The sequence below is a fragment of the Pleuronectes platessa genome, chromosome 6 (assembly GCF_947347685.1).
Source record: "Pleuronectes platessa chromosome 6, fPlePla1.1, whole genome shotgun sequence".
Lineage (NCBI taxonomy): Eukaryota > Metazoa > Chordata > Actinopteri > Pleuronectiformes > Pleuronectidae > Pleuronectes > Pleuronectes platessa.
Window position 1 is genome coordinate 23,202,000 of NC_070631.1, and position 72,089 is coordinate 23,274,088.

At 40.7% G+C, this 72,089-nt stretch overlaps 2 protein-coding genes across 7 annotated transcripts; one reads left to right on the forward strand and one right to left on the reverse strand.

The window, feature by feature from the left end:
- The first annotated feature begins 4,258 nt into the window (after positions 1 to 4,258).
- LOC128442278 (carbohydrate sulfotransferase 11) lies at positions 4,259 to 26,594 on the forward strand. 2 transcript variants are annotated; one of them, XM_053424674.1, is made up of 4 exons: positions 4,259 to 4,772; positions 19,880 to 19,956; positions 21,376 to 21,540; positions 22,586 to 26,594. In XM_053424674.1, exons 1-4 carry the CDS (start codon positions 4,679 to 4,681, stop codon positions 23,267 to 23,269), a joined length of 1,020 nt encoding a protein of 339 aa, XP_053280649.1. In that variant the 5' UTR covers positions 4,259 to 4,678; the 3' UTR covers positions 23,270 to 26,594. The 2 variants fall into 2 exon arrangements, with proteins under 2 accessions (XP_053280649.1, XP_053280650.1); XM_053424675.1 differs by having other exon boundaries at positions 21,379 to 21,540.
- Positions 26,595 to 30,455: 3,861 nt separating this feature from the next.
- On the reverse strand, positions 30,456 to 56,075 carry LOC128442835 (solute carrier family 41 member 3). 5 transcript variants are annotated; one of them, XM_053425429.1, is made up of 11 exons: positions 55,874 to 56,075; positions 52,910 to 53,265; positions 44,751 to 44,858; positions 43,552 to 43,623; positions 43,141 to 43,285; positions 41,268 to 41,414; positions 40,353 to 40,497; positions 39,531 to 39,610; positions 36,420 to 36,554; positions 35,389 to 35,537; positions 30,456 to 33,731 (listed from the first exon to the last, which is right to left on the reverse strand). In XM_053425429.1, the coding sequence occupies exons 2-11, from the start codon at positions 53,219 to 53,221 to the stop codon at positions 33,558 to 33,560; spliced, it is 1,467 nt and encodes a 488-aa protein (XP_053281404.1). In that variant the 5' UTR covers positions 53,222 to 53,265; positions 55,874 to 56,075; the 3' UTR covers positions 30,456 to 33,557. The 5 variants fall into 5 exon arrangements, with proteins under 5 accessions (XP_053281404.1, XP_053281402.1, XP_053281401.1 ...); XM_053425427.1 differs by lacking the exon at positions 55,874 to 56,075 and adding an exon at positions 55,249 to 55,311; XM_053425426.1 differs by lacking the exon at positions 55,874 to 56,075 and adding an exon at positions 55,170 to 55,311.
- Between the last annotated feature and the right edge of the window lie 16,014 nt (positions 56,076 to 72,089).

A 72,089-nucleotide genomic window follows, 5' to 3' on the forward strand; every position in this document is an offset into this window, starting at 1 on the left:
ACATTTTAATTGACAGTTGTTTCATTTAATTCATTTAATGATGTACACAACAGGCCTTTAAGTGCCACAGCAGGAAACAATATAACCTGTTTTGATGAACGATTGCATCATTCGATGTCTAATTGTTGACAAAGGTGTTTTTCTCGTGCAAAATCTGTGTAGTCACACACACACACACAGACACACACACACACACAACAAAACATGTTTAGTGTTTAATGTTAGCTGTTGTCACTGTGTCTGAAATATGCTTTATTCAGTTAATTAAACTGAAGGACATGTTATTGATTTATTTGGGGTCATTTTTCATGATCCTCCATTATTGATGGCTTACAGTTTGTCAAACACATTTCCCTCTAGTGATGATGGGGTTGTCAGTGTTTGCAGTGTGAATGCTGTATTAATGTTACTCAGACCTGTGTATTTGCCAATGTACCTTTTAGGACCAATATGCAGCATATTGGTCCTAAAAGGTTATATGATCATGTGCGAGTGCATTTGATGTAACAACATTGATATTGGACTGGAAAATTGTAGTTGGGTCACTGTGGTCATTTTTTTTTTAATTCTTCTCATTTTACTGCCACTGACTACTTATACTAATACTAATACCATAACTAGTACAGTAGTACAGAGTGCGTGAACCGTGATGATGCCTTCAGTTGCTCCTTGTAGTTTACTGTGCTCCCAGGGCTTATACTGAATTTTTAAAGGAATTCCCTGAGTTTTTATCAAACTTAGTCCTAAAGACCGATAAAATTATTATTGTTGGTGACTTTAATATTCGTGTTGATAATAATAAAGATTGCCTTAGCGTAGCATTTATTTCAATACTAGACTCTATTGGTTTCAGTCAGTGTGTGCACAAACCTACTCATTGTGGTAACCACACACTTGACCTTGTATTATCGTACGGTGTCGGAATTGAAAATTTAACAGTACTTCCACGCAATCCAGTTCTATCAGACCATAATTTAATAACCTTTGATTTTTCAATAACTGAATATATGCCACTAATAAAAAATTAATTTTCTAGATGTCTACCTGATAGTGCTGTAGCTAAATTTAAGGAAATAATCCCAATTACATTTAAACCCGTATTAGCAGTAGATATAAACAACAAATTCTTTAAAACCCTGAGCTCCATTGAGATCGACCACCTCGTCGATAGCTCTGCAGACTCATTACGATTAACATTAGACTCAATAGCGCCTCTAAAAAAGAAAAATGTCAAACATAGTAAATTAGCTCCGTGGTATAATTCCCAGACAAATGAGTTAAAACAATTATCAAGAAAACTAGAAAGGAAGTGGCGCTCCAGCAACCATGTTGAAAATCTAATAGACTGGAAGAATAGTGTTAAAGAATATAAAAAGGCTCTCCACAAAGCAAGAGCCGCCTACTATTCAAAACTAATAGAAGAGAATAAAAACAACCCCAGGTTTCTCTTCAGCACTGTAGCCAGGCTGACAGAGAGTCACACCTCCACCGAACCCAGTATTCCTCGATCCCTAATTAGCAATATCTTTATGACCTTTTTTAATGATAAAATTCAAACTATTAGAAATAAAATCAACCATCTCCTGCCCTCAATTGGCACTAATACCCTCCCAACAAAAGAGATCTCAGAAACGGCTGAGAATCCTGCCCATTACTTAGACAGCTTCTCTCTGATCACCCGTGATCAGTTTATCAAATTAATCTCAGGTTCTAAACCAACAACCTGTATCTTAGATCCCATTCCTACCAAATTACTTAAAGAAATTCTGCCCCTAATTGATAGTTCGTTACTTAACATTATCAATCTGTCATTATCATCAGGTTATGTACCACAGTCTTTTAAAATAGCTGTCATCAAACTCCTACTCAAAAAACCCACCCTAGACCCAGAGGTTTTAGCCAATTACAGACCAATATCTAATCTCCCCTTCATCTCTAAAATCTTAGAAAAAGTTGTTGCCAATCAGCTGTGTGAGTTTCTCCGGGAAAATAATATATATGAAGACTTTCAATCGGGGTTTAGAGCCAATCACAGTACAGAGACAGCCTTGGCAAAAGTCACTAATGACCTTTTAATAGCCTCAGATCAGGGACTTGTGTCTGTCATCGTTCTGTTAGATCTCAGTGCAGCATTCGACACAATTGACCATCAAATTTTATTACAAAGACTCAAACAGTTAATTAACATTAATGGAACCGCCCTTAACTGGTTTAAATCGTATTTTTCTGATCGCTCCCAATTTGTGCAAATTAATGATGAGTCATCTGTGCGCACCAAAGTCAACCATGGTGTTCCACAGGGCTCTGTGCTCGGCCCAATTTTATTCTCATTATATATGCTTCCACTAGGAAACATTATCAGGACACACTCGGTAAATTTCCACTGCTATGCGGATGACACCCAGTTATATTTGTCAATAAAACCTGAACAAAGTAATCAATTAACTAAACTTCGAACATGTCTCAAGGACATAAAAACCTGGATGACCCGCAATTTTCTCTTATTAAACTCAGACAAAACAGAGGTTATAATACTTGGCCCCAAACACCTTAGAGATGCATTATCTAATGATATAGCTGCGCTAGACGACATTGACCTTGCTTCCAATGAAACAGTCAGGAACTTGGGAGTGATCTTCGATCCTGATTTATCCTTTAATAGTCACTTAAAACAAATTTCTAGGACCGCTTTTTTCCACTTGCGTAATATTTCCAAAATCAGACATGTCCTTTCCCAAAAAGATGCAGAAAAACTAGTCCACGCCTTTGTTACATCGAGACTGGACTATTGTAATTCATTATTATCTGGCTCCAGCAGTAAGTCGTTAAAGACTCTACAGCTTGTCCAAAATGCCGCAGCACGTGTCCTGACGAGAACAAAGAGAAGAGAGCACATTTCTCCAGTATTAGTGTCGCTATACTGGCTTCCAGTTAAATCTAGAATAGAATTTAAAATTCTCCTCCTCACCTTCAAGGCCCTTAATAATATGGCGCCTTTTTACCTTAAAGAGCTGTTAGTACCTTATAAACCCGCTAGAGCACTCCGCTCCCAGAATTCAAGCCTACTTGTCGTCCCTAAATTCTCTAAAAGTAGAGTAGGAGCCAGAGCTTTTAGCCATCAAGCCCCTCGGCTGTGGAATAATCTACCACTTTCAGTTCGGGAGGTAGATACCATCTTTTCATTTAAGAGTATACTCAAAACCTTCCTTTTTGATAAAGCTTATAGTTAGAGCTAATTAGTGCGCCAGAACGTTACTTGTTCTATTTTATGACACATGACACACAGAGCTTCTCTTTCCAGCTCCTCCTTCCTCTTCTCCATCCCTATCCCCCTTCCCCGGAATCCCTTTGCTTTATCACCCGCAGATCCAGGGCCTCTGTGGCCGCACCATGGATTGCGGTTTGTTGATCGTGCACCGGGGGTCGCGGTGGTGGATCCATTGTGGCGGATTCTGAGTCATGTGGGCTGATCGTGGTGCTGGTGGCGGACCCTGTGTCGCGTTGGCATTGGGCACGGGCGGTGGACCAGGACCACGGTGGTGGCTTGTGATGGGTCCTGGTGGTCGGCGGTGGACGGTGACTGAGGACTGGAGTGGCGTCTGGTCTGGATGGTGGATCGTGGTCTAGATGGTTGCTGAGCATGGACTGTGCTTGCAGCGGGACTGCTTGGCATGTCATGTTGGGGTTGTCCTTCGGGATGTCTACCCTCATCAAATGCTGCTAGAGACTTTGATTATTGATGATGTTCTCCTGCACGTGGCATCTATTGCACTTCTGTCCGTCCTGGGAGAGGGATCCCTCACATGAGGCTCTCTCTGAGGTTTCTACATATTTTTACCCTGTTAAAGGGGTTTTTAGTAGTTTTTCCTTACTCTTGCTGAGGGTTAAGGACAGAGGATGCCACACCCTGTTAAAGCCCTATGAGATGAATTGTAATTTGTGAATATGGGCTATACAAATAAAATTTGATTGATTTGATTGATTGTAAACTTTTCACCTCAGTTTAGCTGCAGACTGTAATTTAACTAGCCGATATTGGGCAAACTGTAACTTCTGACCACTTGGCAGAAAAATATTTGACTGTTTTTACTATAAACAAAACACCAAAGAGCTCAGTTTAACATATTAACAATCATACTGTTTTACAGGAGCGTCAATTTGTCCGATAGTTCCTGAAGGCAGCACAGCGGCCAGTGAAACGGGCATAGGGCGCGAGAGAGAGAGAGAGAGAGAGAGAGAGAGAGGGGTGTGACGTCATGGCACGGTGCCCCCTCCATGTTTGAGAAGTTTGAGCCACTTCGACAAACAGAGACACTTCCACACACTGAACTTTGTGTCTCCTCGGGACCTGTCATGGCACCTCGGCGTTATTTCATGTTTCGTCTAAGGTGGCCTCGGTTCGTTTCTCATTATAACTGAGTTAACTCGGTCCTTTGAGCCCGGCAGAGAGCGCACCGGGTCCTGGACTCATGCCCCACACTCACGTTAGAATTAACGTGAAGTTGCCCGGTTCGACGTGACTCCTTGGCTATCGGTGCGTTCAACTTCCCCGCAGTCAACTATTGGGCTCCGTGGTTCCTCGGAGAATCCCCGCATCCCCGGCCGGCTCGTCCCGCATGAACCGTGTCGAAGCAGCGACGAGGGGTCGGGGGCTCCGCCAGCACAGCCCGGCTTCAGGATGATGATGCCCCGAGGAGGTCGCCTGTTCCTGGCGACGTGCCTCGGCTCGCTCCTGGTTCTCGTGCTTTACTTCCAGAGCATCACCCAGCCAGGTGAGACCTCACGTGCTATCTCTAACATATTAATACATTAATAACGTGATTTAAAGAGCACATCCTGGCGGCTTAAGTAGGCATGGGGAACAAAGAGGGTTGAACTATAGGGTCCACGCTCAGGTAGCCTACGTCTGCTTCAGGTTGTAACTTTAACTTCACCCCCCTGGGCACAGAATACTTTATTGTGTTGAGTGCTCACAGTCAAAGTACATTTATGAATATAACATTATGACTTGATATGATAATATTTCATTAAATTAGTGTTATACGGCTACTATACAATATACAAGTAATTACTACTTAATACTTTAGTGTAGTGGCCTTCCCTCCGCATTTAATGCAGCATTCAGGCTTTTTAATTCTTTCAAGGGTTGTGCATCTGTGGTAAAAGTTAATGTAGTGTGTGCGCGTGCATGTATGAAACCGAGGGCATGTGCACAGACATAATGAAACGTGAATGAAATAAAGTATGAATACGCTCACTGTGAACAGTGGAATGTTTTGAAACCCCCCTCCCCTAGACCTCCTGCATTCCTCTGCTGCAGCCCTCCTCTCTTCTCCTCTCCTCTCCTTACCTCTCCTTTGTCTCCCGGGCACGGCCCATTCTGGACAGTGACAGACAGATTGGCCCCCAGGGGAAAACTCAGTCAGAGAGAAGGACAGGAGCGGTGGAGGTGATGGAGTTGTGTTGACCGTACATGCCAAAGCAAAGTGGTACATGGATGAGTAGAAGAGAGGGAGGAAGAGGTGTTTGTAAAGAGTACAGAGGAAGAGGAGATGGTCCGGAGAGTCAGTCAGTATGGCTTTTTGCTGAGTTGGAAAAGTGTTCTGATGAAATCTGCACAGCGTGTTCAGGATGATGTTTCGCATAACGGTGAAACCAATGGGTAGACAGAATCAGATGTGTCAGGTATGACACATAATCATTAAGAATGTAAAAAGCATTACCCCCATAGTCTCTCTTGAATGGTTTCCAGCTGGAAAAGCACAAAACCACAGTAATAAATCACTGAGCATATGGAGAAACCTACGAGTAACACACTTAATCACTCCCATTGACACCCCCACCCCCCATCTAGGAGCATATATCCTTACTGTCTGACCTGTTTAGACTTGTTTGATTTTCAGTCCCACCAGTGGCCATGCAAGCCACATAAGAAAGGACTAGTTCAGAGGATAGCAACAAAGCACAAGGCTACCTAACTTTACCGTGTATCTAGTCAGACTGTCAAATGGGTTAGGGTTAGGGTTCAGTTCAAAGTTGATTGCCACATTTCTGGTTTACTTATGCTTTATCACTTTTTTTTTTATTCCTCTCAATTTCCCATTTCTGCTCTGTTCCAAGTCACTGTGACTGGAGTACAGTGTACTGAAACAAGAAAGAAGGAACCAGCAAGTAGTTTAATAATATACACTGTATCGTATGTTATATCCTAAAATGTACTCCTTACTAAAAAAAATGCATTTTATTCCTTGGATTTTAGATACATTTCAATAGATGTTTTTATAGTTATTCATGAGATATCACATTTGTCCTTATTTGAGATTCAGATCAGTTTCTGTCGAACCCTCCTATATAAGTGAGATCCAGTATAAGGATTGAATACATAAGTTAGAATCATAAAGGAAGCTTTTGACAGAGCCTTTTTTGAATTGGAGATATGACACCAACACCTGATACTTGCTTTCACTGTCACATGTTGGCCAATTATATCCTGACCTTGACATGGTGTCACGCCCCAAACTGGAAGATTAGTTCAACTGAGTAAGAGTCAAGAATATATTTCCTTTCGGTCTGGAAATGTATATTTTTAGTAGGGATGCACCGATATATCGGCCGAACATCGGTACAGGCCGATATTCGCCTCGTTTACTGATATCGGCTTATCGGTAATAAACTTGACTTTCACCGATATCATTGGCCGATGTTCATATTTGTGGTAAAACCGCTGGGCACGTGCCGCGGCTGGGGGAGCAGTCGCTCCGTCGCCCTCCTCTCCGCGCCGCCGGAGGCTCAGTGTGCGGCACCGGGAGGTCCTCATCCGGTGGCACCTCACGGCGCAGGCGCGGAAGGCGGGGAGGGGACTGGGTACGCGGTCAGCGTTGGCCACTCTGGACGCGTGTCGGGCCCTTCTCGCGGATCACCTCAGCTACGGCGACCGCTGGGGGAACCCTCCGGCTGGCGCCTAGCAGCTGACTGAGAACTGGTGCGGACCAGGGGAATCCGACTGTTTAATTAAAACAAGCATCGCGAAGGGCCACGGTGGGTGTTGACGCGATGTGATTTATGCCCGACACTAAAAACAGGTAAAACTGAGGAGGGCTTGTTAAGTTATCTTGACTCACGCAGTGTAACTTGGCGTAAAAAGTATGAGCGTAGCGTCTGTTTAAGTACTTTATTCTCATGTGCACCGGCTCTATTCATCCGTCTCATGCACAGGTAACGAGGGAACTGACAACATACGTCATACACACAGAAGCCGTAACACCTCTAATAAACGGGCAATACTGCTACCGTAAATCAATGAGAAGAGCGTTCTCTATAATGATACTTTAACAGGGCTGTTTTAGACAGGGTAAAAAGGTGCTGTTTTAAATTATCCTTGTGGTATTTTGACCAAAATATGTTACAGACATTTCATTAAGATCCCAAGGAACCATTTCAACTTGCGGTAAAATGGGCCTAATATGTCTCTGTTAAATAAAGTTTAGTTAAATCAGAGATTGTTTCATAAATCTGATTCAATTTTTGCTCATTAAAAGATAAGAGTGATGAATAGTGCTTTTTAAATAATGATTTAATTATTTTTCTGGCACAAAAGGGTGAATGAATAACAACAAAAAGAAAATAAACAAATATCGGTATCGGCTATCGGCCAGATTGTTATTTTAAATATCGGTATCGGTATCGGCCAAGAATTTCCATATCGGTGCATCCCTAATTTTTAGTGTTCATATGCCAGATTTTCATAAATCTTGAATAACCACACAGCTGTGATCAGCCTTAGTGCGCCACATAAGCTAAAGAAATGTGAGTGTCCCTTCTGTAATGTTCCCTAATGGAGTCTGTAACACATCAAGCCTCTCTAATTGTGTCTTTGAAGAGTTTACACATAGCGATTGGCAACTGCAGCTCAAGTGCATATCAGGGTCTTTTGTCTGTGAGTAGCAAAACTCGTGGGTGACTGGTAAATCGGGCTAAAATCGTGTAACTTGAACTAGGCTTTAGTTCAAGTGACACAATACTTAGCCCAATAGTTAGGGAAGCACAAGATAATTTAAGTCCTCAACCAGATAAACAGATCAGGTTCACCAGCTTCCTCTGCCTCCTCTCTTCAGGCTCATTTTTAGATTAATAGTCCGGCAGGACCTGTATTTACATGAACATGATTTGATTGGCCAGCGTCTGCAGTTGAATATTTATTTAATTGTGATTTGATTGACTTGTACTTGCACTGTTTGCAAAGTTTATTTTTTTCCTCAACTTCAATCTCATGAAGTGCAATTGTGCAGCTCGCCCATATTTTTTGATGTTTCCACCAGGTGAGAAGGACTATGTTTTAGAATGCCTGAAGGTAGTTGTTTTTCCTTTTTATTGTGTTTATTTGTGTCTAAACTGCTAATTCGTTTCCCAAACGTAACCTGTGAAGCCCAACAGTCACGCTGGGGATGAATGACAAAAGCTTTTCTTTGGACATCTCAACTATATGGCAGTACTACTTTCCATTGTTCCTGTGTTCCTCTTTTGTGATTTCATTGTCGTCATAACATTTCCCATGTAACGCTGGGCTAAAGCCTCCCTTCCCAAAATGAGAGTCAAACTTGCTATTGCTGCATATATACATACTACTGTTTTTACAAGTTGAGCACAGGGACATTGTAGAACTCATTTGAAAATTCCCTAATGTTCCCAAAGTACTTATCTGACAGAGCCACATCCCCCAATTAAACCCACTGATTAATACCGGACACACAGCAAAGTGCATATTATTTTGCTGCCATTGTCTGACTTCCTGGGTTCGGCACAGGAATGAAATGCAAGTAATGTCTGTTGTGCTGTTATAAACTAGTAAGTTAGAAGATTTATGTGAGTTCATTTTAAGTATCTACATTATTGAGATTCAGATGTTAGATTGTTATAAAGTTTTGTGGACATAAGATCAGTTATGTTCAAGGTACTCCTCAAATGGATGGCTAAATAAAAGAAGTAGCATGCTGCTTAAGCCTAAGTAAAAAACAACAACAACAACATTAAAGCACACTGAAGCTCAGTTACAGGTCAAAAGTGTTGGTAAACCACTTAAATATTGGTAAATACTGCTACAACCACACTGATTCGTTTTACTTTAAAACACATATTACGTGCTACATTTACCATTGTTGTCCACACTGCTCTGGAGTCATTGAGGTCATATAATGGAGGCTTTTGGAAATGTTTCTGTGCTAGTCCCATTTTAGCTTGAAAACCCTGGGGTTTGCATTCTAGAAAGATACTTTTGCAAATGTTGACACAGACACTCTCCTTTGCTTCCTGGTACTTATCAGTAATGACTAGGGTTGGGTACCAGAAGTTGAGGGAACGGTAATGGTGCGCGCTCTCTCTCTCTCGCTCTCTCTCGGACTCATTGATATGTTTGAAATAATGCCACAATATCAACACTTATCACCACATAATTATGTCAAATCTATCTCATAGCTGCGCATTCGTTCATAATTCAGCTCGTCACTCACGCTTTCACACACTCGCACACACACAGTGTGATCCGACCCATGTTTAAACTCAGACTTGGTAAAAGCAACAGACTTTGTAAACTTAGTCAATGTAGATGGCGGGGTGTGCTGGGTTTGGCTCGATGTGGTTGACTGAGCGAAGCACGAATGATAAAGACCCAGAGGGGAGCAGTAAATTACTGACAGGGCCGGTAAAAACTTCAAAAACAATCAATTTTATATCATCCAAACATGTATGAATAGACCCAAATTAAGACTGCAAGCTAACATAGTGGATCTGTGCATGGCTCCCTGGGTGTCTGCCTTGATGAAGCTGTGTCCGGGGTGTGTGCACTCTGACAGCCCCTGGGTCAATGCCCTGGCGCCGGTCATGCCTCCCTGGGTGTCTGTGCCATTGACTCATCATTGATCTGAACGCGTGCAACTGATCAGCTTGGCTTGATCACGTTCCAGGGTGATTCACATGGTCTTGCTCTCTCTCTCTTTATCTAACACAGAGTCTTTTCCTCGTGACTGGCACTCAGGTACTCACAGTGTCCAGAAATTTGGCACCGACTGATACAACATGCACCGGTACCCGATAGTATAGATGTAGTTCGGTCAGTGACCTTAAAGTACTGAGTTCAGCACCCAACCTTAGTAATGACTTGTTGATAATAAATTGCCAATCTTGGCACCTATTGGCATTCGTCCGACAATGAATTTGCCTCTGGGGCAATGGCGAATATTTTGGGGCCTCCGGTGTAGACCGCGGATATCCAGGCCAAGACTGCACATTGCCTCTCAAATTGTTTCTCCTCTCCTTCTTGTGTCACAATAACTTGTTCATGCTACAACATAGAAGGGTTTAGTTATCATAAGAGTAACTAATAGTTAATACAAAACATGTATACTATGTGCAATTATTATTTGTGCTGCATACTCAGTAAATCATGTCTCTTTCTCTACCTAGTATTTTCAGTGTAATTAATATGAAATAAGCTGTTTAGCAGGTATTAGTGGCCACCAGCGTATGTGAGGGAGATAACTTCAGTTGTGCACCTTAGCGTCATCAAGTAATTTGGCCTTGTAATCAATGATACAGGCCAGACTACAGGTACGCTGAGGCTAAAGGTAATCTGACTGGCTTCTGGCTTGCATGGCAGTTCAATGAAGGCCATGTCGCCCGCACAGTAGATCGTTACCTCTTTACCTCTATGCCTTATTAAACTAAAAGCTGAATATCCCCAGCATGTTCTACTAATTAATTCCTACCACCAGTTGATAATCGGATCGGTAATCGGATGTTAGTGAAATGTTTTCAGTTATGTACCTGAAAGGGTAGCGTATGGCAATAATAATAATGGTGTAGTGAAAACATAATTGTGTATCAGAACCACTGGACAACCAGTGCACCACGCATTATGTAATGTTAATCTTATGTAATTTATTTAATAACTTGTGCTATAATGAGGTCCACTCACAGCAAGTAATACTGTTGTTTTCTGGTATTGAACATGGTTTATCTAATTTTAACATGGTGATTATTTTCTAAGGTTACTGATACCTGTGAGGACAGGAGCCACATTGGCCTGAAGTGTAAATAGTTTTGTTTACAGGTTTACAGCTTTATAGGAAACCCTTTCTCTTGCCGGTTGCATCTCAGAAGGATACATTGATACAGAGCTTTAAAGTCCCAAGTGTAGTTGTTACTGATTGGTAAGATGATGTTAACCTTGTAATTACTGTCCCTCTGCTGGGTGCTCAAGACAAAATGTTCCATTATATCTGCTTGTACTGCCATGAAGGCAGTTCACTCAGACAACTCACGTTTAACATTTATTGCAGCATTACAACAGGTTTAGTGTTGGCGTCTAGACACCAACTTAATCACTCCCCCATATGATTACACAGGAATGATGGGAGTGATGAGCAAATACTTGTAACCCCCGTAGGAGCCTACAGGTGGATGCTGGGGTGGTGGAGGGGCTGATACTGGCCATACTGCAGCAGCAGTGCGAGCAAGAGGGGTTGATGGGAAATGTCTCTCTAGTTAAATAGACCACCTGATAAGGTGGGAGTGTAATATAAATGTTTGTGGAGAGTGAGGTATGTGAGATGATGTATGTCACATGATTGGCGCAGCGCAGTTCGAGTTGCCTGCCAGAACTAGCTCGCCGGCATCGCCAAATGTTACATAGGATATACTGTTGAATGGATACGTTTTATTTACCAAAGATAAAATGCAACAATTTGCCATAAATAACTCCATCCATAAGCAAAGAGGGAAAATGTTTTAGACATAGTGAAGAAATTTCTCGAACATGTGCCTTTTCCAGTCAGCCTCTCTTATTAGTAGATACATCATCATTTGAACAAAAATAGAGATGCACACCCACTCCCTTTGTCCTCTCACTCTTTTTTATATGGTTGTGTTGACCCAGCAGAGCTGTGGTGCTGTGTCGTTAGAGTTTACGTATGTGTTACTGTGCCAAGTAAGTTTGTGGAAGGGTGTGTGTACAGTATTAGTCAAAGACGGAGTAAAGTTGTCAGCATTTAAATCCAGACTTGCTGTTTGACACAGGAAACCATTTTCAATCGTCAGCCTTTAACACTAAAACCAAGAATTCAAACTTTTAAAGTTGTAGTGTGTAGAATTTAGTGACATAAAGTGGTGAAATTTCATGTTGCAGCTGAATACCCCTCAGCTCATCCTCCCCTTCCAAACATGAATGAGAACCTGGGGTAATCTTCAGTTTTTTCATAAAAACACAAAGGATGTTTAGTCTGTCCAGTCTGGGCTTCTACAAGAAACATGGCGGCCACCATAGAGAGGACCCCACCCCCCTGATGTTAAAAGTATTTATTGATATAAAGGGCCCATTCTAGGGTAAATAAAACTACAATTTGTATAATTTAAATGAAAGACACTCATGTAAACATCACTTGGACTAATTCATATAAAATATCTGCCAATAGATCTAATTCATCTAAATCTTACACTCTGGACCTTTAAATGTTGTCTTTCTATCAAATTTCTAATTTAGTTAAAAAAACTGGAGAGAGAGTAACTTTAGTTTAAGAGGAAATTCTTTTGTCTGAGTTAATCAACCGTGTAAGTATCATATTTGTAGATACAGTGTAGTTGCCATCATTAAAATAAGATTGTATGACATCCCATGGCTGTATAACGTTTCTCCATACTCAACTCTTGGAATGTTTTTCTCATGTGGCGAACCTGTTACTACACCTGCACCAAGCCATGTGTTGTAGTTATTGTTTACTCTGTCTCCCTTCCCCATTCTCCTTTCCTTTGTGTGTGACGTCAGACAGGAACTCTCGTAGGTTTCACATCTCCAGTACCAACCACATCTGTGGTACCCCCAGCTGCCACAATACCTTAGAAAAACAAGCACCATTATGCTTTCAGAATTTACATAACAGTTTTGCTTCACTAGTTTGTAATGGTTTGTTCGCATTATGGCATGAAATTCAAACTGACCTTAAAAATGTTGCTCTTGACCAGAGCTAGGGCTTGAATCCGACTGAGGGTTGTTTAATATCTTGTTGGGTTAATTTCTGAATCATGAGCATATTCTCTGGCGATGGTGCATTTTGTGCTGTATTCACCCTGTCCAGTTTTTCCACTTCATTTGTTAGGTAGCTGTACACGACTTCAGATACTAGAGGGTGGGAAAACTCTTCCCTCACTTTCCCAGCTATGGGAAACAACAGCGATTTGTCTGATCAACAAGCTAAACTGCCCGCGGGCACCTGAGTAACATATTTTGTGGCTGCTTTACACCATGCCAGTGTTGTAGGTCTCAACTGATCCGTCACAACTGTTGTCACATACGCTGATCAAATGTGGGATGAATTAAAAAATGAACTGCCACAAATAACTGTCATGTTTAGTGGGTGGTTTTGCCAGACGTCTTCAGTCTGCTGGTTCCTCAGACAGCGACGGAGTCCACCTCTCCACTCTTATCAGAGACAACATCAATGCCTGCTCTGATGTGTTTGCCCACACACAGTCTGTGCACGATTCACAGTGTAATTTTTTTTCGAAACCTTCCGAAGGCACATAAACACACTGTAATCTCTGTCACTGATCACATGCATTTACCCACAAATACTTTACTCACCCCCGTACATGTCTGCTCATACACTGACACGGTATCACCCTGTAATTGAACACATCAGTGCTACGTTATGGGCATGCATGCACATTGCCATTTGTGAAAGACAAAAAAGGTTGCGATGCCTTTAGGGTCTGTGCAATGCTGGCAGCTTTTTAGAGCATGCTGTACACCACATGCTAAACCTACTGGCTGTTTGTCCTGCGTCATGTTGTAGGATCTCTAAAGGTCTGTTTGTTTATATGTCAAACATGCTCTAGCTTGAAAATCACAGAACCTTCTGGCTTCACCGTTTTTATAACCGACAACACAGAGGGATTTGTAAAGAGGAACAACTAAAGCACTGATCCAAAGATACTGGAGGCTTGAGTTAGTGGTTGAAGATGATATTGTGGTTTCAGTGCTTAATGATTGGGTCAGATTCTGGCTCTGGTCTTACTTGTTCTTATCAACCAGTAGCACTGGTTGGGATTGTCAAAATTTATTTTGGACTGGAGCTGTTATCTCTTTGTGGCAACTTCTATACTTTGTAGCTTCTCTGTTATTTCGGGTATGAAGGAGTTTAGAAGGAGATTATCAGGGAGTGTTATGGTCACAGCAAATAATTGAACTCAACCTTGTGACATGCCATCTTCCCCTTATCTATACTGCTTATCCTCCTGAGGGTCGCAAGAGGATCTTGAGCCAATCCCAGCTGACATTGTGAGAGAGGCGGGGTACACCCTGGACAGGTCGGCAGCGTATAGCAGGGACACCATGTAGAGGCAAACAACCATTCACTCTCACATTAACACCACCACACAGTTTAGACTCTCGAGTCAACCTAACCGACTGTGGGAGGGAGCCAGAGTAGTCAGAGAAAACCCATGACACACAGGGTGAACATGCATTGAATCGTGGTTCGGCTTGAGGAACCTGGAACCTTCTTGAAGTGCTAACAGCTGCATCACTGTACCATCCAATGTTTCAAATTAAATGTTTGTTGATTTCTTTAATATCTTGAATATGACAACAAAGATAATAGCTCAACAGCATATTGACAAATAATGACATCAGAGAAAAAAAGTTATTTTCTCACCAGCCCACAGTCGTTAAGGAACTGACAGCATGCCTCTAAATATAGACAGAGCAGAGTTAACTGAGTAGGTCAACTCATGCGGTTTTTTTTTCATATCAATAGTCAGATAGTTAGATGGTATTGTGGTATCCAGACCTCGTGGCGTGGGGCTACTTTGGCGATTTCACATTTGGCCAAAAGGTTGATGCGGACAGCCCTGAGGCTGACACGGAACAGACTGGTGATTTACAATTCTGTATATTGTTATCACAGAGAACAAGCTTTTACTCTATCAGCAGCATCTGGACCATTCCCTTGGAAGCAATAAAACATTTAAGGTTCAACACTCCAGGAATAAACTGCAGCACAGCTATGGGTTTAAACATTATCACACATGCTGAGGTTTTTGTAGTTTTTTGAAAAAGACACGGTGCCAACATTAGGGATGGGTGTTCGATTAAATTGTCTTCGTCGATTATTAAAAAATTATTTCATTGACGAAATTCTTAATGATCAATTAATCGATCGTCGATTAATTATGCCCATCCCTACAACAGATACCTTCAAAAATGACTATTATGATGTGTAAACAATTTAGACCGTAGAATATTTAAAGACTTATGATTAGACTTGGATTATAAAATGTAATTTAATTTAATATACTTAATTTGTACTTTTTCTGTTTGTAACTCACACAATCCCAGGTTAGTGTTCCATGGCTGACAGTACTACTAGTTCATTTAGTGACACCTTTTAGCTGAAATAGTGACTTAATATTGTGAATACAGTATGTTTATTGATTAAAATGACACAAAATATATTCTAAGAAATGTTCCTGGGGTCTCCAAATCCCCTTTGTCTTCTTTCATCCTGGCCCTGAACTTTCAAACTTTATTTGCACAAATGTGAATAGTAACCTAAACTCTCGAGAGCCTCAACCACTGTGGGGGGCCTCTCTACTCTTATGTCTAACCTGAGTGAAGTCATAGTTTGTCTATGACTTCACCCCTTTAATGTTTTAGAATTGGAGGGTCAGCCTGAGTTCTACCATCATTATATCTTTCTGAAGTTGACATCATAATTACCTAAAAAATCTGTTACATGCATGTTTCTGTAGAATTTTTTCATAAATTTCAAAGAATTGTGGAAGTGAACATTAGAAGGTATGAAGGAGACTAAAAGTAGGTTTCTGTGCCATTAAAGTATATCCATGATTGTTAAGTCAGCTCATCTTGTTGCCCTAATTATCACCATCCGCAGCTCATATAGCCTTTGGATGATGTGACACTTTCAAATCAAGCTATGCCCAAAACAAACAGAACGTCTGCTGGCTTGAATCTCCTACTAATCCCTTTTTCTTTATTGCTTTCATTTGTGTCATCTTATGTTCTCTTTTAGTCACTTTCGGCTTTATCTGAAACTTTTGCATACCTCAGTCAAAGTAAACTCCATCGTGGTTTTGTTTTAGCTCATAGAAACTTCCATCACGTAGGCCTCATGAAAGATAGTTGTGCGGTTAAGTGCAGTTTTACTTTATTGATGTCACAGAATCCTCTGCTCCATTGTCACATAGGAGAAGACCAAAGCAAAAGAGATTATTATTATTTGCCAGCAGAGGTGAGCAGAGGTGGTCTTCAGCTCTGCATCAGCCTAAAAGTTTAAATGGAATGGACCCACACGATCAAAGTGTTTTAGTTAAGTTAAACAATGTCACTGCTGTCCTGTCAACTAATTAGTCATTAGATAGTGCTTTCTGTTTATATCAATTCAGACCAGTATACAGACTTAATGGAACCTTGTTTGTCCGAGAGTATAACAGCAGTGCAGCTTCACACGCCAGGCAGACCCAGGTTAAAAAGTTTGTCTCTGTGTAGTAAGACTGGGGCCTCTTGTGCTCTTCGTCAACTGCCAGTTGTTGTGTCACTTCCTGGAGTCTGAGAGGAAGTTGTGGTTTTCTGGCATGTGACAGAGCAGTTAACACAAAAAAATATGTGGTTTGTGATGAGCAGATTAACATAGAAGATGCTGACAATTTAAGTGCAGGTAAAAGCTTTGATGCAAATAAAGGATACGAAAAGTATTTCCTGAGTTAAACCTTTTATCCAACAAAAGATAGCATTACTAATGGAGGTAAAACTCTTGGCGGCCATATACCTTGTAGGGCCAGTAGCCAAAGAAACATTTATGTATCATACATTTCAAGAGAAAGGATCAGTGAAGCTGGATTTCATAGTAAACTCTGTAAAGTTATAGATGCACAAATCAAGCACAATGACAGAAAGAAAATCCCTCTTCCGAACCAATGAATGGCGGGGCTTACGGACACTCGGATGACACCACAGGAGCATTATGGAGGCATTTTATGTTTTTTTCTGTAGTTTATTACATTTGAAGAAGTGGTCGCCAGTAACTTCAATTGTATTGGATTTGGCTGTAACACTGTTTAACCCTGAAACTATAGTGTTTTGTGGACTAAATCACCTCACCCACCCTCCATCAGTGGTGGGTAGATAATGAGTGAATAGATTTTTTTTTGCTGAACTATCCCTTTAAGGTGGCTAAAATGTGTTAAATCGTTGGGTACTTTGGGAACTGTTTTTCCTTTTAGGATTCCCAAGAGATTAACACACTCAAGCATCCATGTTGTCGGTACCCAGTTTATGGTCACAGGGTGATAGGAATTCTCCAGATTCTGCTTCTGCATGGAAAGTACAAGCTACATGAGTTCCTCTTCTTTTGAAGAATATACAGATGGAGGACAGCGTGGTCGAGATCCAGACAGGATGTGAATTCAAATGTGATCCCCATTTGACACACTCGTGCTTATGTTGTATTTGGGTGAAGCCCCATTGGAATTTTTATTTTGTTATTTTTAAATGGATCATTTATATTTAGAAAATCACTACATGTTTGTACCTAATTCAGTCAGAACCAGGCAGACATACAAGATACATAAATAATGAATGACAGCATGAGACTTAGTGGTGGTGTCATGTAGTGATTTTGTCACAAAACCAGTGTTGTTTAAATTTGAACTATGTTACCTATACCTTAACTTTGAATTGCAGAATGTTTGACTTATTCAACAGATGGTGCATTTGTCTTAAACTACTCAATCTTGTCAATCTTTTAAAGAAAAGTGCTCCTCTGGTGACTTCAAGTGATATCAGCTCTGTATGTGAAATCTATTCTCCCCTGCCCCTGTCTTCCCCTCATGATATCAGTATGAATGATAAACGTTGATATTTCCTCTCCATCGTGTAGTGTTTATACTTGAAAACAGACAATAAACCTTTCATATGAGCAGAGCCTTTAAGTGTCTCTTGACCTACTTTTCCAACTTCCTGAGGAAGCGTCTTGAGTTTGCTGAAGGCTTTGCTGCTTCAGATGTGAACGGCTGTGCTGTTGACTGAGACCTTAGGAAGGTCTCTTTCTTTATAGTCTGTGCTACCTATGATTTTTCTGTCTGATAAGCCTCTGAGTTGTCCTTGCACTGTCACCTCTTTCCTTCACCATTTCGTCCTAATCATTGCTATGTTTCTCGGAGTGCTTATAAACATGCATGTGATTGTGCGTGTGTGCCCTGTTTAGCATATGATGTGAATTTTATAAGTATCAACTAAAGCCTTTCAGCGGGGCCCAGCACGACTTAGATGTCTATCTCTGTGTGTCCAGATGATGTGGCCCAGCTTTACCCGAAGGAAGCTGAGGATTTTGGGTGATTCATGTGTGCTCACGCAGAGGAAGGATGGTCAGAGGCAGTATCACGGCAGTCTCATGCTCACTGTCTGTCTCAGATCCTCTTTCATGACACGCTTGATGTATCTGCTGACTCACCAGCTATCTGATTGTTCTTCTTTTCATTTTGGTTTGTTCTCCTAAATGGCAGGAAGCTGTTGTGATTTAGAGCTTGTTGCCACAGTCCCAAAGCCAACACAGAGGGTTACTGTGATTCTGTGCCATATCAAAAAATTATTTGCTTGACGCCAGCTCAGCAGAGAAAAGAGACACTGAGGCAGACACACAGCCTTTGGCTACTTCTAGATTCCATTCCTCTATAGAATAACCCCTCACCTTACGTTTTAATGGAAGCTGATATGCTTTCCATATGAAGTACTTTCCATGTGAAGGGGTTTGCAAATATCTATATGACACACACTCCCCCCATCTCCCTGCTCCCCTTTCTCATTCCAGCTTTGTGTAAGATGTAAAGAAATCCACATGTGCAATACAAATCACTTTGTGCTCACCACCATGAGCTGCAGACACCAACACTGACTGCCATCAGGCCTGGAAAGAAGGGGGAAGGGATTTGGGTAGTGGGGGGGGAAGCGGCAGGAGAAAACAGATGTGTTTATAGAGACTGGAGGAGGGAGGGGTCATGATAACAAGGTCCCCATACGGATATTTTAACCTTTTCAAACCAGCAGAGCGTCTAGCAGGTACCAACATTACGCATGCTCAAACCCTCAGCTAATGAGCAATGCATATTTATTGTTGTCTGGTTGTGTAATGGTAGGAAATGGGTTGTGGGAGCGCTCCACATGTGCTTTGTTTTGTTTTGTCCTGCAGTTAATTTACTGTGGATAGTTAAAATAACCTTAAGTCAAATACAAAAAAAATTTGATTAAGACAAATAAGTTGCAGCAAGATCAGAAAGAGACTGAAAGGAGGAGGAGACGTGTAACTTATATAAGAGCTACAGAAAGAGTTTGGAAGGAACACACTGTTCCTATAATGGAACCTATAGATGAACAGAGGGAGGCTTTTTTTATACGAAGGATCGCGTCATGACAAAGGCAGAGCAGAGGGGTGGAAAGTTAACTCTGACAGACTCTCTGTTGAACTCCATCTTTACAGTGTAATTCAAACCTGCAAATGCATTAGACATTGTGTTTCTCATTTGTACATTACTTATGAGAATAGTGAAATAAATCTCAGTTCATTATTTAACTGTTGAATGCTGGGCTTGTGAAAAGCACCAGTCATGCAGTCCAACTTAAATCAGTCATGACAGCGCTCACGGTGAAAATCCACTAAACCGGTTCTCTTATTGACATAGAACCAACAACATGTAACACATTTACTGTGGTGTTACTATTTCAAATCAGTCGCATCGGAAGGCAAGAACTGAAGTGAAACCCTTTTAAACACATTGTGTAAGGTTGTTTGTCTGATCTTCCCCTGTTCAACTGTAGAACCTGGTGTGAAGACTGTCAGCGGACCAGGGAAAAGCAGGAGAGGTCCACTGCAGACCCTCTACAATGGGGAGCAGGTGAGAGCATAAACACACACACACACACACACACACACACACACACAAAAATACAACCTATATGTCTGTTTCTCCAGGCCACTTTATAAATTTGTGTTGAATCAAAGCTGTAGTCGGACATGTGCCTCTCTTGAAATGTAACAACACATCGTGGTGACAGACCAACAGAACTGTGATTGGTCTGCTTGGTTTTTAGTCTGCTTATGGAAAACTTTTGAAACCAGACCTTCTCATTTCAGTTTGGCCTTTGCAATACACGCACCCCTGAATTGGGACACAGATTCTGTGTTGATCCTATACAGAGAGGTAAATTGGCAGATCCTAGTAGCTTTGCAATGAGCGAATAATTACTGGTCACACCACAAATCCTTACAAAAAACCCTGAATAATAAATATCTATTTTCATTAAATGGGTCTGTTGTCTCCAGATCTTTATACGTCCTTCACTTGTGCTCGTAGCAGAATCATTTTCAGTTTTTGGCGGCAGATATCTGCTGTGTTGCCCGGGTTCATCCAATTAATTTATGGCAGTTTAGGCTCTTACCCAGAGTTTGATACCCTCTCACATCTATAGTTTCTTCATATCTTCACATCTGTGAAGCTACAGCTAATAGCTTAGCAGGCATACTGGAAACAGAGGCAAACAGCTATAGGCTGTCTAAGTTCAAAGGTACCTGCACCTGTAAATCTGATTAATTTACAAGACGTATCTTGTTTATCTTCTTTGCACACAAAACCAATGTGTAAAAGTTTCAGCCTGGAGCTCTTTGCAGATTATGAACCCAAATATTACATGTCCTGTGGAACAGATGTTGACATAGGAAGAGAAAAGGTTTTAGTACTTATCCTAGATTTATCTGAAACTATAATTTGATGAAAGATTTGGCATCTTAGTGAAGGTCTCAGCTGTTGGATATGAACATTGTGGATCACAGGAATTTGAACACTGGTTATCTAATGATGCTTATTGTCACGCAGTTGATGGCTGATTGGATATGATAGGTAGAACAGATTCAAGTCCATCACAGAGTTCACGCCGCAGCCTGCCAGGCTGGTTTAGCATGCAATACGATGGAGAATACATGTAGCCATCACATTAAAAAACACACAGTCACATGCTGTAAATGGATTCATTGGTATATTTTTCCAACTGTGTCAGCTTTTAATGACGTAAGGGCAGATTATGTGTGCTCCAGCAGTTTTCTGTTGTTTAATTTTTGTAATATTAACCTAAATTTGGAATATGCAATTTTTAAACATGATTTAAAATTATACGTAGATGAGCGATCTGTATAACAATTCTCCTCTGGACTGACATTTCTCACTGCAGCAATTTTTTAAAAGTTGTTTCTGTTTTTTTGCTTCTTCCTCCCTCTCTGGTCCCTCTTTTCCTGCGCACTACATTGTCCTCATCCCAAGCAGCTGGAGCTGTTGGCAGCTCAGAGGTCCCTGCAAGGCCGCAGGGAGCTGTTGGAGCAGGCGTGTCTGAGCAGCATGAGGAAACGGCGGGTACTCTCGCCTGAGGATCTCAAACACCTCATTGTGGATGATAAACACAGCCTTATTTACTGCTACGTCCCCAAGGTTGGTTAACATGAAGAAGTGCAGCCGGAATTTTAGACTGCAGGTTTTTTAGACCGTGTTAGATGGGGCTTGGGATGGGGAGGGAGGGGAGGAGGGTTACATGCTTGATATCTAATTACAAATGGATCACAATTATTGTGGTTTGGATGCATTTTGAGACTCTCCCTCTCAGAGCCAAGACTTAAATCTGAACACGATATATGCATATTGTTTGCTCATTTTGACTTGCACTTCACAAGGTTCATGAGCCTGTTTTGAAATGATAAAAAGCTGCTTCTTAAAAGATTGGAACTTGCTTGTGAATCAAAGTGAACATCCACACACACACTATACTGCAAACAGAAACTGCTAATACCAAAGCTGATCTGGCCATTTACAAAAAATGTGCACACAGAAAAATAAAGTAGCCAAGAGTGTTAGTGCGTTAGGACTAAATAACTTCACTGTCTAAAATAATTCACAATTAGAATATCACAGTATCAATTGAAAGTATTAATAAAAGAAAATTATGCTTTCTCTCAATTTAATCTTAACATAATTTTTTCCACCAGGAGGTTGTGTTTTCAGCCTTATTTGCTTGTTTGTTGATAAGATTACACAAAAAACTACTGGACTGATTACTTTGAAACTTGGTGGAAGATGTGGTTCAGGTAAGGGAAGAACATGTATGGGACTAATATCTATGTGAAATTTGGGGCAACTTAATAGAATGTAAGGGGACTGTTGGGCCTTAGTAGTGTTCAATTATAGTTTTGGTTAATTAATTAATTAATTATCTTCAATATACAATAAAATACAACAAAATACTCATACCTACTGGGGGTGTGCAGATAGATGATGCTCTCATTGATGGTAAGAGCAATTATTGTTCTTTTATTGATTTACATTAATCATTGTATTATCAACATTATTTAAATAATAAATCTATTAAATATAAAGATTTTTTGTAGATATTATGACATCTCAGTGTGGTGCAGTGAATGAAAACAGCAGCTTTGTGCCTTGATAGAGAAATGGAAATGTTCCTCGCTTTTGTGACTTCCAGGTAGCCTGCACAAATTGGAAGCGTGTCCTCATGGTCCTCACTAGTGACGGTCGCTACACTGACCCCCTCGCCATCCCTGCCAATGAGGCGCACGTAGCTGGTAACCTCCGCACGCTGTCTGAGTTCTCAGTCTCTGAGATCAACCAACGCCTTCGCAGCTACCTCAAGTTCATCTTCGTGCGAGAGCCCTTCGAGCGCTTGGTGTCCGCTTACCGGAACAAGTTCACACGTCGCTACAACACAGCTTTCCACAAGCGCTACGGAACCAAGATCATCCGCCGGCACCGGGCCAACCCAGAGGCAGAAGCACTGGAGAAAGGGAATAATGTGTCTTTCCACGAGTTTGTCCAGTATCTCGTGGACCCTCGAACCCAACGGGAGGAACCCTTGAACGAGCACTGGGAGCGGGTGCACTCGCTCTGCCACCCCTGTCTCATCCACTATGATGTGGTGGGGAAGTACGAGACCCTGGAGCCCGATGCTCAGGCTGTGCTCAGTTTGACTGGAGTGGAGGGAATGCTTCAATTTCCAACATCTGGTAAGAGCACCAGGACTGATGGCAACATGGCTGCAAGCTTCTTTAAGCAGATCAGTCCTTTCTACCAGAAGAAACTGTTCAACCTGTATCGCATGGACTTCCTGCTCTTCAACTACTCCACGCCAGAGTATCTCAGGACTCGGTGAGTGACAGAGAACAAGTGAAGGACGTCAGTGCTATTGATGGATCGGGCGTGATAGATTTCCTTTCACATCTCATTCATACTTTTTTACCTAAGATGATTTTTGCACTTTGCGGTCCATCACAGACACAGACTTGTCACTACTACTCTCCAAGAGAAAACTGGCTGGCTGTGGAGAACTTGATTTTTTAGTTTTCTATTTTCTGATTTCACTGAACTTTGTAAGTGGAACCAAATTTCTTCCTGGGAATGAAAAAGACAATTTGTGCTTTTATCTACCAAGAATATGTCTAATTTGCTGCCAAGGGTGTAAACTTTAATGTTTTCATTTTTAGCAGAGCAGCATTTGGACAGTGTTCCCAAAATGTGTATGAAACTGCAGGTGACACATTAACTTCCCAAGTCTTCACAATCAGGCCCTTCCTGTTAGGGCTATAGGTTCAGATAGAATCAGTATTTGTTTTTTTGCCATTTCTCGCCTAGAAGTAATCAAGCAAACCTTTCTCTGACTTTAATTTTTTAAATATCTGTTCCATGTGGTTGTGGAGTTGGTGTAATGTGCCCTTACCCTTGCAGCCGTGTCCGCTGCGTTAAAAATAAGTTTTCCCATGGCTTGGTTTTCTGAGCCATAAATTCAAGTCACACCTCAGAGGAGCAGGATCTCCTCTCACAGGGGTTTACAGGTGAATGTGCTGACACTGAACGCAGCAGATCAATTCAGAGCACCAAGCTTCAATAACTCTGGAAGGCGTTTATTTATGTATGTCAGAGCATGAAGTATTTATTGTGGGAACGTATGGATTTGGGCTCCTGATTTTTTGTGAAAATGAATTTATATGAAATGATGAGAATTTATTTTCCTTAAAGTAAATATTTGCTTACATGGAAAGCTACTTGCTGTCTTGGCTTTTGCACATAAATTGATGCCAAATAGAAATCTTTCAAGCAACTCTAAACGTATTACATGACAGTCTTATTTTTCTGATAACTACATCCAGAGCTTGTGTCTTGAGTTCGACAGCACTTATTGACACTATCTTTAAATTTCTATCTGTGAGTCATTTCCAGGGAAATGCAGCCCCCGTTGAGTTTCAGTAAAAACTTGCTGCCATCCTTCCTCTATCGCTGTCTGTATTTAGCTCTGGGCAGGTAGACTGAACAAACATCTGCATAGCTGTGGTCGGGGCCGGGTCCAGCCCAGCACAGCTCCTGCTCAGAGCTGCGCTTGTTAGGGTGAAGGCTCTGGCACATGACGGGTTAATCCACACACAGTCATGTCCACGGCTCTGAACAGCCCCGTTCAGCAACTGAACTGACTTTATGCTAATAGCTAATAGCTAAGAGGTGAATGGAGGAAGATGTATGTTAATGACCTGCACTGCAGGAATATCAGTCTGAACGAACAGCTGCATACAGTGTGAATGTTTAAAGGGAAACTTCAACAATTTTACACATCATGTGTGTTGATAGTGGTGTGATACCGGCTGTAAAGCCTATTGTCACTCAAGGCCACGTCAGCCAAAGGCAGCATAACGTTTCTGAATCTCTGATTAAACTGTCAATGGTTGAGATGCATCGTGAGTAATGCAGGTTTTTACAAGGAAGAAGAATGTATAGAATAAAAAAGATGATATCTCTTATTCTGCTGCATCGTGTTTCAGACTGTCCTTTTATACTGACATCATTATTTCATGAAAAATGCAACAGGTTTACGTAATTTCATTTGATGCAATCATATCTGCTTGTGCATGTGCAAACCAATATCATTTAGAAAACTAGTGCAGTTAGCTAAGCTACCTTGTTTTCTCTCGGTCATTTTACTGGAAAAAAAGACAATCAAAGAAAGTTGTTCACAGACTTAACGATGACGAAGGTAATGTTACAGTTACGTTAAGTGCCGTAAACTCCCCAAAAAGTGCCAAGTTTTTTTTTGTAATTTGCGACTTATTTTGAGCGAAACAAAAGGGAATTAAAATCAGATCAGTTGAAAATGCAGAAACTGGAGATTCAACCTAAAAAAAAGATTTCCAAACTTAAATGAGTGATGACTAAATATCAACTTGGGTTAAAAAGAACTCTCTTAACAAAGAGATTCTCCGGAAATGCTTTTGAACTAAATGAAAGCTTCAGTGTGTAAGATTTAGCTGAAAGGGATCTATTGGCAGAAATTGAAAATAAAATAATCCTAATGATGTTTTTACGAGTGCTTGATCATCTAAATTGTAAGAATTATTGTTTTCTTTACTCTAGAATGAGCCCTTTATATTAAAATACGTTATATTTACATTGGGAGCGGGTTCTCTCTATAGAGGCCGCCATGTTTGTTACAGTAGCCAAAACTGGACAAACTAAGCACCTTTTGAGGTTTTACTACAACTGAAGTTTTCCACAGGTCCTCTTTCATGTTTGGAAGGGGAGGGTGAGGGGTATTCAGCAGCAACATGCAACTTCACCACTAGATGTCTACGCATTGAGCCTTTAACTGAAGTTCAGGTAAAATGTAGTATGAAAGACTTGTCTCTTTTCCCCACAGTTACAACTATAGTGCACAGTTAATTCGATTTTTTTTGTGTGCAAATCATCAGGAACTAAGGGAAACGCAAGATACTGTTGCTAAAAGAAAAAATCATACATTTGCCGTATGATATTATCATCATGATATCAGTGTGAATAGTTGTGCTACTGCTTGTGAAGACAAGTCGGAGCAGGTTGGCACAGGTCAACTCTGTAAACGTTTGAGTTTTTGTATTTACGTATTTACCCCTTAAAGGTACAATATCTGAAGTCACTTTAAAAAGTGACTTCTTACATTTTGGCTTATGCCACATCATTTTATTATTATTCATTATTGCCATAGATCACAGGGTTTTTCATTTTTAATGCTCCTCTTTGTTGCAGCCTGTGATTTAAACATCATCTGCAGGAAGCTCCAATTTCCCAAAACCAAATCACACCCTTAATGTTTCTTCTTCTGACTATGATGACATGATGATATGATGCACAAAATATATGTTTTACCTTTTCATTTCCTTTTTCTTTCCTGTAAAATACAGAATACAAATAACAGGTCATTTTCTCTTTGATTACACATACTTCCATGTAATTTCCCAGACGCTGCTGTGCACAAGCACAGCTAAGGCCCATGTCTCCAGTCGTTTACTGTTGAACTGTCTCTTTAGTCAGACCAGTGACTCGGTGAGTCATTGTTTAACACACCCATTACTTGTGCCATGAAACTGTGAATGTGTTAACCGAAGTGCACTTGCTGATGTGGTGATTGACCGGCTGGTTAACTTTGAAGTCTCAACTAATACAATCTCTGAACAGCAGCACCCAGCGTCTGTCGTCTTTTATCGTTTCTCATTACAAACACAGTTATTCTCTGCTGAACAGTTTACTTCCTTTGCTAATGATGGAGGAAGCTTCTCATTGACTTATAAGGGACTAAGATAAACACCATACTTATGGCTGCAGCCTGCAGCATTGGACTAATGAAATGAATCATGATAAGAAAACCAAATCCATGCATTCCAAGAGCCATGTTGCATGAAATATTTTTTTCATACTTTTTCCTGTATAGTGTAACTTAGTTGTGATAAAATCACACGATTTAAGAGATCTGCAATTTATCATTATCATTCTTATTTTGAGGGTGAGTATGACAACTTATTATTTCGATGGTGTAGATGTTCATAAAATAAGGAATAATCCATAACAAAAAGTAATTGTGATCAATTGATGGATTTTGATTTTCACCCACATTTGGGCATAAAAATCTGGGAAAACACTAGAATATTGTACAAAATCACAGTAGTTGCAAAAAATTTGGCTGAGATGTAAGACTCGTGTATCAATCATTGATAAAGCAAATTCTTGTTCTTTAAGACTTACAATACACTGAAAATACATAAACAGCTGCAGATAAATGTTGAGCAATACTGAGAGTGTGGCCTTTCTGAAATGAAAAACAAAAAAATATGCTATCTATGTTTCCATCATATTTGACTCCATGGTGCACATTGAATTTCACTTATTGCTCCTGTTGCAGCTCTTTGTCTGCAGTGATTTAAACAAACGTGGCCTTGGAATTAGTGCCAACAAGCTTTTTTCTGGAAATGTGGAAAAAATTTCAGCTTAAGTTTGATGTAAAACTGTGAAAGTACGAAATTATAAACCATACACAGGCCAGTCGTGGCTTTAATGTCTGACTTGTGTTTTGGCTGATCCAAGTGATGTTGCCACAGGAAGACAGATTTCGTAACACTGTTGGTTTTTATTAAAATATAATTAATCGTAACCACAAAGTCACAGACACACTCACCAAACACCAACATGTTTTTGACTCCACTCCTGATCTTTACACAGACTCACATAAAGACAGTACAGCCGACTTTAGCTGTGGAAGCTCTGGTGACAGTGAACACAGCGATTTTAGAAAATAAGTACTTTTTAAACGCCCCTTCAGTTATCATGTGGCAGTGTCAACACTGAGGAATAGTACAAAGTTTTGCCTAAAGACAAAGGACTGAAGCTACTAAGTTTTAACATTGACACGGTTGTAGATGATGAGATTTCAGGTAAGACAGTTGACATAAATTTTGTTTTCAAGGCAACTATTACAACAAAAGTGCAAGGTAGCCATTAGCCATAACACTCTTAGATGTACTGACTGACAGGGCTGGATGATGAAACTCATATTTTAAAGGAACATTTTAGGATACGTAAAATGGGACATGCATGACCCATCAACAGTGACCAGAAAGAACTTGTATGTGTCTTCAGCCAGTGGGCTGTTGGTTTAGATAACTTGCCTTAGCTGACCACCAAACTGAAGGGGGAAACATTTCCAAAGTAAAAAAAACGTTTTACCAAAAAGTACTATTTATCTTTTCGGTTGAAATGTTATAGATTGTAGTTTTACACAAATTCCAAGCTGGAGCCTTTCTCCAGTGACTGTGTACTACTACAAAATAGTTAAAGCATGAAATGTGGAAAAAAACACGGCCTATGTCCTCTCTTTTTAAAATTTCAAATCTAGGCTTAGCTAAATTCCCCTTTGAAATCCAGTTAAACTCAGCTTTAGCTTCGACTGTTTCCAGTCTAGGCTTACGTACAGTGCATATAAAAAGTCTACACACCCCTGTTAAAATGCAAGGTTTTTGTGATGTAAACAAATGAGACAAAGATAAATCCTTTCAGAACTTTTTCCTACTTTAATGTGACCTTTTACGTGAACAATTCAATTGAAAAAACAAACTGAAATCTTTTAGGGGGGAAACTAAAAATAAAAAAGTAAAATAATGTGGTTGCATAAGTGTGCACACCCTCTTATAACTGGGGATGTGGCTGTATTCAAAGTTAACCAATCACATTCAAACTCATGTTAAATAGTAGTGAGTACACACCTGCCATCATTTACAGTGACTCTGATTAATCCTAAATAAAGTTTAGCTGTTCTAGTAGGATTTTCCTGACATTCTCTTAGTTGCATCTTACAGCAAGAGCCATGATCCGCTGAGAGCTTCCAAATCATCAGAGGGATCTCATTGTTGAAGGAGAAGGGTACAAAATAATTTCCAAGGCATTAGATATACCACGGAACACAGTGAAGACAGCCATCATCAAGTGGAGAAAATATGGAACAACGGTGACATTGCCAAATACTGGACCTCCCTCCAAAATGTATGAAATCACAACACGAAAACTGGTCAGGGAGGCATCCAAGAGGCCGACAGCAGCATTAAAGGAGCTGCAGGAATTTCTAGCAAGGATTGGCTGTGAACTACATGTGACAACAATCTTCCATATTCTTCATGTGTTTGTGCTATGGGGCAGGGTGGCAAGACAGAAGCCTTTTCTCACCAAGAAAAACATCCAAGCCCGGCTAAACTTTTTAAAATCATACATGAAGTCTCCAAAAAGCATGTGGGAAAATGTGTTATGGTCTGATGAAACCAAGGTGGAACTTTTTGGCCATAATTCCAAAAAGTATGTTTGGCGCAAAAACAACACTGCACATCACCCAAAGAACACCATACCCACAGTGGAGCATGGTGGTGGCAGCATCATGCTTTGGGGCTGTTTTACTTCAGCTGGAACAGGGGCCTTAGTCAAGGTGGAGGAAATTATGAACAGTTAAAAAATACCCGTCAGTTTTGGCACAAAACCTTCAGGCTTCCGTTCGAAAGATGAAGATGAAGAGGAATTTCACCTATCAGCATCAACGACCCAAAGCATACATCCAAATCGACAAAAACATGGCTTCATAAGAAGAAGGTTAATGTTTTGGAATGGCCCAGCCAGACCCCAGACCTGATTCCAATTGAACATCTGTGGGGTGATCTGAAGAGGGCTGTTCACAGGAGATGCCCTCGCAATCTGACAGATTTGGAGCCCTTTGGCAAATAAGAGTGGGCAAATATTGACAAGTCAAGATGTGCCATGCTAATATATTCCTACCCCAAAAGACTGAGTGCTGTAATAAAATCAAAAGGTGCTTCAACAAAGTATTAGGTTAAGGGTGTGCACACTTCTGCAACCAGGTTATTGTAAGTTTTCTATTTTTAATTTTTCCCCCTAAAAGATTTCAATTTGTTTTTCAACTGAATTGTTCACGTTAAAGGTCACATTAAAGTAGGAAAAAGTTCTGAAAGGATTTATCTTTGTCTCATTTGTTTACATCACAAAAACCTTGCATTTTTATATCCACTGTATCTAAACTCCACTCCCAGCATCAGGCTAAGCTAAACTAGACTTTTCTTAGATTAGAATGTGCTCAGCTAATTGCACATTGGTATAGAAAACCTAAATGTCTGGGCTACCCTCTATTCCATGATGAGATGTTCATGGGGTTACATCCACATCAAAACTCCTGAACTGTCCCTTCCATATGTGATGCTGTTATTACAGAAATGGTTGAGCGAACCACACACCCAGAACCACATTAGTCTAGTGCTTCGGGCACATGGTGTAGCCTATAGAGTGGCGTATAGTAGGAATCACATGTCAGCTATATGTGTAGAAAGGCTATTCCAAATCTGAAAATGATGTAATTTCCATCATTTGCTATGTCAATGGATTTTCTTTACTAAAAGGAGCCGAACCTGAAGTTGTGGTTTTCTTTTGGCTCTCAGGCCTTCGTCTCTCCTAAATCTTGGCAATTAACAAATACACGTAATTCCCAAACAATGAACCATTTCTTTAACCTTTTACTATCTCCATGACAACACTATTCCTTGTATATAATATAAGAGTTACTTCAGAAACCATCAAGCTACTGTTTGTCCTGTGGCCTAGAATCTTTCAATTGTGAGCCAACACAACAATGGATATAAATCCATTGATGTATTTAAATAAATGTTACATTCATTATCTATAGATTTCAAGTTACTTCATTCAGCCGCACTGATTAAGACACACTCACTGTTTATTCTGGTATACGTCTAATTATCACAGTAACATATTAATCTTATTCAGGAAGCTCAGGTGAAATAAACTGTGATTCAATTAGTACGTAGTTCTAGTGTAGAACGTACTGTGTAACAGTTTCATAATAAAAGCTTTTAGCAAAGCAATATTCCGACTGAAATACCACACATACATATTCAGTCATCAACCAGAAACACCTTGGATTTCAGTGTTTATGAGGTTTGTCTCTAAAATTACTGTAACAGCAAAAAGGTTCCATGTGACTTATGAGTGCATTTTCACTTTTGTATTTCAGTTTTTTACAGATATTGTGTACATAGTTTAAATGAGGCTCATACACACTACGAAATGCAAATATGCGTGTACCATAGCAGGATAGAGATGTGTACTTCAGACTATGCGTGTGCGTGTATATGCACTCACTGCAGCACTGATGAGGTTTTATGGTTCATGATGAGCAGTAAGGCAGGAAGTGAGGAAATACCCAAGATCCTCAGTAGCTAGACAGTCGATCTAAACACATAAGCCTGGGATGATGAAAACAAATACAAATATAAAATTTGCTATAGATAAAATACTGCTAAATATTTGTTTACTATTGAGATTGCTATATAAACACTGGCAGGTGTGGACACATTTTTTGGGGGGGTGCGTGGAAAAAGTGTTTAGGCCTTTATATGTTTATGATCTATTATGATGTACAATCTGAGAAACAAACTCATTGCTAATAAGTATTACTGGTATTATTTGCATGTGCCAGGTTAATGGCGTTATTATACATGTATCTACTCTATGTGCAAACCGAAAGCAACATATCATCTGCATATTAGACATTCTGGAGGTCGTGAGGCCTTTCAGTGAGAAATAGGGACACAATTTTTTTTTTTTTTTAACCTGTGATTATTTGGTGTTTTGGTAACCTTGCTGTGCAACTTGTTTCTGCACAGTGAAAGAATTAAGAGCAAGCTGGGACTTTGTTTAAGGGGAAAATAATAAAGCTTTACTAAGGGATTTCGACAACGCACAGATCCTGTTTCAAACCTTCAAGAAAAAGTTTGACATACTAGTTTGATTTCTTGCCGAGAATTAGACCAGACACTGACACAAGCGTACACTCATCCTTGGAGAGTGGAATGCTTATTAGTTAACATGTTATATGTCCTTGCTTTATCCTTAATCAAAAACATAGACCAATAAATCATCCAAATGTTGTTTTACAGCAACAGGATGCATGTTCATTTTTTAACTTAAAGTGATAGCTCATCCAAAAATGAAAATTCTCCCATTATGTATTCACCACTATGCCGATGGGGGCTGGGGTTGGGTGAAGTGTTTGAGTCCACAAAACACTTCTGTAGTCTCAGGGGTAAACTTTGTTTTAGCAATTGAGGTCAATGGTGAGTCCTTCTTCAGATGTAATTAAACAACAAAAAAAACACAACACGACTCCATACTGCTCGTGTGGTGTCATCCAAGTGTCCGCAAGCCCTGAAATTCAACATCATAAGATCCTGTTTTAAGCCTGAAAGTCCTCTGATATCTTTAGACGAGGTGCATTCAGGGACCGTCAGAAATGCTGATGTCCGCTAGCTAAGCCACTTCTGGTGGAATTTGAGTCTTAAACACGATGTTAATGACCTCGTTTCGGAGTGGAATATGAATTTCAGGGCTTGCGGACACTTGGATGACACCAACACAAACCTTTCTGCTAAGCTACATTATTTGATTGCTGGCTGTAACACCATATTGAGTGTACAGCCATTAAACGTTTTCATTCTCCTCATCTAGCAAGAAAACAGATACATTGATTTTTCAAAATGTCAAACAACTGGTTTTAGTTTTTATTGCACTAGTAAGTACCATCGGAACAGCATTTCTAGTCACAACCACATAAGCTATAGACGTCAAAAACTTGCTGGTGTATGCCCCAGACTAAAGCAGTCTGTATGGTCAGTTTTGTATGGCTCCTCGTTTCATTTCACCAAAAATAAACCAAAACTGATGTAATGGTTCTCTGACAAACAGAGTGCATGAAACTGCAGGGAAAGATGTGAATCCATTCCACTCCAAACACACCTACTTAACAATCTTCCTCGTAATCACCCTGTTTCCACTGTGCGGCCAGGCCATTTGGCTTTGGCCCTGAAACTACCTCATGCCATCCGTCTGTTGCAGCAGCATCTCAACAAAGCATAAAGGGGAAAACTTAGGAAAATGAGGGATTTTGTGCATGAACACACCATCTCTCATATGTGCATGAACATTCTACTGCATTCATCAACCTCTGACCCTAAGGCATACTACGGCCCATCTAAATGTGGACTGCTGTAGTTCTCCTTGTTCCATACACGTTCCAACTTATCTCCACAACTTCACTACTTTTTCACAGTGCAGGCCATTTGAGATAAATCTACAGGCCAACACATTTGATATACTGTCATTAGGCCCTGCTGCTGCGATGTCAAAGTTTGTACATATTTCAGAACAGGTGAGCACAGAGCCACCAAACTCAAATCTAGTTAGTTCAGCAAAATTAAAAGACGGGTGAATAAAGAGGAATGATTTTTAACTAAGGGACAGAGAACTTAAACTTCTCGTTTGCACTCCAATAAAAAAAAATCGAGACATGTGTAGGTAGCAAACCCCATTCACCCAGACGATGGGTGTCAATGGGTGGGTGTCACATGTGCTGTCTCTCAACCAGTGTAAGGGTTTGAATTTGTGACAAGGAGAAATCGCTTGGTATGAACTGGCCCAGTGATCAGAAAATGCTTTACTGTTCAATCAAAAGCATCTCTGTGCTAACAACACTTGGTGCAACATGACAGTGGCTGGCTAAGAGTTCAGGGTAAAGGGATGAACATTCATAGACCCAGGCTCTGAGCCCATGAGACGCAGCGGAAGCACAGGGCCAGGAAGCCGGTGCCCAGCAGGTCCCCCAGGGCGGTCAGGTATGGGATGGAGAAGTTGTCCGGGTCCAGACTCCTCCTCCACATGAACCGGACTATGAGGTCAGCAAAGTAAAGGAGGATGGCCACCTGAAAAAGAGGAGAAAAGTGGAAGCTCCAGCATATAAATAAGCAATGAGCATGAAATCGTGTGGCTGTCATGTAATTGTGCATTCTAAAATAATAAGAATCTCAACTCATTTGGGCCAAAAAAACGAATTATGATTCGATCAATGAAAAAATCTACACATTGCATGTTTATGTTAAAGAGAAAAAAAAAAAATTGACCTGATGCTAGTTAGTAGCCTAGCGACAAATTATCAGCTAGGAGCTACAATCAGTCTATTTAACAGTATTTCCCATCAACCTGATGCAGTGAATACTGGGAGTGTGTAAAAAACAGATAGATGGAAATATTTACTCAAGTAGTGGATCATGGTTAGAATAGGTTGTTCAATACAGAAAAGTCCTTCCCACATCTGTTGAGTGTCAGGTGGAGAATGGGCCTTCCTGTTGTGTGGGAAATGTGGTCTGTTGGAAACCAACAGCCAGCCCCCATGATGACTTCTCTTTCTTTTTGTATCAGATACAATTTGCCTGATAAAGGTCTAGTATCAAAACTTTGCAAATAAATATTCCACTGTAAGTAAAACAGTGTTCAAGAGTGTTTTCCAATTTTTTTTTAACATGAAATAGTATTCATCTTGAATAACCGCACTGTAGCTGTATCCCCCGCCAACCAGTGCAGTTTACGTGGACATAAATTTACCTTTTACCACTGAAATCGAATCAGTTCGTCTTTGACTCTAAGTGACAACGGGTTAAAAAGTGGAATAAATTCCCTCAAAGCGTTCTTAAGAAATCGCATTCAAGAGGCCAAAAACATGTTTAGTGATTTAGTGCCACGCCCTTTGACCATAAAAAAGTTAATCAGTGATTCCAAGCGAACATGTGTGCCGAATATAAAAAATAATTCCCTTGAAGAAATATTGCATTCACAAGGCAAAACATGAGTTTTCAGAGGTAACGGTAACTTTGACAGCCACATTTGTTGTTTGTTTGTACTAAATTTGTGGAAATTCCCTCAAGGTGTTCTTGTTCACGAGAAGGAAGCAGACAGACCTACGTGTGGACAGAGAACCCCAAAAAATAATGCATCTGCCCACTGGCTGTCACGAGTACACAGGCATAATAAAACCCTCTAACTAGTGTATCTCAAATTGTCTATTTCTGCCCCTTTGTTATGTTTCAGGGGTGTTATGTTATTACATCATCCAGACCGGTGATCTAAGTAGCAGCTTCCTATGAATCTTCCAAGCAGTGAAATCATTCAAGCACTGAGTCAATTTCTCTGCAAATAATAAATCTAAGTTTTATTTGTGACTCTAATACTGACTGGATACCACACAACACAACATCTGAGCTAACTCTTTATGTTTGTGTTATCACCAACATTGAGCAGCTGAGATAATGTTATATTGCGGAGGCCTGAGTGCAGAGCACTTTGGGTTCTGTCCAGGAACAGATCTCCATCTCACCAAGCTGCTGAAACACCAACATCTGGCACAGGTCATTTCACAGATAGGTCACAAGTGGCAGCGGACGGTTTTTATCAGGCTGTGCAGAGTCTTATAATGTACGCTCTGATGACTGGTTTCCACAGTTTGTATCAGAGGGTGGTGTGAATCCCTCAGGGCCAATGAGTTCATGAGAAACAGCCCAGGGCCCAGAAAATCTCTCAGTTTACCTGTAGCAGAGCAGCGCAGAGGTAGCAGACGGTGAAGGCTACAGAGATTGGCGCCTCGTCTCCCTGCAGCAGAGAGATGGCGTAGAGGAAGACCAGGTGACCGGGGACGACGAGCATCAGAAGCACGCGGCCCGACTTGGAGTTCACCCCTGGGAGACACAGAGAAAAGAAGATGGTTCATTTATTTAGGTAACATGATCCCTTTATGCATCCCTTTATTCCCTTGGTGTAAGCTCAGCTACATCTGGATGGATTTTGGTGTTCCATTGTTCCTGTATGACATGATCCTCAGGATGCACGTCAAATCCTGTTACCCACTGCTCACCAGTGTTTAGACTCCAGCAGAGGGATTCATGAATTATCGTAGAGGGATGACTAAACCGTGGTTCATTATGTGTTCTCTAAACTAATTTCTGTAATATAATCAAACATAATGAAATGACAACAGATGTTTTGGCCGTAAGGAATCAGAAGAACAAGTTAAAAGCACAGCATTAGAGCCCTTTTCTTTGTTTGCATGTCACACATGAAAAAGCAGCAGGAGATCTCCGGTTAGATGTGTTCATAATAACACGAAAATCTGGTTGTGTGTTCAGGTGAGAGGTGGAACATCGTCAGCCATTATCATCAAAAGCTCTCTTGACATCTTCATCGGCGCCTCGACACGTTTGGCACCTCTTTTTCATCTTGGGATATTTGAAATCTTTTTATTATTATTTTTTTTGTGTCTGTCGTGTTTGGAAAACATAATCACGCCCACTCACTTGTGGTGAATCCTGCAGAGAACCTCCTGCTGTGTTCTCACAAGGGCTCACTCAGACATTATCAAGAGTTCTTACTAGGTGGCTGGCAGGAGAAACTCTAGAGAAACTCTGGAGACTACCTGGAGTTCAGTGCATGTCTGAAAGCAACTTAACTGTTAACAATCATATAGTTATGTATATGTTATCAATACAATATGCAGCAGGAACATTTGAAAGTCAAATTTCAACTTATTACTGGTGATTGCCTGTCCGTTATGGCAGTGTTACCTGAAGAGAAGAAGGTGATGCAGGGATTGGGCCAGTGCTGCCTCATCTTATAGGGCAGCACCCCAGGGATGCTCCAGAAGTGCAGGTAGGTCGAGATCCTACTGGCCTGGATGGCCACCAAGTTACCGCCTACCCCTGCACACAGGGAGGAACAAATACAAAGGACAAACAGACTGAGGAGGAGAGTAAATCAATGACAACATGATTGATGTTGCAATACAATAGAGAGAACATTTAATCAGTGGGTATTTGGGGTGCGTCTGTGGCTGAGGGGATAGAGCGGGCGTCCTCTAACCAGAAGGGCGGTGCCTCGATCCCAGTCTTCAGCGATCTACCTACCGAAGTGTCCTTGGGCAAGATACTGAACCAAAAATTGCCCCTCATTTGTATATAAATACAGACCATAACATGAATTCTGTCAAAATGGGACCAACGTTTATATAGCATGGTTTTACATTCATATCAAAAGCTGATATTCACTTTATGGTATATAATAACAATACATAACCAATTACAACAGTGTTCTTTCAAACATGTGGCAGTAAAAACTCTTTAAACCTCTTATATCATCGCCTGCACTCTAATGAAGCCAAGGAATGACACAAGCTTGGTCAGGCCAAGGTTTATTAAGAGCCATCACAAGTCCATCTTAATAAACATCACTGGCTAAAGCCTGGCCAGTGAAGTCACAGTAAGTAAAATACCAATAGAAACAAATATAAGAGCTCAAGAGCAGCAACAGATCCCTATAGAATGTGGGTGAACCACATGTGACCATATGGATCTGATGCTGAAATATGACTCGAGGAGAACGTATTCTCTTAAGACTACTAGACAGCTGGTTTCTGACTGACTCTACATCATGATCTCTTATCTGTGTCGGTTCTGATCTTTAAATCTTTCCCCCATGTCACAATCTTCAAATCAACCAAGCAGGTTCACCAGGTTCGAACGTCAGAGATGTAAGATTTTATCAGTGGTGTCCTGTCAGGGCAAGTTAGTCATGCAGTGCTTTGACTCTCAAATCTTAACATAGATTTCAATTAAACGACATGTTATCTCCATACATCTGATCCCAAAACAGCACTGTGCCTCCTAAATGATCCGATGTTGCATGTTTGCATTCATTTTCAATGAACGCCCTCTTGTGGTGGCTGTGAGTAATTCTCCCTAGCTTGACTTGCAGCCACTCTATCTATAGTTTCTGAAATTTCCGTGGATGTGACTGTACCCTGTTGACAAAAACTGGAGCTTTTAAAGTGAAAGGGAGAGCAGCTGGTTCTGGACTTTTCCGTGTGCACATTGGGGAACAAACCTGGGATCTCCAAACCTAGTCACCCCCCGACTGCTCTGTGAAAAGTTACTGGCCGCTGGATTCTGTCCTTTTCTTCAAGAGTGAGGAAAGGCCCTTTTCTTTATATGACTTCCTGAAAGCCTTTTCTACATCCCACTGGCTTTAAAAATTTAAATCCATTTTATTCTAGTGCTGACAACGTATCTGCGCCCAATTCAGTTACATCAAAGACCTTTCCAAGTTACTTACCCACAAAAAAAAAACGGGGGCACAGATGTTCTTTTGTGAGATGGAAAAAACTGGGGTAAAACATAATAATGGTTTATATGCAAGCAGGCGAGGGAAAATGGGAAATTCAAACCAGATTGGCAAGTTCAGAATTTCCCAGAGAGAAAGAGAGAAATAGAGAAAGAGAGAGAGAAAGAGAGAGAGAGAGAGAGATTGAGAGACAGCAGTCAGAAAGGAAGAGACAAAATGAGTTGATGATTATTAAAGGCCCTGTCAGCTGTGCCTGGGTACTTGATGTGCACCATTAGTGGTTTCAATCGACTCTCCAATACTCATCGGATCCCTGCGTGCATCAGCTCATCGCATAACCATTCATTCTGAAGGCTGCTGCTTTTCCTTCCATTTCTCTATGTCTGAGTCTACCTTAGATCACTCTGACACAGCCTTAGGTCCAAGTATAATCCATTCTCTGATTTATACAGCTGACGTGGATGTTCTCATGGCGAAGAGAGCTGCATACAAATCCAAACAGTTAAGTTAAACTTGTAAATGGGACAATTTACAGAATCTCTGTTTCCGCCTCCTCTCTAAATATCCCTAACTTCACAATCTGTGGAGGCTCATAAAGGTCTCTTCTTACCTCTCTCGGTCTTGGTTACGTAGACTTTTTCTTTTTTTTGAAAATGGTAGCAAATGGTAGAGTAATTTCCATGTTGCACGACACATGGGGGAGCATAGATAAGAGGACAACCCTCTTTACCCCCTGAGCCAGGTGTATTTTAATAGACACTTATGGAAACTGCATTTAGCAAACTTGCAAAACCGTAACTTCACAGTGAATCATGAAAGTGGTTTGATGCTCCACAGGTCGGCCTTGGTGCATCTGGAATAGCTGCTGCTTCTCTAAATGTTCCAGTGGTTTCAAAGCTTCATTGAAAACCTTTGGCGGCTCTGCACGTTTGACTCTATCGACCATAAATCATGCAGGCTTTAATATTAGAGACAAACATTTTCCAAAGAATCACAGATGATTTTAGACAGACGTCCTACCTCCCAGACAGCCACTGGTTTTAGTTCAGTTCATAAATGGCTATTTCAATCTACTCAGATTTTCCTTAAATAAGACAATAAACCCGCAAAGTTGTGTACTTCTGAAAAAAGTAATAAAAGGAGGTGAGCTCCATACTGCAACACCCACAAATTGAAGCAAGAGTCGTGACACACTCGATTACAGGGCTACACCAAACTGGAGTAATCCCAGTTAACCATCCAAACTTCACATTTCTCTCTACATTGCTCCTATTTGCTGCTTCTGCCTCTCCCACATTTAAACCTCAGTAATTTGTGTTTTCAGATCAATACAATGTCAATATCAATGCAATAGTGATGGCATATCTTACCATGCTCTTTATGAACCTCCCATAGACAGTGATGTCTGTTGGTTCACATTCACTTTGGGCTCAAGGGGCTAACTGCTGAAACTTTAACATTCTGATGTGTGCGAGGAGCTTGTGAATGTGTGTGTACTGTCAAACACTGCGGATGAGACTCTCATTTAACCACTTAACTTTATGGACCAATCAGCTTACCGTTGATGACGGGTGTAAAGACAGCCATGCCCTTGAAGTTGGGATCATTCACTGTCTTGTCCAGGATAAGGCCTCCAAAGCTGGAAGTCACAAACACAGAGGTAATCAGAGCCACACACACAATCATGGCCAAGTGAATGTTGTAGCGAAATTTTAAGAAATTCCCTCCCATGAGATATCTGGTTCACGAGAGAAGGAAGGACGGATTGATGCGCAACCTGAAAACATGTCCCCGGTGCACAGACATCAAAATACATAAAGGAAATATAAAAGAAATTGTGGGATGTCGGAGGAATCAGAAATAGCTTATATGAAAACCGCACCCAAAATATAACAAAATAAAATACTAACATACAAAATCTTCAACACAGATTGTATATAAGAATCAAGGAGAGGATTGGACGAATGTTATTATGACTGAAATAAAAATACAAAAAGGATGAATACATGCTATAAATACAGTATGAGATTAACAGAGCTCATTTTCATTACAAATCAAATGTTTAAACAACAGAGCGTTTACATATAAGTCTCTTTTTGTACATGAACACTGACAGAGAGGAATCCAATAAGGTTACTTATTCATACCACAAAATAGCATTACAATAAAATAATGTTTAATAGAGAATTTACCATGGGATGAAGGTATGTTAATAGTTAATTACAAATAATAGTTGCCAAAATAATACTGAAAACAATTCTCTCTGTCTGACAAGTCTGACAGTTTCAACGTCAGTATAAAATTCTACATATTAAATGAATGTGATGATAAACAATTCACAAACAAAGAGGTGAGAGAGTGTGTGAGGATACTGCGTGTACCTGCTGATGGACATGGCCACTATAACAGGCTGCCAGCCTGAGCGGAGGACCTCACTGATCTGAGGGCTCTGTCGGGCCACCACCACCCACACAGGGATCAGAGCCAAGAAGAAAAGACACACCAGAGGAGACAGGTACCACATATCTGCAGGAACACATGGAGGGTGGTGAGGACACATACTTCTGTGTATTATGTTGTCTGTGGTCATCAAAGAGAGAGCATCTATACTAGATAGATAGGATAAGGATAAGGATTTATATGTGTTAGCACAGAGGTCAAAGTTAGTGATGGTGCTGTGCTGAACTCTAAACCCCTCATGTGTGTATAGAGGACAGAACCTGTAAAGAAAAGCCTTTTTATATGATATGGTCCACTTACAATTAACTGTGACCTCTGTAATAAATTAACATTATGAGCTTTGATGTTATAGCACGAATGTATCAAATTTTGTTCAACTCCATTCAATATAATCTAATGGTAATTCATAAATACAGAATATGACTAGAAACACAGCCCCGCAGAAGGACTGTGAATATGGAATAAACCAAATCATATTCATAGAGCTTGTACTACAGTACGGACACACACGCAGACACACACTGGCACACATGATGAGCCGTCTGCGAGGCCAAATCTGACTTCTGCTGCCACCTTGTGTTCTATATTTATCATCATGATGAACACAAAATGTCTCATTTATGGGGAAAAACAATTCCAGATCTGCCAAGTTGAAGGAAACCCATAAAATGTCATCATATTTTAAAGTCATGGTAGAAGTACTGAATTGACTGATGGTCAAACAAGGCAGAGCAGCAGAGACGAAGTGAGACACAGACTCATAAATCAGATCTGAGATCTGGTTCATCTCCCTCGTGGTTCCGTGTCCAGTGTTACTTTATGTACTCAGTACTCACCTATATGATTATAGAGCGTGGTGCTGACCCCGGCCAGCAGGGACAAGGTGATCAAATCCCCCAGACTGGCAGCGATGGGGGTGGCCACGTTGTCGGGGTTGATCCCCACCTTCCTGGAGCCGATGATCACTCCGATCATCACCAGGCCTACACGTTGTTGGGGAAGAAGAAGAAGAAGGTGAGTGGAAGTGAAAAGATGAGTTGGTGTCAGAAGACAAAAACTGAAAATAAGACAAAAGAGAAAATAAACACAACTGCCAATACTGAAGGAAAGATTCAAGCAGAAAGACTAAATCTGATGGGAAATACATTCATTCACAACAAAAAAAAATGCTTTCAGCGGGAATGTGTTTGTTTCTCTTTTTTTCTTTTCAATAAAGACAATTTCCAATTATGCTCAGTGTGACACATGCTGCAAAACAGAAAGGCAGTAAAACGTGCTGCATTAGGAACTGAGCAGAATTCAAAATGTATCGTACATCAGAAAACTTATTGACAAAGAAGTGGTGACATGAAAGAGAAATGAAAAATGTAAAGAAAGGGATGAAAGCCAGAAAAAGATCAGTCCCCCGCTGAGAGATGACTCAGGCGATTTAGGACACGTGTCCAGTCTGTTTAACACCAGCAGGGATACATTACAGACAACACAGTAATTACATGACGGTAGGGGTACATGTATATACATGCACAGTTAAAAACCTGCCGGGTCTGTATGTTGGGAGACACTGTTTTGCATCGTGTGACACTTTCTGTTCCTTTCTATTTATCCATTAAAAGGACGTTTACCAAACTGAATCATGTAAAAGATATTGTCTCTATCCAACCTAGAAATGCAGAATATACTTTAAACACTTCAGGTCTTCATTTTGGATTGTTTGAACTGCTTTGGAGATAAATGTGAAAAGAAGCCAAACAGATTTTTTTACTTTCATTCACAAAGTGCAGGGGTGGAGTGGTTGTAGCCCCCCAATAATAAACACTGGCCTGTACAGCCCCTGTGATCACCACACCATCCCACTGAATGGAACAAATGATAGAGTGGCTGTCTTTCTCGAATCAAGAAGCTCTTTTCACCCCATTTGATTGGAGATAATTCTAAGAATTATTCGGAGTATTTGACCGTATCATTTGACCCCGCCGCTCAATGTTCAACCCAAACTTACACTTTCAGTTCTCACATTAAAATCCTGGGGTCTCATTAATAAAAGAGTGCCTAGGATTCATACTAAAAGTGTACATGCGTACAAAAGCCGGAAATGGCGTACGCATGTTTCAGGCCCCGTTTTGTGTGTATGCAACGGTTATAAATTAGACCCCTGCTCTGTAGATACCAAGTTTGTCATAAACATTTCAGTCATCATATAAAATGTATCGTAATTACCATTTAAGTTTTTAAAGATAGTTTCTCTGTTAATTTCAAATAAAACAGTGACATCCTCAATTTGATACCAAGTTTTGATGAAAATAAATATCATCGTAAATTTAAGTTTGATAAGTTGGAAACATAGTGATACAAATGCTGTGATGCTGTCATGAACCTTGATTACCAGAGTGCCACATGACCTTGTTTCATACATTCAGATGTATATATGTAGTTTGTTTCTTTTCAGTAAATCTGAATCAGCTGCATTTATTATTTTAATGTCGATCAATCCCTATTAATCTGACTTCCTTTTTTATACTTTCTATCTCTAAAGATTTTTCTATTAACATTTATTATATAAAACATTTTCTCCTTTACGCATTTACCCTTGTACAATTCAAGGTTATTTACATTGAACAGCTGACATTTCAATGAAAAGTGGTCAGCAGATAGGTACAATATGCCTGTGCAGTGTATGAAAAACAATAAAGGTGTCCCCTGGCAACTGACCTAGAGAGAGAGCAGCTACGAATGCAGTGGTGATGCTGCTGGCACACAGAACAGCTGCCTGGTCTATTTCTATACCTCCTCGAGAAATTGCCCCTAAGCACACGGCTGCCACCGCAGCGAGGAAGCCCACCACTGTGGCCTGAACCTGCATAGAATCAAAAGAGACAGAACACATTAATCATCTGCAGTACATCAATGAATCTGACATACGCAAGTGTATTATCTACATAGGGCTGTAATGAACATTTCTTTATTATCATAGATTAATCTGATATTACTCAATCAAATGATGAATAATTTGGTCAATGAAACATCTAAAAAACACCCCAAAGTATTTATTTCTGTGTTTTGTCCCAGCAGAAGTGCAGGACTCAAAGATGATCAGCTTTGTAAATACATACAGTGGGTTACCTGTATTAGTGCCAGATTGCTGCACATCATGGTCCATTGTTTATCAGGGTCGTCCATTTGTCCTGTGTTGGACTGAAAACATGGAGATACCAATTTCAAAAAGGCACTTTCAATTGATGACATTATATAAATTCCACAATTACAGCACTGAAAAACGGTGACAATTACATGTTAGTGTGGAATATTTAGAATTTTTTCTGGTACCTCATGTGTAAAAAATAATTGTAATTAAAAATGATCAAACTGAAATAGGTGGGCAGATGAAATTAAGAGTTACCGGAGTTTATTTTTACACAGTGTTTGTGCTTGTGAGTCTGCCTCTGTTGAACATTTATTTTGCAACTCCTGTGCCATCTACCAAAGCCCAGGTAAGACAACATCACTCTGCATGTTATATTACACGTGACTCTTACTGCAAAAAAACATTAAGAGTTAGAGTAAGTTAAAGGTTACATGATGGACATTTTTATGCCCAGCTAAATAAACATACCGCGTGAATGAGATTTCACACTTCGTAAAAGGCTTAAAAAATACTGTCCTCTAAGTGCGACTTTGAACTGAATCAATTGTGCATGATAGATTGTATGTAAGGGAAATAAATATAAGTACTGAGGATTAGGGCTGTCACTTTCCATCCGATATATTTGAACATTTATTTGAACGAGGCGGAAACATTTCATATTCGAACTGTAATGACCCGTTCAATTTCAAAATATTCATTCTAGAAGCTCATCAGATCGGCTGAAGTAGTTTGCCTCCTGATCCAGTAGAGGGCGATAACTTGACCTGGTGCATATCAGAGCAGACAATCGTGAGGCCAGAACGTCAGAGAAGTGGCATGTGGAAGTGTTTGGCGTTCTACACTGTAAACAGCCGAGTGCTGAACATAGATGAGGCGGTTTGCTGACTTTGTACCATGCATTGATCTGTGAGCTATCCACCAAAGTGTGGCAGCGGAGGACCATTGATTCATCCTCATTTGTGTGTGTGTGTGTGTGTGTCTGTGTGCGTGTATGAGGGTGGGGGAGATATTTGAATGTATTCGAATCAAATTAGTTTGAACTTGGTTTTAAGAAAAAAGTGACAACCCTAATAAAGATATAGTGAGATCTCCTTCTATGTCTTTGGACGTAAAGTTCTTAAACAAATATAAAATTGAATGTGGACCTTAAACAATTAAGTTATTAGGTTATTCTTACCGCAGTGGAGAGTCGGGCAGCCAGGGTCATCTCCAGGTTTCCTTTGAGTCCGACCAGTGCCGGCACCAGGATGAAAATCTCTGTTATCACCTTAAACACCTCCCAGTGCTGCAACACATACGTACATCAAACACACAAACATACAGCACATTCAGTTAATTACAATTCTTTCCTTTCTTCCATCTTAATAATGGAATATTTCTATTTTAAAAATCATCAGTGTCATCGTAACCACCATTGATGAACTCTCTGAACCTGCTCCCTTCCTGGTACACTTAAATAAGCACATAACATATTCTGGACTAACCCAGTAGCCTAGTTTCTCCTGTTTCCACATCTCTGAGCATTGTGTGATGCCACTCCATAATGCACAGGTTCACCGGGTTTAGAAGACGTACAGTTCACAGAGTCTGCCTCATATTCTCTGACTACAATTCCAGCTGGCAGGTCCGGGACGGTTTAGATCTTTAAATAGATGCACATATAAAAGAACAACATGGCTGCCAAGAGCAAAGTGATGTGGAGCAGAGGGAGGTGGGGAATTAAAGAGGAGAGGCCGGATGTGGAGGAGGGAAAAAATAAGTTTGGTTGCAGAAAAATAGAAACAGAGAGAGTTAGTTAGTTCCATCAGGGACACGGAGGAGGGGAAATGAACACCTTCAATATCATAGTATTTTCTTCCACATAGCCTTTATTAAGCAGGCAAGATTGGCATATATTTGATTTGTTTGCCTAACAGTCTTAGCCTGGATGCCAGACGAACTTAGCCCCGCCCACAACATTTGAGGGCGGGAAGTTCATTCATTCTGACTAGAATTGTGAGTATGACAACGTCAGGCTAGAACAGTCTATGAACAGATGATAAATATTGTATTTTCAGAAAATGTGTCTTCCTATGAACCTGGTATGAATCCGAAAAGATAAAGTTCTGTAGTGAGTAAAACTGCCTTCACAGAGAAGTAAAAACACAAAGTAAAATAACGAGATATGCTTCTTACTTATCCAAGATTAACAGCACATAGTCTGTATATTAAGACTATATTAAATAAATATATATTAAATATATATATTAAATATTGAGATAGGCAAAATATTCCAGTTATGATTGCTACCATCTGGTCACATTTGGAGCCAGAGTCTCTGCATGTATCGATGGAGCTACGGTCCCGTCGAAACACAAGTTCGGCCAATTGTGAGTATTCTGAGCTGTCAAAAAAGATGTCTGACCCAATCTTTAATAAATTAATAAAAACCAAACTTATCAGAAAACTTATGCTTTGAACATATATCTGTGTGATAAGATCTAAAATGACAGAAACCATCTTTGAGAATTACTTTTTTTACAATTAAGTTTGGTCCATGTATCATACACTAGCATGGAGGAGGTGGGGTTTATAACCTTTACTTCAGCCAGCCACCAGGTGGAGACACTCTGGCTTTACTTTTGGGGAGCTGCCATGACTGAGTCCCAATCTCCTTTCACCACTTCTCCCTACCCCTCAGCCCTTAACCCCTGGTTTGCATGTTCATGCGTAGGGATAGTGTGTCCCTCGAAACAGATATTCTACAGACCCACACTTCAAATCCTCACTTCTCTTGAAGATAAACGATGCACTTGATTTAACCAGCGTATAGCAGCAAGGTTACTGAACTGAACTGTTCCTCTAATAACAAATTGTCCCTTTAGTGCCTGTAAGCAAAAGCATTGGTTTATTTAAGATCTCAACAATGTTATTAGAATGACATCCCAGACAAAACGTGTTGTCACATCTGTTTACATCGACGACAACTGATGACGTTTAGGGTTTTTGTGAGGACTACTGATGATGTAACACCATCTGAAGGGCTATTCCAATTCGTAGGGGAAGGTTTACCCCTTGTGACTCCATTTAGGGGCAACCAAGAGGTAGGGCCAAGGGGTGAAATGTGGTTGGGCCTATGCCGCAACATCACCAGCTCATCAGGGCTCATGGGTGAGTTGAGTCTCGATATCTTTGTGCGAAATAAATGACTCAAGTGAAAATGCTTGAAAAAGTTGAAACATCACATCCAAAGTTTTGACTTGGCTGAGGTGTAAGGTGTTAAAAAATTGAAAAAGAGGCAGGGCAAATGTGAAATGTGTGCAGAGCGATGAGGAGATTATAACCTTACTCAAATGAATACATGAAACAAACATTAATGCAATATTTCCATGACCAATGATAACATTTCGGTCTCCTGACTTCAGAGGACAACTAGCAGGTCCAGGACCCTGTGTGTGTGTGTCTGTGTGTGTCTATTTATACACTACACTCTCACTTTGAGGACTGGTAAATCTAGCTGACGCCTGTCATATTGGGAGACTATCTTGGGACATGGCCTGCTTCTGCCACAACACCACTGCTGCTCGGCTGGGACGGGCTAGAAGCCAAAACACTGCAATACTCATAATATCTCAGGAGAGAAATCAATGCTTATAATTACTGATATTAATTTTGGAGACACCATTACTATATCATCAGAATGTGTACTTAGTTATAATCATCATCAGAACAGTTTGCACAACAGTTTATATCTACACTAAAGAAGGAACTACTGGAACTATTGGACAGTGTGGACATTGCTTTCAGAATCAATATCTGTACACAATATCTCTGTCCTGCTTTCACCCTCCATCACTTATTAAATTAACTGTTCACTTTCATCCTAAGGCTCTCCTCTCTCTCCCACATCCAAATGTAATTTGGTAATCTCAGAAAGGCGGATGTTAAAGAAGGCTGCACATGTTGCACTGAAAATGGCACTCTCAAATGGAGAGGCTGGCATGTTATAACTAATATACATATTGCATCTTTTCAATATTTCCATTCATTCATGCGTTAATCAATTTTCCATTGACATGTCCATCTATTCACCCGTTCCTGTTATCTGCTTGTTTTAAAGAAAAAAACACTCTCTTTCCTCTTTCAATCCTTTTTCGCAACAATTTCTAAATTATGTATCTGTCGTCCTACACCAAAAGTCAGCAAGTTCCAGCCCATCCTTCCAGAGATGCTGGAAGTTAGCAGTTGGGGTAAAAGTGAAATCAAATGATTCCTCAGATTGTTATTTATTCTTCAACACTTACCGATTCAAATAAAATGTTGCCAACTTTAGACCATTTTATTCACATTTACTGGAGGCATATTTGTGTTCACCTGTCTTGTGCAGATGTTAAACAAAGTTTACAATTTTAAATGGATGTAAAAACTGTAAAAAGGAGATTGGCAGAAAATAGTTAAAAACATTTTGTAGAACTTATCATATAAAGTATTGTGCTGGTATTGGTAACTAAATTTGGATATCAAACTGACACTCGTATCAAGTATTTCAGCTAGTAGCCAACGCCATTCGTTGGCCTGTCAATCAGTGTCTCACAAAATATCTTAGAATTCGTTACTTGTATAAGATCCATAATGATGCCAGCGGAGACCATTCCGAGTCCTGACACCAGGTACGGCACCATGACCTGAGCAGCGATCAACCAGGAGCTCTCTGGCAAGAAACCATGTTCGGATCGAGTCAACTTCCATGTGACGCCGCGCAACTTTTTGCCCTGGTAGCGCAGCTCCAGCTCCAGACGAGTCACCACCATGTTGAATGAGGGCTTACTTAATCACATAGAGTTGTTATCCCATTGTTAGTGTAACTGCGATTCAAACGCAGGATGAGTGGTTGCAAAACACTGCAGCTTCTGATGCTGTATATCCCAATTTGTTTATCCTAAGAATGGAGCAGGGTGAATGCTGAATAAGAAAACATCCAGTGTTCGTTTTCTTGGTTTAAAACAGGTAAAGGACAAAATATTCAAGCAGGCAGGACATTCTTGAAGAGCTGTGGGACAGAATTTGGGAACGCATGGTTGCTCAACTCTCAATTACAAAGAAATACACAAGGGAACCAATCAGCCTTTGTTAACCTTTTTGTGGAGAAACTCGAAAAATAATCAGATTCTGCCATATCATCAGATGCTCTGAAGAGAAAATCTAGATACGAACATGTTGAAGACTGTCCTGAAATTTTCCATTTCTTCAGATCAGGCAAAATCAGTCACATTAAAGGCTTCAGCACAAAGTTGAGGGATAATAGAGTGTAGAGAGAGCATAGAGAGCATCATTGGCACATTGGTGAGTCAGCAGTGATGACGTATCCATTTGTAAACACCACTAGGGAACACAACCATTAAGACCAGTGGTGATTCATAGGTCGCAATGATCTTCCCAAGCACTGGTAGGCTACTCAGTCTCAGCTTCTCTTCAGCTTTAACCAAAGGTTAGTTTGATGTCCACGAACCACACCATGGATAGTTAAAGAAGTCTTGATTAAGTCCAGTGTCTTTGACCTCGTTGAGGATCCATTTCATGTAGTTAAAAGTCCTTTCAACTGAGTTTGTTGGATGTAGCTGTGACTCCGTGTGATCCAGTGTGGGGAAGAGTTGGCCTACAGTGTAAAGGCACTGTCGTATCCTTCTGCTTGTCGTGACAACTAAAAAACTGACAGTGACAAGAAGATGATGGATTGTCCAAAAGCTCTTGAAAGGAGTTAGAAGCCGAGTGATCCCTGTATGTCTTTGACGTTCCGGCCTCTTCCTCTCTTTCTGGCAGGGTGAAGTGAAGAGGAAAACAGAAAGAGCTCCATAACGGCAATAAGTAATCTGATAGGTCCACTGACGGAATGCAGCAGCCAGCTCCTGCCAGGCTGGTGTGTTTCTATCCTCCTGTCAGCATCAGGGTAGTCCTGCTCCCTGTGCGCTGCTCAGCTGTGACGTAGAGAGAAAGAGGCAGGACCATCTGCACTGCCCGACATGCAAACTCATGAGAGAAACGACCGGCTCAGCCCCTCGCACTCTCCCACTTGCTATTTCTTGCTGCGTGTCGGTCTCTGGTCCTACCTCCCTGGAGCCATGTGACATCCCCTTCTCTAAGTCGGCCAGTCTTGCTGCGTTTCTCTCTCCATCATCCCTCTTTTCCTGTTCTCTCTCTCCCTATATCGTGACTCATTCTTTCTCTCTGTGCATTTCCTCCATCGCTACCTCCGGTTCACCTGCTGTAAGTGCATTTGTACTATGATCCTCCCACAGCCCTGGTACTATATCTCCTTGTTCTTTAACGCCACAAGTAAAAAGCATCATATTATACTATATGAATAGTATATTGCCTTACTTTTTTGAAAATGGACTGAATTAAAATATTTCTTTCACAATACTTTTCAGCTCATGAGAATCTTAAAATCTGCACATCGAACGCATGCTAATTAATGACTTGTTTGTTGAATCAAGGTCACTTGTATTCTTTGCCTTACTATTATCAGATCAATTATTTGAACACCACTTTATAAGTAAAGACTTTTTGCATTTTGATATATGTTTGTCCATTCACCCATTTAAGCATCAATAATCAAACTCAAGTCATAAGATAGTTAGGGTGAAAATTTGACTAATTTATCCACCTATTAATTCCATTCTGAATGTGGAACGCACATCTAAAGCCTGTTTATCGTATTGGCTTCACAATTGGCATATGTATCATCAAGGGCTCAAATAAGTACAGTGTTGGATTCTGTGAAATTTGGACAGTTGATATTTTCAATATTAATACATTAAAAAAAACAGTGAGCACTGCTCTGTAGCAGCACGGACAAAGTATCATCGATGTACGTGACACTGTCGATCAGAACAACAACGTGTTCACAACAACGACAACTGATTCTGCAATTCGGGGTTCTGTGGATTGAGTCCAGCAGCAAGTCGCTTTTAGAGTTTCAGAAAAACAGTCCGTTCCAAACAGACAGGCTGACAACTGGCATTGCAAAAGTTTCAATAAGATAATGAATGCATTATCCAAAGTTTTTACAAGAAAACATATTCAGTCCAAATTATGTCTGGGTTACAATTTAACTGGTGTTTTGGGAATTTTCATACCTGAGATGCTAGTGTTATAGTTGTGATAGGCACTAGTTTGTGTGCTGGGAGGCTAACCCCAGTTTACATAGCATGTGATGAACATTTATTTGAACCAAGTATGTGATTTATTTTGTAGAATGAAAGATCAAGGAACACACTATGAAAGCCAAGTAATGATATGGAGGTGTCAAGTCATAAATATATTTCCATTTATGAGGACACTCATCTGAGTGAGCCATAACTTGCACAGTACTCTGCACTTTACTGCCTTTTTTCACTTCTGGTTAGATGCTAAACTGCATTTTGTTGTATAAGTACTTGTACTGTGCAATGACATTAAAGTTGAATCTAATCTAATAACTTGCACAGAAATTACAAATCAGTGAAAATGAAAACACCTATTGGCAGATGCAGAATGTAGGACGTAACATGTGGGACTAAAGGTGGATGCAGGACAAAGGCAATCGTTGTTTGGACAAGATCCAAAACCACCACAGGCTACAGTAATCACCCTTATTACTGAGAGTCAAGTGTTCTTATCTTTTCTCCTCTCCACTCAGACAGGATATTTTCCATGTCCTTCTATGCCCCCTGTGCTGTGAAACGCAGCGTTCTGCCAAACTCATGACTAATCGCTCTCCGTCAGACGCGGGAGGGTAACTGTCACTGTAGGGGAGACAGTGGAGGAAACACTGATAAGCAACAGATGGAGTGATGGGAAGGAGGCGAATGAGGGTGGACTTGTGTTTATCAGAGGAGGACGGAGAGGGAGTATTAGGGACCAGCTCCACACAAAGCAGACAGCAGTGTGTCTGATTTCCCTGAGCACAGATGGCAGGGATGCCTGGCAGAGAATAAAGACACAACTAGCTCTCACAAACACACACACACACACACACACACACACACACACACACACACACACACACACACACACACACACACGCACACACGCACAGGTATTCGCTTCAAATCAATTAACAGAGAAGACACAAGCTGTCGACTAAAGACAGAAACACACTCAGAATACACAGCGAGCCTCCTGCAGGTGACAAACTGCAGGTAGAACAAAGACCCTGTTAATGCATTTACAACAGAGATAACATGGTTTTTAATGTATGAGAGAAAAATAGAACGTAGATGAGAATACTCATTTTGTTTTTGAATCAGCTGCAGTATTAGGATACACTCAGTTTTCATATCAGATACAAAACTTGTTTTGTATTCCACTTAAACACGATGTTTAGGATGAAGACTTAATTATTTATGTCAGATTTCATGAAAAAAAAGCCAAATATTTGCTGGTCTCATATCATGAGGTCCCGCTTTTTTTGCTGTTCTGAAGTATATTAGCACAGTGCCCATTCTGAACCAGCCAGCCGGTTCTTTGGTCTGTGGTGATGCTGATTGTAGTTTAATTTCTGAAACTGCTGAAACTAAGCTTCTGTATTTTACACTGATTTAATAGTTGGATTTTCTTTCTTACTGTTCAACTGTGTGGTTTATACAAGTTTGAATGATTTACTGAACTGTTGTTATTTTTTAATACACTGCATGTCAGGGTTCTTCAAACCTAAGTTCACAATTTCTCAAATTAAAAGCACTGTTATTCAGCCTCATATAAAGCATTGAAACAACAATACCTATATAGTGCTTTTACTTTGTAGACATTTGCCAAAGAGGAAGTGATTCTATGAATGTTGTTGACCGCAACACTCGTGAATTACTTTGTCAGTCCGATGTGGTGATATAAAAAATATCAAATTATTAAAATGACCTTTCCGCAACCTGCCAGTTGCCAACCATTGCTGTGGTTATCCGAGGATGCAGAGACGACATGTTCAACTCGGTCCACAGATCGGACTCAAGCCGTCTTGAGATATAACATTCAAGAGGAGAAAACATGTTTTTTGAAGCCACTGTGACCTTGACCTTTGACCACTGAAATCAAATCAGTTAATCAGTGAGCCTTTATAACAAATGTGATAACGTTTGTACCAAATTTGAAGTCATTCCCTCAAGCTGATCTTTAGATATCATGTTAAAGAAAAACATAAACATACTTTGTGAGGCCACTATGACCTTTGATCGTTGACCATTGTCTGCCAAAATCAAGTTCACTCCAGTCAAAGTGAATTGTAACATCTTCAAAAACTTTGGTATACAAGTAATTAAAGACTTAATGAAAATATTGATTTGAATTGTGATTTCCTGTTGCTGCAGGACTGTGCACACTCACCTGAACACTGTCCAGCACCATACCAGCCATCACCATGCCCATCCCAGCCAGCAGGTAGGGAAATAGCACCTGAAGACAGATCGCTATGGACGACTCCTCCTCCAACTTGGCCACTGACACTTTCGGCTTCTCCTCTGCCTGCCTTTTAGGAGGCTGGAGGACCGGGGGTGAGATGAGGTCATCCTGCCCCTCTAAGGTGCCTCCCAAGCGGTCACTGGGACTCCCGGCTGCCGGGCTCTTCACCCTGGAGCGGGACTTCTTGTTCTTTTTCCTCTGGCGGGCCTGCTGTGGCGCCTTCTCCTCACCGGGCATGATGGCAGTGGAGGCTGTGACAGTTGGGGTAAGGGCGGCTTAATCTGGGGATACAGAATAAATGGGACATATCTCTTTTATCAAATATAGAGCTAAAAAACTGACATAGGGTGTAAAAGTTTATCAAACAAGTCAAAAATATATAACTTCATAAAAAGTCCATTCGGTTTAATAGGTCAAATGGAGTGTAAAAAATTCATAAAGCTGTATAAAGTTCATTTAACTTCAAATGAGTTGATAATAATCCAGAAAACATTGTATTATTTATTATTTTCTTTACTACCAGTCAGTTGACTTTAAGATTGCTGGCCTAGCCCTACACACGAGCGCACTCATTTATCCCATTGAGGGCACTCAAGGGCACAATGTATTCCATCACTCTTTACTATCACTTTAGCTAACTAAACACATAACCTGAACCTAACTCTAACCCTAATGATAATATCAAGTCTTAACCCTCAAACAGGCCCTGACTTTCGGAAACATTTCTGTACAAGTACACACACATTCTGTGCAAGAAAACCTGATATTATTTGACAGCAAAGACCACAAAAAAAAAAAGGAAACCCAAGGAGCTGAAAAATAAATTGAGCAGGTGAAAGATATTGAATTTGGAAGAGTAAGACACATTTTGTGGCTTGATTTACTGTATTGAAGGTTTGAGGGTTTAAGGGGAAAGTATAGACTTTTCTATTACTGTTTTTATTTAAATTTTTCACTGACTGCATTATTGATGTAGTAAGTTATATTGACACTTGTCGACCCAAAAATGTATCATATATATGACCATTAATCAGCCTATAAACACATGGTACAAAAAATGGTAACTGTCTAATACAGGATGGCTTGTATATACAATATATCTATTAAAAGTCAGATGGTGTCTTAGGTCTTAATATCTATGTTAATTGCACTGATCAATTATCAGTTACCCTTTACTTTTACTGTTTTTTCATCAGTTTATGGTCAATATCATGTGCATTATTTGTTTCATTGCATGTTATTTACAGTAGCCCAAACTGGACAAACTAAACACCTTTTGAGTTTTTACCCCAACTGAAGGCAACAACAGGCTCTCTTGCAGGTTTGGAAGGGGAGGGTGAGATGAAGGGTATTCAGCTGCTACATGCAACCTCACCACTAGATGTCTCTAAATTCTACACACTGTACCTTTAAAGGGAAGGATAAGGGAAGTTTAAAACAATGTCTGGTTAGATATCTCGATCTCTGCTGCTAACACACCCACTACATCTCAATCTCTCCTTGTTTCCAGATGCAGCAGACGCACCCTGTCACCTAGATACCGAATGCGCAGTCACGTTCAGTGGGCCTTGGCGAACAAAAATAGAAGCTACATCATGTGATCAGTGAAACGCTTCATTGCTCATCCAAGAGGCTTCTTCACTTCAGCTCCACAGAGTTATTTACCCCGTTTCCTTATTTTATTATATTGTGGTCACGTAATATATTTTTTACAAATGTCACAGGGCTCTGAACCTAACATATTAACCTGATCAGAGGTTTTACCAGCTGTTCTTCTGCATTCAGCAGCTGTCACTGTGTTTATTTTAGTCTGGATGATGTGTTTGCTCTCGTCATATTTCATAATTTAACAGTTTGCTCTTCTTTGTTAAATGTGAGGCTCTGCTGCCAGTCAAACTTCTCCATTTCTGTGATTGGTCATGCTCAGTAAACACTGCCCCTTTCATGTACATGCGCTCAGAGCTGGATCAGGACAACCCGGGTTAAGTGACTGCTTAGCCTGACTGGGTTTGTTAGGTTAAGTTCAGCTGGATCTCTCGGGAACATGTCCTGGGTCTGTTGAACTCGCTTGGCAGTACAGACCCCAGCTCTCATGCATCTGTTTACGCGATGGGAGAGTTGTTTATCCACAGAGTCAGTTCTGCACGGACCGAATGACAAGAGGAATAAAACATGAAATACACACAGTGTCCAGGAGTGTCAGCGATCATCTGCAGCGCCACGACCACATCAGCTTAGACACACACATACACACTCACACTCACACTCTTTCCGCCGCGCAGCGCTCCACTGCAGGCTGCCATGTGTCCATCCCATAATACCACAGGGCTGCTCCGGTAGCTAATGGTTACACAACCAGGCGCTCTTCCGATTGGATAGAACCAGTAGTATACTGTGAAGCACCGCCCCCATGTGGCGAGAGTGATTAAATGACGTAGGGGGATCCCAGTGTTAAATCAAGCACTCACTCTTCAAATAACCAACAGTGTTTGGCCATGTATTTGTTATAGTAAAAGCAGTGGATGTATTTAAATCATTGTCTCATATCAGGATGTATACAGACTTAAATAATATAATGTAAGAGGTTGAAGATCAATACATAGCATACTACACATTTAAGAGCTATGTTGTAGACCCCTGCTATTTCTAAAGCCTCCTAGTTTCACCACTGTAGGTAGTGGAATCACCATGACTGAGTCACACACGAGCTAAGGCACTGCTGATAATGAAGACACATGCTCAGTCAACATATATGCTCATTAACTAGTGGCTGAACAGCATATTACTGGCATCTCGTCAGGCTACCCAACTGAATTAAGCCTACAACACACACCCTCAGTGGATGTGAGTGTCCGTTAAAGAGGCTGAGATCTGATCTATCGTCCTTACCTTTGTCTCCAGAGCTTGTGAGGCCGAGAGTGTGCACAGCTGAGGTGAACGTAAGCCCTCAAAAATAACTGGGTGTGTGCTTGCTATGCTGTGTGCATGTGTTTGAGTGTAAATGTCTCCCTACGTTAAGGCTATGTGTGTGTTCTTCATTACGTGTGCTCTTGCATTTTTGTACATATGTCTCTGCGTTAAGCCCGTTCTCTATGTGTGTGTGTGTGTGTGTGTGTGTGTGTGTGTGTGTGTGTGTGTATGCGTGAATCATGGGGCACCGTCTTGAATTTCATGGCATTGGCAGATAAGGATATCCTCCTCCTGTCACTTTCCATCTCTGGCAGACTGGTGACAGCAGCTACAGCACTTTCACTGGTTCCTTCATAGAAGAAACAGACCCGTCATATTCAGCCACTTCGTGTAACTACATGTTTAAAAAACCTACAGGCCACTTACCTGTATACAAACACACACATATATCGTATCTATCACGAAGAACATGGCTGGTTTGTTGCTATAAACTACCCTGTAAGTGTAACAAGGAGCAGTATCATGATCTTTTCACAGGTTTCACTGCTTCTTTGTAATGCAACACCACACTGAGTGCATGCTGGGACATTTACTGTTTATGTCACACTGATGTTGTTAATACCTTAGCGGTCTGTGTCTAAATACGACTCTCACTGGTGTATTTCATTCACGTGGGAGACAGAGTGAGAATTTCTTCTACTGCCTTGACACCGAAAACGTATCAGGTATCAGGCTCCTCTCACTACCAGCTGTAAGTCATAACCGTTCCAGTAATGTGGAACTAATGGTGTCGGCTGCTGCACAGTGGTGGTATAGATACAATCAGAGCCAAATGTTATTTAAAATCGTATGTTTTATATATTATATTCTAACATGATGCCTTGTAGGGTATTCTTGATGGAAGATTTCTTCTTACACCTTATACACTCCTGATCAAAATCTTAAGACCAGTTAAAAAATTGCATGAATTTGCATTTTGCACTGTTGAATCTTAGGAATGAGTTTCAAAATGCCAAAAGAAGAAATGGGAACAAGAGATCAGGAGTGTATGTCTAAGGACTGGCACCTTTTATGGACCTGCCTGTCCGTCCATTTTATACAACAATAATATCTTCCAAAGAAAATGAAGAGACAAGATAAGGCATGATTCGATATGATATGTTACGTTATGATACAATAGGGGAGAATATGATATGATACAAAATTATACGATATGATACGATATGGCACAATCTGATACGGCATGATACAATACGGCACAGTAAGATAAGAGTGCAGTATCTTATCTTACTGTATCGAGATTAAAGAGTTGGTTCAGCGCAATGTCCTACGGTACGATATCCTACAGCACGATACACAAAGCAAGATAAAATACAGCACGATACAGTATGGCATGATACAATACACCACAAAACCTGGGGTAGATCCAGCTGTTATCATCCAAATCCATCACCAATGGTTGAAACTAGATCACTGTCATCACCCTCAATTATTAATGTCATCCCGGGCATTCAATAGTTTGAGAGAATGGGCGATTAACTCATGTTTCACCATGTGACGCCTGGTCTTTGGTTCTGTGTGTCACTGTCCAGAGGCAAGAAGCTCAAGCTCTCGACACAGAGGAGGAAGAGGATGATGAAGAGGAAGGGGACACTCTGAAATCCAGAGCTTTCTACTCAGCAAACAAACCTAGCTTCTTAAACTTTATCAGGCTTTGTTTTAACAGACTGGCTCTTTCACCGTGGGCAGCACGGTGATACAGTGGCAAGCACTGTCGCCTCACAGAAAGATGGTTTGAGTCCCAGCTGGGCTATAGGGCCTTACTGTGTGGAGTCTCCATGTTCACTCCATGTTTGCATGGGTTTCAAAGACATGCAGACATTTGGGGTTGGGTTGATGTAGGACTACTGCTGCAATACACTAGCGACGTGTCCAGTGTGTACCTTACCTCTCACTCAGTGTCAACTGGGATTGGCTCCAGCTTCCTCTAAACCCTCAAAGCTTAAGCGTTGTAGATGGATGGTTCAGTGTATACACCAGCTTGTTACTGACCTTTTGGGTGTCGGAGTGCTGCTGCTGAGCAGGTAGAGAACAGTGGGTTTTTACTAGAATTATTTCTTTCTGGCAAGTTTGCTGATTAGAGCAGTGAATGACCAAATAAAACCAACATGTCAGCCATGATGGGAGATGTTGAGATGGGTTCATCATTGCAAACTTATAGCCGTTCTCCATATAACATTCTTTGAACAACATCTTACAGTAAAAAAGTCTGCAGCCTGAAGTCTATGCCCCCACATTTGGTCTGTGAAACTGCCGTGATTTTTAGCAGCCTAAATCGACTCCTGTTATGCTGAACCCTGGCGGAGAGGGTGAGACCAGTTGGCAAGCTTAATGCACTGGTTATTTGGCTAAGCTGATGCGATGTGATGCAGCTAGATACCAAGCGAAACAAGCGCAATGCAAGAACCAGCCTTGTAGCGATAACATAGGCCGGGAGGTAGCTCACTTCCACAAGGACAGATAAGTCAATGACAAAGATTCCACAAAACAGGTGTTTTGAGAAGAAAGGTGTAATTCTATTGAGGAGATGAAACTGTGCAGTGTATCCGTTACTCCACAGGGAGGGCGGGATCTCCCATGCCTGCATTACATTACATTATTAAATTTAATTTAGCTGACGCTTTTATCCAAAGCGACTTACAATAAGTATATTCAACCATGAGGGTACAAAAACCAGAACAAGAATCAAGAAAGTTCCATTTCTTCAAGGACGCCAAACTACAAAGTGCTATAAGTATGTGCCATGTAAGTGCTACTAAATTGTCAGTGTAAACTTTTATTCAATGTATAGTCGGGCCTTGAAAAACATTCTTCAGGTAGGTAACAAATGTACCGCCCGACAGGGAAACAAAACCAAACTGCAGAAGAGAGAATAAATATGAATGAAAATGAGTGTGTTGCTGAAGCAGAACTGAGGATGTAACATCGGCAGCATCTGAGTCTCACAAAACTGTTATAAGATTTAAGATAAAAAGTGAAATTACTTCTGCTGGGTGACCGTATGGACAGTTCAACCCGATAAAATAAGCTGAATTTATAAACAGTTTCTCTTACTGACGTACAACATTACGAAGCAATTGGCTGTAGATGAATCAACATCCAGGGAGTTCTTTAGTAAACTATGAAAATCATCTGCACCAAGTCTGTGCAGAGAACTCCTGACTATACATCCCCTAATGCTCATTTTTTTTTTAATCTTTATATGCTTACATTTCTACTCTTGCATGGAACTATTGTAACAAACACACTTTCCCCCTGGTCATTTTGTGTTTACAGACAAAATCAACAAACCAACATGAGAAACCAACTCCTGTATTTCTATTCTTGTTGCTCTAGGGTCCTGCTCTGGGGCGAACATTTACTTTTTAACCATAAGCAGGTGACATACGTTACTTACTAGCAGTACACAATTTCACCACGAGGTGGTGGCATGGATTAAAGTGAAACAGGACCAGCTCATATCTTTTACTGTTTGAAAAAAATTTCACCCACTTGCAACAATATAGTGAGCTAAATACAGGGACTACATTTATATTTGAGTTGACATGTATGAAGAGCAATTTTCTAAATTCTAAGGATATATGGAAAAAAAACTTCCAGGTGCAGTACGGTGGTCTGTGAGGATGATCTGTCTATCACAGGCTTTAAGTCTTATTTGAGTTTATAGAAACATGATCCATGTTCTAGTTATGGATTCCTTTATCCTTGTATTCAGAGGTGGAAAGCCCCTGGAGGTTATGGAAATCTGCTTTACAGCCCCTCACTGTTAATTTTCAACTCATATTAACTGTAATCAAAACCAGGAAAGACTCAGATTGCCTTCCCGTGTGTACTGTGTGTATTTTGTGGTACTATTTTTCTTTGGCTACACATCACCATGGCTGTATGAGCCTTGGCATTTTCAGCACCTCATTATCGCCTCCTTGCAGATGTGGTGCACATGTATGCACCGGCACAACTCCATGAGTTACATCATTTTGAAAAACTTAGCAGAATTTTATTTTGCATCATAGACAAGCGATAGTGGCTCAGGTGGCAGAGTTTTTATGTACAGTTGTAATAGCAGTGCAAGCCATAATCCTTGACTGGATGATTGTCACATTAATCAGTTTATAAATAATACCAGGCTGAGAACATGGTTAATTAACATTCCACCAGTTTAATGTGAATCTTCCAGTCATGTATAGATGTAATGCTTCCTACTGAGGGAAACTACAGAGTTTTTTTTTTTAAGTTGTGAACTTGGGACTGAAGGTTGTGTCAATTGCTTAACAGATTCCGAAATAGCTGATATGTCATGTATGAAGAATATTACACCAGTTCAGTAAATCATTTAACATGACATAAAATACACAAAGGAGAAATGGTAAATGTTCTGTATTTATATAGCACCTTTTTAGCCTTGATGACCACTTTACAGCACAGTGCAATTCACCCACAGATTCATACAGTGCAGCACTTTCTCTATCACATTCTCCTCATACACTGCCGTCAGGGGTAATTTGGGGTTCAGTATCAGCCTAGAGACACTTCAGCACATGGAGTGGGGGAGAAGGGGATCGAACCGCCGATCAACTGGTTAGTGGACACTGACAGATGAAGCAGGAAGCTGAAAAGAAAGTGATACTGCCTTAGGTGGCAGTTTTTATGTACAGTGACTATGTAGTAACACTCCAATCTAAATCTATTGACTGGTTCATAGACACATGAGCACAACCCATAACACAGAGGTGGGTAAAAACACAGTTTGTAAATCAACAACAAACTGGTCTGGACAAAGTAGATCAATCTGATATACTGTATTCTATTCCTCAATACCATAGAGCTCCACTGTTTGTCCAGAAGCTATTGCAAATAATTGAACGAGTCACATTCTTTTTTTTTTCTTTTCAGAACAGACTACAGTTTAGTTTGAGCTGATTCAAGATTTGCCATCCTGATGCTGTGCACACTCTCTGAATCACCACGTGTATTAATCTGCAGATGAATGTATCCCCAGGGAAATGCACTGCGTCCTTCTGAGTAACATTCACTAATTCCTACAGTGCCCAGTTGTTTTGGGCTATTTAGTGAGTCATCTTTAAAAATGAGACTACAGTGTACTTCTGTGAGCTCTCTTTAAAGAGGTACCACTGCAGTAAGGACAAATGGGAGACATAAACAGGCTGCAGAGGTCTGGCAGTATCAGGAGACCGACATATACAAATGCTCTGTTTAGGTATTTTCATGGGAAAAAAGAACTGGAAAAATCTGCTACAAAATTATACACGTGACGTACCTGATGTTGTCAGTGGGTAATACGATTATTGTCCAGTGTTGAATATGAAAGGAAACACAGGGTTAAAACAGGTAATTCTTTGTATTGCTCAGCCTGTGGGTGGAGTCTACAGGACAAAGCAAGCATGCATTAACACTAATAAGGATTCGTTTGAAAACGAATCTACTCTGAAACAGATATACGCCTAGCGTCCACAATACTCTGGAGATTAAGAGCTGCTAACACAAAGAAGTATGGAAATGCTGCTGGTCCCATTTTGAACAAGTAACATGTATAATCAATTACAAGAGTTGCTGCCCCTGTTATCTTTGATAACATCATCTGCAATTAAATTCTGCATTTTACACTTTTTAAACTGTTTATATGTGTAAAAGACGATCCATGTTCGAGCAATTCCTGTTTTAAATCCACGTATAGTGTAACATACGTTGTTGTCTCGTGATATGCATTTGTAGGCCTATTAGTATAGACGGGGATTTAACTGATCCAGAGCCTAAACACTTGTGTAGCCTGAGTGACGACGGTAGCAGGGTTTTAGCACAGTAGCTTGTTCTCGAGCCTAAATATTTTACTTTTACAGAAATCCTGTAAACTGAGAGTGTGGAGTTTAAAAGGACCGAGCATAAAACAGGCAGAGAGGTTCTTACAAAAACATGTGCCTCAGTCCCATAATGGGGAGGATAGGATCCTGTGTTGGCGGCGCTTGACCTCTAGTTTTCATTTTCTAATACTACTCCATGATGACTGCTCAATGCTCGTTCCCTCTACGAGAAGAGATAATTAACGGCGTGTCTTCAGGACTGCCACAGTCTTCTGCTGACAGAGTAGCTTTGGTACTTGTGTGATGATAAGCACAGTCGGTGAGAGTGTTATAGCCAGGCTTTGGACGCAGAGATAGAGGCTGAGGCAGAAGGCATGTCAAAATAGGGTTTATTGGAATGTCCCTGTGGAGCAGGCAAGCGGAACTCTGAGCCTGGAGTCGGGGCAATTGTCCAGCTGTTGATCCTGGGCAGGGAGATAGAGAAAGTCAGGATACAGGATTAACAGGACGTTCAGAATCTTCAAATCTTACTACGATTGTGGCTGGCAGAGCTAACATTAACTTAGTCTGTAGTACCGGCGAAGACTAAGAGCAGGGGTGGAGCTTTTAAAGGCAGCTGGTCAATCAAGGCCCCAACTCCAGCAAACCAAGTCCTCATCTGCAATTAGTCTCATCACACACACACCGAGAGAGAGAGAGAGAGAGAGAGAGAGAGAGAGAGAGAGAGAGAGAGAGAGAGAGAGAGAGAGACACTAGGGGGCAGATGAGGCAGAGGGCATGACAGAGAGATAGCCATGTGCATCGAGAATCTCTGGCCCGTGAGGTGGAAACTATCGTGGAAACTTGTAATGTTGCTATAAATAAATGTTCATGTCAACTGTTGCCAAGCACACTATCAGTACTTAAGTCAGTCTGTCATTGGTCAGTGTGTGTTTCTCTCTTTATGTGTACCTGACACTTTATGTCTCTGTCAATATCACACATTGGTCCTGCTCTTCTTTATACTGCTTTGGGTATTTGTCTGTCTGTGTGTCTGAGACAGCTAATGCCTTCAAATAGCTTCACAAAACAGCAAGTTCAAACTATTTACTGTAGTTGTTTTTTGAAGGGAGCTATACATGTTAACACGTGGACAGATATGCAGAAGTATAGGTATCAGCAAACTATATTTGTCTTAATGTGTTTGTCTCTCTGGTCCACCTCTGCTTTACCTTGGAACACCTGTTACTGGTCACACCAGCAGCTGCTGGCCTTGTGATTATCCTACTCTGTTGCCCTGTCACACACACACAGGCACACACACACACCATAAAAACACACATAATTTATTAATTGATTTATGGGACAGAACTTAAAAAAAAAAAATGGTATCATATTTCTGTCTTTAAAAGCACAGAAGTTTGAGTTTCTGCTTACACTAAACCTGTTATGGTGTGTCTTGCAAATTATTAAAAGGTCTTTCTGTGCAAAACAGGTACTTGTCGTGTGTCTCTAGTCCTTTTGACTAGAGTGTAAAAGCAAAGTTGAATTAAATATTTTTATGGTTTACAGATTTTAAAGGCGATTTCAAGTTCAGGGTTGAGAAAAAACATTGTAACCTGAAAATATCTGCGATTATGAGTTAAATTTAAATAAGCTACCGTCAATATTTAAAATAACTCTTGTTACTAATTTACTACCTCCGAGTGCAAGATGATTCTGGTTACATGACTCTGCATTTTGAAATTATTGGGTTCAAGCGTCAAGGGTCAAAGAGTCTTCTGCTTGGTATTTTGGTAGCTTGTGGGGGATGGGTGTCTGTCTGAGGGTTTGAGAGGTGTGATGTGTCCTGCCTGCAGAGAAGCAGTGCACAGCAGTTTATCTGGATTACTGTGCCCACACATAAACATACCTCTTGACCGCATTCTGGAAGAAAGAAACTAACATTAGCCTCCTTTACAAGTGTAGATGAATAATCAATTAATGAATCAATGCTACAATTCTGTGCTGTGCAGGACCACAGACTCACCTTTGGCTAATGAGGTTGTCATAGCCTGAACAGAATCGGGGACGGATTCATTAAGAGTTTGTACAAATCTGCAGCACAGTTTTTGTTGGGGATTCGGTCTCGATCTGTGTGTATTCAGCACCTGATTTACTATGACAGCAGCAGATTTACACTTAGCTGTTGGACGTAGCCTGGTGCAGCCTCCAGACGACCTCTGGAAGAAGCAGGGGGATTTCTCTGAGTTCACTTTGGTCAGAGAAGAAATTATAGTGTTCTCGGTTTCAAAATATTTACTTTGGCAACGGATGAACTCCATATGTTCCTGTTAAAAACTGTTGCTGCTACTGTAAATATTTTACTTAAAGCATTACTAAATTATGATGTGATAATATTGATATTATTTACTACCAGTAGCCTGATGTTAAAGGTGCCTAATACCTTATAACTGCCACATCTATGCTCAGTTCCTGTCTGGGAGAACTATGATTAATGTTAAACCCCCTCTTCTTCACCTCTCTCCATTCTTCCTGTCTCTTTATATTGACTGACAAATTAAAGTATATTGCAAAAAAAATATCTCAGCATAATTATTAATAGATAAGGAAACCAAACTGGTTAATGGGAAACACAAGGGGGCGAAAGTGAAGTTGGATAGTCACAAACCTGCATTACGGTCATCAGATACAACATGAAATACATATATGCAGTGAGAGGAGAGACTGATGTGTAAACACACAAAAATGACACTTTCGTCAGGCGATCAGACAATTACATTTTCTTTATTGTATTTATATATACATTTTTTGGGGTTGTTTACAAAAGTTTTTTATTTGTGTAACAAAGTCTAACATTCACATTTAAGCTTTAGACGATATAGACATAAGGAGAATGGCGTAAACACGACCTTAATCATTACTGTGACTACAGTCTTAATACTGTTAAGTAACCAAGCGTTTGTGTGTTATGGTGCCATTTCCACCACTGTGATGAAGAAAATTAAAATCATAGGTCTCATAATTATGACTTGAGATACCATATCATAATTATGACTTAGTATCTCATAATTATGACTTAGTATCTCATAATTATGACTTAGTATCTCATTATTATGAGATAGTATCTCATAATTATGACTTACTATAAAATTATTATGAGATAGTATGGAATGAGTGAACGTCCTGGACCTCTTTGAAAAACGTATCCTTAGCATTACAGCTAACCGCTGTTAGCTGTAACCGTTGGTCTGTTCAGTCTCAAGGCCATTGGCTGCCAACGGGCATGAAAATGAGTGATTGACAGGCTTGCCTGCTAACTATTCTCACACTGACAGCATGGCTGGCCCTGGCAATGTTGGCGCCCCAGGCGAGATTTCAGATTGGCGCCCCTCAACATACACACGCAAATTGTCATGCATCCCCAAGAACACAGGCAGACAAAATTGTGTGCTGTAAATATAATTTAAAAAAAAGTCTGAAATCTGCTGTACTGACAGCATATCTTGTCAAGTTGACAAAAATACACATTAATGATGTCCACAATCAGTGATATTTTTACCTCTATATTGTTCTTTCTTCTCCTCCTCTACTTTGCGGCGCTTTCTGAATTGTGCACCTAATAATTTAATCATTTTTTGACTCATCTTTCACTCTAACCACAGTAACACCGCAGCGTGAACGTCGGGGAGAACCTAAGGAGAACCCATCCACTCCCATGTTAAACCTTTGTGCGGGTCCCACCGGAGGCTGAAGCGCCGCGCTGCGCCAAGGCTGCCTAGCGCCGTGCAGTGATCGTTTCGGCGTCGAGTCTATTTTTTGCACTTAACACGAGCGTATCGCGACAGGAAACACACTGAAAAATGATTTTAAACGATATTGATGACATATTTTATATGATATAAATGATCAAATATGACTCCTAACTTTGAATTCCCCTTCTGTTGTCCTGGAGTTTTAATTTTACCAATGACATTATTAAATGTCCCCCTCTGCCCATCCACTACAGCCACACAATCAGTGATAAAGATAAAAAGAGAGAGAGGGGGGGGGGGGCTACGTATTCTCCACATTGGCTTGAGTGGAGAATACGTAATTTACCCTCGACACCCGACATTTAACGTAGCAAACAGCGGAGAAGTTCTTCAACATTGATGACATTAAATTAATAATTGAAGTGGAGAAGTACAGTGAGTTGTATGATCCTCAGAACATGTCGTATAAAGACAACACCAAAAAAGACAAATGTTGGGATGCTGTTGCTTAATGTTGGAGCAACAAGTAAGTATATGCTTGAATACTACTGGATCAACGGGTGACATTATTAGCGCTGCCCAGCGGTTCAGCGTCGCTTCAGCGTCCAGTGTGAGAAGCCAAGCGCCAGCGCGATAGGGATTAGCGCGGCGCTTTGGCGTCGCCTCCGCGTTCTCTGTTCCTCTTTCAAAATGAATGCGCTGTCAATGTCCTCTAAAACAGACTCAATGGCAGCATCTACACATCTCAGCTCGCCAGCGGCAGGCATGTTTGTTGAAAGCGAATTTCAACCCAAGCGCTCTTTGATGACGTGGTTGATTACGTTACTGTTGATCATCTGTCCATCATCGTATAAAGCCCGCCCTGACAATCTGATTGGTCCGAACAGTTTCTGTTCGGGCATAATTTCTCCCCAACGGAGCGACTCCAGACTGAACTTCCCGACCTCAAATGTTGTGGGCGGGGCTAAGTTAGTCTGGCATCCAGGCTACTTCTAATGCACGACATGGGTCAAAAATGGCAAAGGAATATCAGATGATTGTGAGAGTATAAATCAGAGAGAAGGTATGACATCGCTCACCACACAAACCATCACTCGATGTTCTCACAAAAGAAACAAGAGTGTCTGGGATCATTTCCAAATAAAGTCCCACACAGATGATGACAGGCAAAGGGATTGTACCAGATTTCATTATTATGGCAGTTCTGGACAGGAACTATGACAGTTTTATAAATACTACACCACCAACTGTCTCTTGAATAGACAGTTAGAAAGCAAAAAAAGCAACAAAGGAAAAAATGACATAGGCACCGTGTTGGAAGTGATTCTTCTGATATTCCCTATTCCAGTGGTTCTCAAATGGGGGTACTCATACCCCTGGGCGACGTGAAGGCACTCCAGGGGGTACATGAGTTTTGATAAAATACATATTTAAAATTAGCATCCATTCAAAAATCCTTTAAAATGTTTTATTTAATAAATATTCAATAAAATAAGAGTGTAAGTTCATGAACTGAAATTTATATTCAGTAGGCTATTCAATTTCATTATCCCAAAAACCCTGAGTCTCCCCTATACCAGGAGGGTTTGACCCAACCTGAAACACGCCACCTGTCATCACTGCCGCCTTGAAAACTCAAAAACGGAGTCGGGGTTTGAGGCGTCGCAGCAATGCCACTGAAAACACGGAGGGCCAAAGTTCCAAAGAAGGCCGGTTGGTTATAGCCTCCAGCTCCTTCAGTCTGACGTTTTCAGCCACTGTCTCCTCCATCCAGGCGTTTTCAGCCTCCAGCTCCAGAAGGTCGGTTTTAGCCTCTGGCTCCTTCAGCCTGGCATATCCTACATCTAGCTCCTCCAGACAGGAGTTTTCAGCCACCAACTCCTTCAGCTGTGGGGTTTCAGACTCAGGCTCCTCCAAACAGGCTTTGTCTGCCTCCAGCTCTTCAAGATGGGCGTTTTCAGCCTCCTGCTCCTTAAACCAGGCAGTATCAGCCTCTGTCTCCTTTTCAGCCTCCAGGACCTCAGGACGAGCGTTTTTAGCCTCCAGCTCCTCTGGACGAGCGTTTCCCACCTCCAGTTCATTCAACCAGGCATTTCCAGCTTCTGTCTTTTCCAGCCTGGCCAGACATGTAATTGCGGCCTCCAGCGGCGAAAGACAAGCGTTTTCATCGTCCAGCTCTTCCAGATGGGCATTTACAGCCTCAAGCTGCTTCATCCGGGCTTTTTCAGCCTCCAACTTCTTCAAACGCGTAATTTCCGCCTCCAGCTCCTCCAGACTGGTCCTTTTATTATCCAGCTCCACCTGACGGGCGTTTATAGCCTCAAGCCCCGCTATCAAGGCGATTTCAGCCTCCAACATCTTACAACGCGTAATTTCTGCCTCCAGGCCCTCCAGACAGGTAAATTCAGCTTCTGTCTCGTCGAGCAAGGCGTTTTCAGTATTGTGAATCTCAAGATGAGAGTTTTCAGACTCTAGGTCCTCTGGACGAACATGTGTAGCCTCCAGCTCCCTCAGTCTGATGTTGTCACCCTCTGTCTCCTTTACAGCCACCAGGACCTCTGGACGAGCGTTTCCCACTTCCAGTTCTTTCAACGAGGCATTTCCAGCTTCTGCAAGACAAGAGTTTTCCTTCAGTCTGGTGTGTTCTATCTCCAGCTCTTTCAGCCTGGCATTTTCAGCCTCCAGTCGGGCATTTACTCCCTCCAACTCCTTCAGACGGGCGCTGTTATCCTCCAGCTTCTTCAGGCGACCGTTTTCAGATGCCAGCTCCTGGTTCTCCCTCTTCAAGTCCTTGAGGGCTCGGTCGAGGGCCTTCAACATTTTGTGCATGCTGTTGAACTTCTCCATGTCGATTAACAGATGCTGCAGTGTAAAGAAGGTTTCTGTCGAAGATTTTCTTCTAGTGCTGTGTACAAAAGTTGTTGTTGAGTATTCTCGTCTTGTGACGGTCAAAGTTACTCTAGAGACTTTTCTCTTGTGTCTGACGTTGGCTCACAGTCGTTGTGTGTGGTTCCACTGACAAATGTCCTGACAAGTACCAAGAAAAGAGCAAATTTCTCCAGTATTAGCAGCTTGAATTAATGCTGTAAAGCTAGGTTACCTCTCTTTGGCAGTCGGTGGTGCTATAACTATCATTAAATAAAGGACTAATCTAAAGAGGTCAAAAACGCTCTTTTTTCTCTTATGATCCTCATTGCATCAAAGGAATCTATGAATCTATAATCCTTAGAAGTGCTCTTCTAAATAAAGCAGGGGAGGAGTTAAATAGTAAGTCTCAAAAAATGCGGTTCTTTTAGCTTAATCCTTTGATACACAACATGGGTCAAAAGGGACCCAGCTCAGTTTTTCCTTTTCTATATCTTTGCAGTAAATTAATTACATTATTCAGTATTTCAGGGATTCCCCATTTAACTTGTTTTTAGTCATCACACATCCTTATTTTAAATTTTTCTTTGTAACTTTTTGAATAGAATTTCCTGTGATATTTCATGCACGTTTCTTTGCAATGTTTGAAATAAATGTAGTTTATCATTTAATATTATAAGTATTCATGAAATATATTGTTTTGATTAGCACAAATCATTATTTTCCTTTTTTTCCCTTTTCCTCTCTTTCTTTTTGAACAAAATACAGTATAATCATACAGTATGTATTCACTACGGAACACCTATCATCATTTCACACAGCTGCCTTTGCAAATCTGATGCATTTCAGTCTCTTTTTACAATTCATTACTACTGAGAAAGAGAAATATGTGCAAAACAACTAGCTGTTAGCTAGCTAACTTATTATCTTGCTAGCTAACCACAGCTAGATCAACAAAATAAAACTCAAAATATCACAGTATGTACTCAATAGACTGATTGATTGCGACCAGCCATACTCTTCTTTATCCAGAGTATGGCTGGTCGCAATCATTTCAGACTTACAGTTTACTGGTCATAAAGATGCTGTATGAAGAACACGATGAGGAAAATGAGGAGGCAAAAAAAGCGTCCTTTTCACAGTGAATAAGTATGTAGGATATTGATGCATGGACAATGCAAAGAGGAGTTATAATAAATCACTCTTTATTGGCAGATGATCCAAATTTGAGGCAATGCCACGGTCACACCTTGTGACGTACACTAAAACTTTTAATGTCCATGGAGTTGAGATGACTCTCACTGAACTTAAAGTTGATCTGATGAAAGCTCTAGCAGGAGTTTATCAAATTAAATGTGTAAATGATCAGATGTTTCAAAATGGACAACTTCCTGATTGGTTTAGCATTGTGATCCAAGAGGGTTTTTGTTCTTAAGGAAATCACACATGTGTCTACCGATTTTTGAAGTATATTTTTGGATCTTTTTATTGCCTTTTATTGATAGGAAGGAGAGAAAGCTGCGAAAGGTGGACAGAGAAAGACTGGGGGAGGACATGCAGAAAATGGCCACAGGTTGAAATCGAGCCCGGGCCGCTGCGGGTTAAGGCCTTGCCTCGTTGGGGTGGCAGATCTACCAGGTGAGCTATACGCTGCCCCCACTACCGATTTTTTTAAAAGGTAATTTAATCTTGGTTTTCAATTTGGGGCTGAACTTTATGGGGCATTATTCAGCCATATTGCCACGCCATTTCCTTAAAACCATATGAACCTCTTCATGGTGGGTTGTTGTTACACACATGTAGGTCGAGGGAGATTGAACAAGGTACACTGAAGTTTGACAAAAACTCACAACGGATGAAGAGTACATCAAAGTGTAAGACTTGCAAAAAACAAGACATTTCCTGTGGCCACGAGAGGGCGCTGTGCCTTGGAGTCGTGATTTTTATTTAGATGACATTAAGGTGGGAAAAGCAAAAAGCAATAGTCGGTGCTCAGGCCCTAATAAAGATGCATAAAGTATGAACCCATTTGTCAGTAAAGACAATCTTCTAAAAAATATTAGAACTGATTTAAAGTCATTGAGTATTAATTACATTTATACAAGTACGAAAAATCCTTACACCCTTATTGTGGGCAAATGGAACATCCCACCGGAGACATTACCAAGTCACTCAATGTATAGGGTCTTAAAGTTGGCTCTAATATCAAACCACACCATTACACACAGCTGTTTGATGCATAAGCACGAGGTAATGTATCGTAACTCTCTTGCTGTTCCCATGTATCTTGCTTATAAGAGATGAGGAGTTGGTGAGGAACAGATTTTGGAGCACTGGTCTGCACTGGTTAGCCTTTAACCTAGGGTGGCCCGACTCACTCTCCCCGCTTAGGTTTCCTCTCCCTCCACCTAAACATGGGCTTTTCGAGCCTGACTGTCGTAAATAGTTGCTCTAACCTCTCGGGTAATCCTTCACGGAGACAGACATTGAGAATAGTTTATAGAAATAGCCTCCCTGATTGTCTCATTTGCTGTTAGTTTATAAAGTGGCAGCGATATTAAAATAAGACAGTTTCATAACCAGTAAATACTCCTTGCTTTAAATTTTCATCTTGTTTAATGTGAATAATGTTCCATCTTGATTTGGTTTAACATTGTTGTCTGTACAGGTATTATTATCAATACTTATACAATTATAATATGTAATATTATTAGTGATGGTAATAATAACGGCTCTACCATAACAACCATGGGAAAGTTAAAGGCTTGAAAGATGGTTGATAACAAGCTGCTGCGCTGTTATATAATAAAATGAGCAGACTCTTTGATACATCCCACAGAACCAGCAGCCTGCTGAGAGCAAAGGGGAACAGGCCAGAGTGCAGGAAAGGTTGTAAAACAACCAGCCCTCTGAGACTCTTCTGTCACTGAGGCCTGGCAAAACAACCTCAAGCAGCAGCTGCACATCACTCACCATTTGTATTTTCATGTTGTTGGAATGTCACTTCACCATGATTATTAATCACTGCTCTTTCCTGCACTCAAACACCACTGGATGCATTTGAACCAGTTCTTCTGTCCTTGTAAACAAATCTGGAATCACTTCCACATCAGCTCATCAGTATGTTTGTTTCCCACAACTGATCCAGCATATGAAACATTTCCTTCCTCTGTTGTTATCCAAAACCAAGAAAATGAAGAATGAATAATTACATGTAAAACTGTTGGCTGGTGTGTTCGTTAGTTTGTTTCCCTCCACGTCACCACCTGCGCACAATAAACACAGCGAAACCAAACTGGTGCGATGACATCATTTTTCCTGAGCAGAATCTCACCACTGGTCTGATGTGCTCATTGCTGGTGTGATGTGTCAGCATCTCGAAATAGAAGTAGGTTTTCACTCCTTCAATCCTGCAATAATTGATACACACACATACACACACACACACACACACACACACACACACACACACAAACAAACTGCTTTCAGACATGCACTGATATACTCCTGAAATTATGCGTAGGGGGAGTATGTGAGAATTTTAAATGTTCAAGTCAGTTCCTGTGGACGTTCTCTGGAGTTTCTCCTGCCAGCCATCTAGTAAAAACACCAGATAATCTCAGAATGAGTCCATATGAGAATACAGCAGATTATCTGAGTGGCAACATTGATGATTATTGCTGCATGAATGCAGAAAAGAATACAACAAAGAACAAA

Coding starts and splice junctions, on each gene's coding strand:
- LOC128442278 (XM_053424674.1), top strand. CDS start 4,679: ATGATGATGCCCCGAGGAGGTCGCCTGTTCCTGGCGACGTGCCTCGGC. Junction 19,957..21,375: donor CCCTCTACAATGGGGAGCAG/GTGAGAGCATAA, acceptor CCTCATCCCAAG/CAGCTGGAGCTGTTGGCAGC. Junction 21,541..22,585: donor TTTACTGCTACGTCCCCAAG/GTTGGTTAACAT, acceptor TGTGACTTCCAG/GTAGCCTGCACAAATTGGAA.
- LOC128442835 (XM_053425429.1), bottom strand. CDS start 53,221: ATGCCCGGTGAGGAGAAGGCGCCACAGCAGGCCCGCCAGAGGAAAAAG. Junction 43,624..44,750: donor CTGCCCGACTCTCCACTGCG/GTAAGAATAACC, acceptor CCATGTTTTCAG/TCCAACACAGGACAAATGGA. Junction 41,415..43,140: donor CGTAGCTGCTCTCTCTCTAG/GTCAGTTGCCAG, acceptor AACAACGTGTAG/GCCTGGTGATGATCGGAGTG.